The sequence below is a fragment of the Lactuca virosa genome, chromosome 6 (genome assembly GCF_052849685.1).
Source record: "Lactuca virosa cultivar CGN04683 chromosome 6, Lactuca_virosa_CGN04683_v6, whole genome shotgun sequence".
Lineage (NCBI taxonomy): Eukaryota > Viridiplantae > Streptophyta > Magnoliopsida > Asterales > Asteraceae > Lactuca > Lactuca virosa.
The window spans coordinates 36,829,938-36,902,026 of record NC_136431.1 but is presented as its reverse complement, the minus strand read 5'-3'; the positions used below and the strand labels follow the sequence as shown (position 1 = coordinate 36,902,026).

The 72,089-nt window shown below is 38.2% G+C and overlaps 3 protein-coding genes across 3 annotated transcripts; 1 reads left to right on the top strand and 2 right to left on the bottom strand.

Annotated features, from left to right (window-relative positions):
* Nucleotides 1-38,958: 38,958 nt before the first annotated feature.
* On the bottom strand, nt 38,959-39,327 carry LOC145121445 (uncharacterized). The gene has a single exon (XM_079057194.1). It carries the CDS (start codon nt 39,325-39,327, stop codon nt 38,959-38,961), a length of 369 nt encoding a protein of 122 aa, XP_078913320.1.
* Nucleotides 39,328-41,057: 1,730 nt separating this feature from the next.
* Nucleotides 41,058-41,468, top strand: LOC145121444 (uncharacterized). Its single transcript, XM_079057193.1, has one exon. The coding sequence runs from the start codon at nt 41,058-41,060 to the stop codon at nt 41,466-41,468; it is 411 nt and encodes a 136-aa protein (XP_078913319.1).
* A 691-nt stretch (nt 41,469-42,159) lies between these two features.
* Nucleotides 42,160-42,983, bottom strand: LOC145121443 (uncharacterized). Its single transcript, XM_079057192.1, has 2 exons — nt 42,684-42,983; nt 42,160-42,585 (listed from the first exon to the last, which is right to left on the bottom strand). Exons 1-2 carry the CDS (start codon nt 42,981-42,983, stop codon nt 42,160-42,162), a joined length of 726 nt encoding a protein of 241 aa, XP_078913318.1.
* Nucleotides 42,984-72,089: the final 29,106 nt, after the last annotated feature.

Genomic DNA, 72,089 nt, shown 5'->3' with positions numbered 1-72,089 from the left:
AGACAGGTGGGAATGGATGATCATAGTTAGAGACTTTACTCGACGGCCTGAGTACTCTTTCCGACTGAGGGCATCTGCTACCACATTGGCCTTACCGGGATGATAGCGAATTTCACATTCATAATCATTGAGTAGCTCTACCCATCGTCGTTGTCTCATGTTAAGTTCCTTCTTATCGAATATGTGCTGGAGGCTTTTGTGATCAGTAAAGACTGTGCATTTCGTACCATACAGGTAATGTCTCCAAATATTCAAAGCGAAAATCACTGCTCCCAATTCGAGATCATGCGTGGTATAGTTGACCTCGTGATTCTTAAGCTGTCTCAAGGCATAAGATATGACTTTTCCTCATTGCATAAGAACGAAGCCTAACCCTTGTTTGGACGCATCACAGTAAACTACAAAATCTTCCGTCCCTTCTAGGAGGGACAAGATCGGTGCGCTGCAGAGGGCTTGCTTTAGTGTTTGGAATGCAGTTTCTTGTTTCTCCTCCCAATTGAGGGTTATAACCTTCTGAGTCAGGGTGGTGAGTGGCTTCGCGATCTTTTAGAAGTTTTGGATGAACCTTCTGTAATAGCTAGAAAGACCTAGAAACTGACCAATCTCTGTTGGGGTTCGTGGGGTCGCCCAGTTTTCAATAGCTTTGATCTTGGAGGGATCAACATGTATCCCTTCCTTGCTGACTACATGACCCAAGAATTCTACCTTCCGGATCCATAATTCACACTTTGAGAACTTCGCGTACAATCTCTCTGTCCTTAAGGTTTCCAAAACTTGTCGTAAGTGTTGGCTGTGTTCTTCCTTACTTCGGGAATAGACTAGAATATCGTCAATGAAAACAATAACGAATTTGTATAGGTAAGGTCGACACACACGGTTCATCAGGTCCATGAACACTGTGGGGGCATTCGTTAGACCAAAGGGCATCACTACAAATTCATAGTGACCGTAGCGAGTTCTAAAAGAATTCTTTGGAATATCAGCCTCCTGGACCCATAGTTGATGGTAGCCCGATCTCAGGTCAATCTTGGAGAAGAAACTTGCCCCTTGTAATTGATCGAAAAGTTCGTCTATCCGTGGTAGAGGGTATCGGTTCTTAACGGTAAGTTTGTTTAGTTCGCGATAGTCTATGCACATTCGGAACGATCCATCCTTCTTTTTCATGAACAAAACCGGTGCTCCCCAGGGTGAGAAGCTTGGTCTAATGAAACCTTTACTGAGAAGTTCGGTCAATTGGCTGGATAGTTCCTGCATTTCTGACGGTGCAAGACGATACGAGGATTTAGCTACAGGGGTAGCTCCAGGAATTAATTCGATTCGGAATTCGACTTGGCGTTCAGGATGAACTTCTAAAAGATCGCCAGGGAAAACATCTGGTAAATCACATACTTCAGGGATATCTTTACTGTTTTTCACTTCTTGTGTCTTATCAACCACGTGAGCTAATAAGGCACAGTAATCTTTGCGAAGATACTTCTTGGCCTTGACGCAAGAAATGATTTTAAGATTTGCACCGTTTTTGTCGCCATAGATGACAAGAGATTCGTTATTTGGCAGATTAAGACGAATGGCTCTTTCAAAACATAGGATATCAGCATGATGAAAACTTAACCAATACATGCCGATTATAATGTCAAAACTTTTAATTGAGACCGGCATAAGATCAATTTGGAATGAATGATTGTTTAGGGTAGGTGTGCATCCTACGTACATGTCATTTGTGCTCTCGGTCTTTCCGTTTGCCATCTCTACTGTGAATGTATCTTTTAATGATTGGGGATTTTGTTTTAGTAGATGTTTGAACTTATGGCTCGCGAAGCTTTTCTCCGCACCACTATAAAAAAGAATGCATGTGTAAGAATTGTTAAGAAGAAACGTACCGGTCACCACGGTAGGATCTGCCATCGCTTCTTCATGGCCAATTGCAAGAATTCTCCCCACACCACCAATATTTTTTGCCTTTGGGCAGTTTCTCTTGAAGTGCCCAATTTCCCCACACTTATAACAAGCTTGACTTACTCCTGCGGCGGGGAGTTGAGAGATGGGTTGTGCGGGTGCTTTACAGAAACGGGTGGTGTGCCCCTTACTGTTGCAGTTCTTACAATGCATTTCCTTGCAAACTCCCGTGTGATGGAAGTTGCATTTATTGCACTTTGGAAAAGTTCCAGCATATCTACTTGGGGTTGCTGGTGTAGCAGAAACTGTGGTAGGAGTAGGAGTAGGAACATCAGTTGGAACAATAGCAGTGTGTGTTGCCACAGTTTGTTGCTTCTTAGATGGCTCTTGTGATGATTGCCCTTTTCGTTTATTCCAGAATTTCTTTTTGCCGCCTCTTTCTTTGGGCTTTTCAGGAACAGCTGGTATGGAATCTTGAATAACTCCATGATCTATTAATGTTTGTACCAGACGTTTGGCACTATCAAAGGTAAGGGGATTAGCGGCCATAACATTTTCTTGAGTCGGGGGAGTTAATCCCCATATATAACTCTCCACATTCTTGCTCTCCGGGGTGACCATCCCGGAACACAGTAGAGCCAGGTCACTGAACCTAGCAGTGTAAGCAATGGTATCGGAGCCCATCATCTTCAGACCCCAGAGTTCCTGTTCTAGTTTTTGCATTTCGCCCCTCGGGCAGTATTCAGCTAGCATTAGTTCTTTTAAATCATTCCAACTCATACCGTTGGCTATCGGAAGAGTCAGGGATTTGACTTGGCTATTCCACCAAGTGAGAGCTCTATCTGTAAAGGTGCACGCTGCAAATTTCACTTTGCTAGACTCGGGGCATGCGCAAATTTTGAATATTGATTCGATTTTCTCGAACCAACGAGTTAATGCAATGACACCTCCCGTGTCATCAAAGGATCGAGGTTTAGCATTTGTGAAATCCTTGTATGAACATTCCTTCGGATTACTATGATTATCCCCATGATTAGAAGGACCTACCCCACCGACACCACTGGCGTTGATATGTGTTATTGCTGCTGCCACGGCGGCAACTACTGCTGCTTGAAAGACAACATCATCATACTGTGGAGGTGGCGGCGGTGGTGGATTTGGTGGATTGTTGTTCTTTCTGTTGGACTTCTTTGGAGGCATCTTTATCTATAATGTTTTAAGAAAATGGTGATAAGTATTATATAGTGATCATAAGTCAGGTGATATTGAATAAGAAATATCTTAATTCCAATTGCATTATTTCCTGACTATTATAGTGTTCTATTAAGCGACTTACATTAAAAGTCTACTAATATAAGTAAACAATCGCCAATTTTGTTTATATCAACACTTGTAATGAATTTGTATAATGTATTCTGTATCAGGTTCTTCTACATTCATTTAATGTATATAAGTTGTTTGTAATTAAGATTGAATAGATTATCGAACATAATAAGTCTGCCTTAAGTCCAAAACCAAACAAGGAACGGGCCTAAAGCTGTAACGCCCGCAGATCCGGGCTAGTCAATTTAGAGACGATGAGCATCAAAAATGAGTTTTTATGGAAGATTATTTAGAAGGATTAATCTTAACCAAGTTTTAGTATATGTTACAAGGGTTCCGTACATATCAAGAACGCCGAAATCCGAGTTATAACGAAGAAGTTATGGCCCGTCGAAGTTTTATGGCAAAACCGGCACGACACCGGGAGACGTAAATAGTGAATTTACGGTAGAAGACTTTTTAGCCTTAGTGATCTAAACAAAATTTGTAGTATACGTTAAACCAAGAACATACAAAAAAAAAAAGAACGCCCAAATCTGACTTCGTATGAGGAAGTTATGAATTTTATAAGATTTGGCATAGCAGTGCACGGCCCGAAACTCGAATTTTAGTTCGAGCGGTTTTTGGCCAACGCGACCTAAATGAGAGTTGAAGATCTCATTAATAGGAACTCAACGGTAAAAATACAGATGAAAACGGAGTCGTATGTAGAAGTTATGAATTTTACGCGGACATTTAACAATATAATCTCCTCCTACTGTTAAATTTAAGATCGGTCAAGAACTAGCCGACGGGGTCTAAATGAAAGTTTTAGATCTTGTTTTTACCTACGCATGGATATAAAGAATGTCGAGAGTAGAGCTCGTATGTTAAAGATATGGACGAAACTTGGTCCCTACTCTTCGAGCGCGATAAATTCGATACAGTTTTGTAAATCTGAGATAGAATGAGAATTAGCTGACGGCGTCTAAATGAAAGTTGTAGTACTCAACGCGTGGATATAAAGAACGTCAAAAATGGAGTTCGTATGAACGAGTTACAAATTATAATAGCATATTTACGTATTAAAATAAAGTATAAATCATATATACGTACACGTATATATACAAATGTATATATCATTAGAAATGTATCGACGATGCGGTTATTATAAGACTAGTGTTGAGTACTTTCGACATTAGTTTAGTACAAATATCGTTAAATCTATTTAAAATAGTATTATGAAGGGGTGTTTAGTCGTTTATATAACTATAAGGTCATTAAGTAATTATGGAGGGTAGTTTTTGTAAATTCAATTATTATAAATAAGAGGCTTGGGCTCTCATATTTCTTGCACCATTCTCTTGATTCAAGAGTCTTTCTCTTCTTATCCCCCGAGCATTTCGGTCCCTCGTGCTTCGACTTCTCTTTCTGTAGTTTTAGTATAGTAAGGTGAGCGCTGAAGCGCTGCACGAATCTTTCTTAGAAAGATTCAGCGACGAAGTTCTGCCCCCTGCAGAGCCCGACTCCTAGCTAAAATCCCCTTGTAAGTAAGTTATGCTTACCTATTTTAATATAGTTTATATTTAAAATTAGTATTCTTATTATGAACTTATAATAAATATTTGAGCTATTATTATGACTTATATAATTGTCGTTATAATATCTTTTTAACTACTCGCGGTACGGGGAATCTGGTTTAAAGGGCCGCATAGGGTTGTTGGATTTCAGAAGTGTTATATGGCAAAATGGTCCTGGCCTCCGGTGTTTTATGTTTGGCCACTGTCTGTACATAGTGGTTGGAAAGTATTGTTTAAACGCTTATATAATAATAATAATAATAATAATAATAAGACTAATAATTAGTCACGATAAATATTAGACTAAAATCTAGTGGTAATAATACTAGGTTTCGTCGAAGGAAATTATTTTAAAGTAAACGAAGCGTTGTCCGAGTACCGAGTCACCACCTTATCAAGTGAGTGCATAGTTACTTTCATCTTACACATAGATATGAAGTATTTTTTATAAATTACGTGTTATGTGTGCATATTATCTGTATACTTGCTATCTACGTTGGATGAACGATTTTATACATGTTTTTAATGATTTAAACTGTATATGTATTTATATCTACAAAATATGTTGGGTAAAACATGAGTAGATTAATGATGAAAGCTGATATAGAGGAATATTAGCAGTATGGTCATAGTGCCCTATAGGTGAACATTGGCAACAATGGACTTGGTACCCTATAGATGAGCATTGGCAGCTGCGCTACAACCTGTAGATGTTTATAATCTACGATGTACTCTAAACATCCTAGCAGTTGCGCTCTAAGGATAGTATCGGCAGCTGCGCCTAATAGAGAACATCATAACCATGGCAGTTGCGCCTAAAGGACAATACCGACAGTTGCGCCTCATAGAGAATGTCACAATTATGGCAGTTGCGCCTAAATGATAATATTAGCAGCCGTGATTGACAACTGTGTCATTGGCAACGATAGACTTCGTGCCTATTCCTTAGGATAATCCTTAGGAATGAATGAATGAGGAATAGCTTATTCTTAGGGTAGATCCTTAAGAGTAAAGAAGATAATGGGGATGGGTAATTGGGTTGATTGTTTGATGTTTAACATAATAATTATATTATTGTGGGTTGAAAACCCTATGTACTCACCAGGTTTCCCAACCTGACCCACTCAAGCTTATTTGTATCACAGGTGTCGATATGAAGCTACTTTACACTGAGGGATTTAAAAGATATGTAGATCATTAGTGTAAATGAATGTAAGATCTGTTTATGCTTATGTTTCTGTATTGACGATGACATCCCAAATGTTTGAAAATAGATAAAAATACATTTCTTCGGAAATGCTTTGATAACGTATTTATCATGTTTTTCTGGGAACAAATTCTGCAACATTTTTATTAAAAGAGTTACTCTGATTTTTTTATAAAGCATAAACAAAATCGGTATTTTCTGACCGTGAAAATGGGGATGTCACAAAACCAGACCTACCATTTCTAGATCAATAAAATTTTAATTACATAATACTTTAACATATACACCAAATAATTGTAGATTTGCCATGAGTAAACAAAATGTTATGAAATAAAATGTTTATGAAAATTATAATATCTCTCAATGAAGAAAAATGCTTGTCATTTTCATTGATATTTTTTTTTGTACATATAGTTAAAAGTAGTATATATATCCGAGATCCTAGTCTATATCAAAATAGAAGTAGTGTAAACACTACTTGCGGTGAGTACGGTTCTTGGCAATGGATTCTGCAACCTGATGCTCTCTTCCCCTCATACGCCTCTCTAGTGTAGCTTGATGCTCCATGAGTGCTCTAATTTCGATTTGAGCAACAATCATTTCTTCATGAAGCATGTCTGTGTGGTGTTTGGTTTCATCGTGATCTCCGTCCAGACGATGAAGATTTACGGCGTTTACTTGGGAGGTAGTAGTGACTTCTAGAATTCGGTTGATCGATATCCAAGATTGATCAGCCTGACGAGAAATGTGGCGTACTATAACAACGAGGGCCCTGTCAGCTAAACCTCCATTGCTAATGTTGTAAAAGCCCCTGTTCATACCAAAAGGAGGGCGTTGTCCTTGCTGCTGGCTCCATCTATGTAGTTCTTCGCCCCATGCTGGTGTCGGACCTTGGTAATCCTGTCTGGCTGCGGGGTTTTGTTCAACCGGCGGTGGGTTGTATACTTCTGGATCTGAGTCTGTACCTTCTGAATCCTCCTCGGGATCCTCTTCAGGATCATCTTCAATCCAACCATTATTCCCTTGATCAGGGAAGTAGGGATCTCTGTGCGGGGGATATCCTGCCATAATGTCTATACGAGAATATATAGAATGTAAACATGTTATTTTATAGTATTACAAAATATTCCTGTAGTATTTTAAATAATAAAGGTTCTTGGTAATTTTTAGACTTGTTGCAACATTACGATCACTCCCAAACACATGTTGGTTATATCTCAAATAAATATAGTTGATCAGGCTATATTTATCCCATTTATAATTACATAAATGTCTAGGTTTGACTGTAGTGTCCAACATCTAAATACTTTTGTTTTGTTCTTCTTGTGATACTTGTCCTATTATGTAAGCATACTTGTATACTTTGTCACAACTAGCATTTTAGCTAGGAAATTCTGTCCTCATGTAAACATCAACTATTGTAAGACTGGTACTCTAAGCGGATATCATACTCTATGCTCAATTAAAATCATCAATTTGAATCAAAACTCCTGAGTGAAGTTCCAAAACCTAATACAATACATCTCATATACTTAACTATGGCTCTAAACTCTAAAAATCCCGGTTCAAACTTGTTATGGACTAGGATCCTCTTATTGGGCCTAATGGGCCAGTAAACCTTCAATTTGATGATTTTGGACCAATAAAACCCAATTGGGCTCTAGTTAGGCCCACATTCGTCAAACCATAACAATTGGGCCATGTTGGGCCTAAAATAACTCACTTATTCTTATGGACCTTGATGGGCCGTGAACCCATCCTCTCATGGTATTTGGGCCGTGAACCCTCTTACCTTATCACCATTGGGCCGTGAACCCTCATAAGGGCCCAATGGGCCGAAAACCATCAACTTGGGCCTCATAATATCAAAATCAAGCAAGTATGGCCCAAACTTTTTCTCCTTTCTTTTTCCTTTCCCCCTTTCTCGGCCTACACATAAAAAAAACAATGGGATATTAGGAGTGCCACCTCACTAATGAACAACAAATATCAAGGCAATTACATCCCATATCTCCATGCAACATCAAATCATCTCTCTCTCCCCCTTCCTTCTTATTCACGGCCAAAGAGCCAAAAACTCCCACCACCTTCATTTTCCTCTCAAGCTCAACCAAAGACTTCTCTCTAGAAATCTCAAGAAATCTCTCATTTCCTCCTAGGAAAATCGTGTGTGATTGGGTGTGTGCTCAAGAATACATCATCAAAGTCCATCATCTTGGTAAGATAACTTATATTCTAGTGTTTAACTTCATCCTCCATCAATTAACCCACCATTTCATGATCCATGCTCTTAGAACTTCATAGATCTCGAAAATCTCCTCAAGGAAACATCTAGGGCCGAAATCTCCTTCAAACACTTCATCAAACCTAGAACAACAACCCAATGTGAGTTCATACCCCCCCTATTTTTCGGTTTTTACTTTGTTTTGTGGGAGAATACAAGTTGTTTTGTGTAGATCTATGTGTGTATGCATGATTTTGTGTATTTTTCTAGTTATATATGTGATTATGTGTTGTAAATTTCATGAACTTAAAGATCTACTAGAATATGATGCTGTTGGTATAACATAACACTCATTTCAACATATCTTACAAGGAAATGGTTTTAAAATACTTACAAGTTACTTAAGACTAAGAACTTTGCATAAGAGGGCTAATTTTGACAAAATAAACAAAAATGAGGTCCTCATGTTAACCCACAGTTTTTGAGAGGACCAAAAGAGTCATTTCTAAATCAAAATGGATCTTTACGATATTGAAGGTTTTAAAGGGGCCAAAAGTGTAAATTTTCGCAAATGGGCTTCCATATGGGCCTTCACGGTTCTAATGGGCTAAATATGTCAATTTTCACAAAAATGGGCCTTATTTGGGCTTCTCACGGCTTTGGGCTAAAATTTATAACTTTTTGGACTTTTGTGGGCTTAAATGTCATTTTCCAACAAAGTTGTGCCAAAAATGTAAATTTTTGATAAGAGGGATTAAAGATGTGAAATTATTAAAATTTAGGCCAAAAAGGTGAAATTATCCATAATGAGCCGAAAATGCACATTTTTATGAAAAATTAAGCCAAAAATGATATTTTTGACAAATGTGAGTTAAAAATGTTATTTTTACAAAAACTAGCCTTAAATGCAAGTTTGTTCTAAAAAGGGGGCCTAAAATGTTATTTTTACCAAAAATGGGCCTTAATTGTAAATTTTTGGTTTAATGGGCCAAGAATGTCATTTTTACAAAAAGTGGGCCTTTTATGTCATTCAGGTAAAATAATTGAGCTAAAACTAGCAATATAATAACAAACGGGCTAATTATGTCATTCTCATGTTTATTGAGCCTTAGTGACCCATTTATATGTTTGATAGGTCCTGAATACTCTTTACATGTTTATTGGGCCTTGATGACCCATTTACATGCTCGACAGACCTTGGATACTCCTTGCGTGCTTATTGGGCCTGTAAATATCATGCATGTGAAATGGGCCTTAGTTGTCCTTTTACATTAATTTTGGGCCCAGGTTATATAATTTCATTCTTTACGAGCCTTGAAATGATTTACATGCTTAGTGGGCCTTGGTTGTTCACTTACATGTTCATTGGGCCTGGAATGTGCTTTATATGTTTTCTTTTCGCGTAAATTTCAATTAAGGATCTAGTGAGACGTGTCGGTTGACACCTATTGAGTGTATGATCGTAACCTGTAGTTATAACCACATTCTATTGGAGGGAGAGCGAGGATTTGTGTATAGATCTATACGGGGATGACACCCCACACTTGAGCTGTTCGCTACAGCTAGACTAAACTAGTCTAGGGTGACAAAAACCTTATTCTATTCCGCCGGCGTCCAACAACGCCATGACAAGCGAAATTGTCATAATTTAGTATGGTTATAACGACTCACTTAGAGGAATTAACATTATAAATTTACGGGAAAACCATTCTCATTTCTCTTTGGATTACTCGGTAACTTACTCGCGCCGATACGCAGCCTCGGGGGTTGTTTTACCAGCATTCTCTTTTACAGACAACATCGGGTTGTCTGGGGGCATTCTCTTTACATTCTCTTCATTCTCTTTTGACATTCTAGTAAACAATAACACACATGCATTAATGCAAGATCGGACACAAACATACTAAACTGTTTTAAGAAAATATAGGATTTTCTTGCGATTACAAAGTTATAAAATCACTTTCTCAAACATGCTTATGAACTCACCAACATTCTTATGTTGACATTTTTAAATTAACTTGTATTCTCAGGAAACCGTTGAACAGGTTGGGCAGAACGAAATTCGGGATATTTTGTCATATTTTGTTGCATCATATTTTAACTATTTTAGGCATGTAATATCGAAATACAATACTTGATGTAAACTATGTATGTTGTTATATTCTATGTGTGGTAATGATGATGTTATGTTCAATTATATACTCAGTGATGATACTACAAAAAAAAGAAGTCACACCAAGCCCCCGGACGTTTCCGCCGTCTGGTTTGGGAGTGTGACATACTTTTTATAAAATACATAGATTTTAAAAGTATACTATTAGTTCAGAGCACTTCGGCCCCATAGTATTTATAGTTGTATATCATGTAAGGTTTGATATACTTAGTTCACTATAAACAATGCTCTGATACCAATCTGTCACACCCCAAAACCAGAACGGCGGAAACATTCGGGGGCGGATGACTTCATGTATAGTATCACAACAATTGCATAATAGTAATCAAAGTACAACAACCATGCATTGATAAAGTATAAGTTTTTCCATATGTGTTCAAATCATTGTATATTGACACCAAAAAGTTAAAAGACATGAGTCAATGAAGCTCCGTCTTCTCAAAAATTCGTGGATGTACCTGTCTTACTGGTTTCCTGAGAATATAAGTCATTTGAGAAAAAGTGTCAACATTTAAGTTGGTGAGTTCATAAGCATGTTCGTAAACGAAATCTGTTGTTTGTTCCTTAAAAATGTAAGTGTATTTTCCCAGAAAATCCTATATTTTCTGTTTTAATGTGTTGTACTCTAAACATGTAATTGTTATTGTACTCTGAAATGGTATATCTTAGTTTTAATTTCACATAAAACCATGCAAAGTGCGTTTTCTCTACACTAGAATAGTATTATGTGTTTGTACTCGTATGAACATAGTATATTTGTAATTATCTGGATTTACCAGCTGTACTTGTAAAATACTGTATTATAGTTTTATTATTTAATAAAACTATGTGAAGTTATTTACTTATTCATACACTAATAGTATAGTTCAATACCAAATTGTGAGTTATCATAACCATACTTGATGACATCGGAATGCCTGAACACGACGTTCTTCAGGCGTCGCAAATGGAACGACATTTGTCACCACAGGCTTGCCGGCCTAGCTGTTGCAAGCAGCTTAGGTGCGGGATTGTCAGTCCCGTAAAGATCTATACACAAGTGTCACGCTCTCCCTCCAGGAGACTCTGGTTATAATTTCAGGACTGGGATTGAAGTATGTCTCATAAAGCTATATTGACGGTTACGTGTAGAATAATGAAAAGTCATTTTTGAAATGAATAAACTGTATGTGTGTCTCATAAACTATACATATCATAGTTTATATGTTTGTTTCTGTATTATAACCTAAACTTGTAAAATAGTACGTTTGTTCCATAAACTATACCTATTATAGTTTATATGTTTGTTTCTGTATAAAAACGTCAAATGAAAACTATTTAAATAATATTGATGTTTATCACAAATTTTTTGTGTTTTACTTGTATTCCCCCCCTAAAATAGTGAAAAATTATGAAAAAGTAGGGGTATGAACTTACTTGATAATAGTGGTGATTTGGACAGCACTTCGTTTTTAGAAAATATTTTCTTTGCTGAAAACCGGGCTTTGCGAGGGTCGAGTTAGAAATCGAAAGACTCTTTTCTTGTGGACTTCAGGTGCTTCGGGATGTTCTTCGGGTGTTAGATATGTTTCCGGGACTTCGGGGGGTTGTAAGAAGGTTTAAGGAAGTGAGAAATGTGAAAAAGGTGTGAAAATGGTGTAAAATTAGCAAAGGAACCGGGAGGCTTCGCACCTCTTATATAGGATGCGAGGTCTCGGCCGAAGAGGGGAGGAGGGACACGCGTCGCCTCGCATGTGAAGGGGAGGGGCACGCGTCGGAAGCTCGCATGCGACATACGTCGGACTTCGGACGCGCCACGGACGCGACACGCGTTGGAACCGGATTGGACCTCACTTCGGATGAGTCATCACATCGGACACAGGGCATGCTCGCGAGGAATGGGGTGACGTGGCCGAACCCGAGCCTAGTATATGCGAAAATTCTCGGTTTTTGTGTCCAAAACTTTAAAAATTCATAACCTTCGCATATGAGCTCCATTTTTGACATTATTTATATTGACACGTAGGTGAGATTATTATCTACAATTTTCGTTTAGACTCCGTCGGCTAATTTTGACTTTATTTTTAATATTATATTTTTAACAGGCCGGGACAGGAAAAACCGTTAAAAATTCATAACTTCTTCATCCGACATCCGTTTTCGTTTGTCTTTTTATCGTTGTACTACTATTGACGAGACCTTAGATTCTCATTTAGGTTGTGTCGGCTAAAAATCGCTCGATCTTTATTTCGAATTTCGGGCTGTGTAATGCTATGTCGAATCTTAGAAAAATCATAACTTCTTGATACGAAGTCAGATTTGGACGTTCTTTTTATGTACGTTCACGGTTTAACATATTCTACGACTTTAATTTAGATATATAAGGCTAAAAAGCATTTTATTGTAAACTCGCTTTTTACGCTACACAGCGTTTTGCCGGTTTTGTCGCGGATCTTCGATAGGTCATAATCTTCGTTATAACCCGGATTTCGGTGTTCTTTATATTTTCGGAATCCTTGTTACGATCTCTACCACTTTATTCATCCAAATCAAGTTTATTTAACATTTTATTTTTGACGGTTATTTTCACCTTAATTGTTTTATTATATCTTTAAAAATAATTAAATGCACATAATATTTAAATAATTTCTCTTTATTACTTTAACACTAGTTACAATGGTTGACCTAAACTATTACAATGACTTGAAATATCGGGTTGTTACACTCAGTCATACCGTCTCATTCTCATAGATAATATACATACATTTTTGTGGGTCTTTTGATAATATATTAGACAAAAAAGGATCATGCATCCACTTTATTGCTTTCACTCGTTGAAGACTTCGATGTGGAACACATATGAAAATAATCCAAATAAATTTACTTATTTTATCGAAACACTTTTGTTATTAATAAATTGTTTTTTATGCAACGGGTTCCTTGTGCCAGTTATTTATGGACACACACTTAAGGGCATATGGTTGGATCTTTCTTGAATCAAACTTCTTTGCACCAAAAGGTTCTCTCTTATCTTATAAGATACAGAAACAAGAACACAAAGCTTAAGAATACAATAAAGGGAGGCTAGATTTTGCAATAGATGCTCTCTAGAGGTGGAGGTTAAGGGAATAACGAAAACCTAGAGGTTTGAGTCATTAAATAGGTCCAAATCTCGAGGCTTATAGGGTTTGACCCATTAAGTAGAGCGCGTTGCAAACCTCAATGAGAGTCGTTCTCACGCATTACCCCCAAACCAGCACGTCTCTCCCGGAGTAAAACTGCAGATTCTTAAATAAACCAAACTTAATCAATTATAATACGTACCGAGAATCATATGTTACAGTGGGATCCGAGTAAAGTAGCCATGTGTCAGTGCTTACCTTTCCCTTGGTATCCATAGGAGTAGGGTTGATTTACATGATGTCATCCCTACACGATCAAGGATTTCCAAGACATACTTCTTTTGGTATAGAAAAAGTCCACTAGTATGACGAGTGACAACAATACCAAGGAAGTAGATAAGTAGTCCCAAGTATTTCATGGAAAATTCATGGGCTAGGTTAAACATAATTTGTTTGCGCAACTGATCAGAGGACGTGAGGAGGATAATGTCAGATATATAGAGTAAGATGCATGTTGTATCTGTGATATGTCGATAAATAAATAAAGAATGACTAAACATGCTATGATAAAGCATAATTGTGGAGAAGTAATCTACGAATCTTTGGTACCTTGCCCATGAAGTTTGCTTAAGCCCATAGATGGATCTTTTAATAAGCAATCATGGTCCTGATAAGATGGGTGGCGGAATCCCATGGGTTGATTCATATATATAGTTTCATTTAGATTGTCGTGAAGAAAAGTTTTTTTTTGACATCTACTTGATAAATGGGCCAAGAAAGTGAGGTGGCAATGCTAAGAACGAAGTGTATGGTATTTGGTTTAAATACGAGGCTAAAGGTTTATTCATAATAAATTCCAATTTGTTGGCTATGATTGTCACCAACAAGGCGAGCTTTGTATCTTTCAAAAGATCCATTGGAGTTGAATTTGTGGCAAAAAAAAAATCCACATGGATCGTATGCTATTAACACATGTTGGTTTTGGAACAAGGTCCCTAGTATGATTGTCGGTGAGAAAACACGAAGGGGAGGAAGGAGTGGGTTTCTCCGGTTCTTGTCTGATCGGAGAAGAAGGAACTTAAACGAAAGTAGAAAATAAACACAAAGGCAGCAAAGAAACTTGGTTATGTGGTGGTTCATCTGTGGTGGTTACGCAGTCATGAGGAGGGGAAATGAAGCGATGGCGGTGACATGCCTGATGGTGGTTGAATCGCCGTAGGTGGTGGCAATAATGGGTTGGAGATGGTGGGGAGCAAGGTGGCAGTAGGCGATTTCGGACTTGCCCTTCTTGTCGACCAAGCCTTCAACGAGCTGATGATATCAGGGGAAATAACAGAAATTGAAGGAGGTGTTTTGGATTTGTTATTTAACGGGAACAAATGGAGAGGGAAGAGGAGATGTTATCCTCCTTGGTGGCCGGGAAACACCATTTTCGGTGAGTGGTTTCCCTTAGCAGCTTATTAAAGAAGATGAAGAAGGAAAGAGGGAAGAAGTTTGTGGCATAGAGAAAGGATCAGATTCAGTGAATGTTAGAAGAAAAGAAATGGGTAGGTTCATTTTGAAGCTTTGGCTGAACATTATACAGGTCAAATGTTGACTTTTCTTTTGAATATATTTTTGATTGAAACATGTATTATTATATTTTATGATAGAAATCCCGTTTCTCGATTCTCGTGCCATCTAATCATTTTTGTGAAATTTTCTTGAAAATGCCTGCTTGTTGTTTCGGTCGTTGTGATTCCAGAAACGCAGACGGAATTCAATTCCGATTTACCAAACTCCGTGAAATAGCGTTTAAAGTTTCGCGATTAATTGGATTTGAGTCCACTTGGGAGCCGGTTCATGAGATCCAGTGAAGGTTCTGAGGAAAAAGGAGGTACCCATGGTTCAGGTCCAGTGGCAACATCGGAAAGGGTCCGAGTGCACTTGGGAGCCAGAGTCTGAGATGCGAGAGAAGTATCCGGAGTTATTTCCAGAGCATGAGCATGAGTTATTTCCAGAAGTCATGCTCTGTAAATAACTCCGGATACTGCTCTCGCATCTCGGACTCTGGCTCCCAAGTGCACTCGGACCCCTTCCGATGTTTGTGTCCGATCTTGCATTAATGCATGTGTGTTATTGTTTACTAGAATGTCAAAAGAGAATGAAGAGAATGTAAAGAGAATGCCCCCAGACAACCCGATGTTGTCTGTAAAAGAGAATGCTGGTAAAACAACCCCCGAGGCTGCGTATCGGCGCGAGTAAGTTACCGAGTAATCCAAAGAGAAATGAGAATGGTTTTCCCATAAATTTATAATGTTAATTCCTCTAAGTGAGTCGTTATAACCATACTAAATTATGACAATTTCGCCTGTCATGGAGTTGTTGGACGCCGGCGGAATAGAATAAGGTTTTTGTCACCCTAGACTAGTTTAGTCTAGCTGTAGCGAACAACTCAGGTGTGGGGTGTCATCCCCGTATAGATCTATACACAAATCCTCGCTCTCCCTTCAATAGAATGTGGTTATAACTACAGGCTACGATCGTACACTCAATAGGTGTCAACCGACACGTCTCACTAGATCCTTAATTGAAATTTACGCGAAAAGAAAACATATAAAGCACATTCCAGGCCCAATGAACATGTAAGTGAACAACCAAGGCCAACTAAGCATGTAAATCATTTCAAGGCTCGTAAAGAATGAAATTATATAACCTGGGCCCAAAATATATGTAAAAGGACAACTAAGGCCCATTTCACATGCATGATATTTACAGGCCCAATAAGCACGCAAGGAGTATCCAAGGTCCGTCGAGCATGTAAATGGGTCATCAAGGCCCAATAAACATGTAAAGAGTATTCAGGACCTATCAAGCATATAAATGGGTCACTAAGGCCCAATAAACATGAGAATGACATAATTAGCCCGTTTGTTATTATATTGCTAGTTTTAGCTCAATTATTTTACCTGAATGACATAAAAGGCCCACTTTTTGTAAAAATGACATTCTTGGCCCATTAAACCAAAAATTTACAATTAAGGCCCATTTTTGGTAAAAATAACATTTTAGGCCCCCTTTTTAGAACAAACTTGCATTTAAGGCTAGTTTTTGTAAAAATAACATTTTTAACTCACATTTGTCAAAAATATCATTTTTGGCTTGATTTTTCATGAAAATGTGCATTTTCGGCCCATTATGGATAATTTCACCTTTTTGGCCCAAATTTTAATAATTGCACATCTTTAATCCCTCTTATCAAAAATTTACATTTTTGGCACAACTTTGTTGGAAAATGACATTTAAGCCCACAAAAGTCCAAAAAGTTACAAATTTTAGCCCAAAGCCGTGAGAAGCCCAAATAAGGCCCATTTTTGTGAAAATTGACATATTTAGCCCATTAGAACCGTGAAGGCCCATATGGAAGCCCATTTGCAAAAATTTACACTTTTGGCCCCTTTAAAACCTTGAATATCGTAAAGATCCATTTTGATTTAGAAATGACTCTTTTGGTCCTCTCAAAAACTGTGGGTTAACATGAGGACCTCATTTTTGTTTATTTTGTCAAAATTAGCCCTCTTATGCAAAGTTCTTAGTTTTAAGTAACTTGTAAGTATTTTAAAACCATTTCCTTGTAAGATATGTTGAAATGAGTGTTATGTTATACCAAGAGCATCATCTTCTAGTAGATCTTTAAGTTCATGAAGTTTACAGCACATAATCACATATATAACTAGAAAAATACATAAAATCATGCATACACACATAGATCTACACAAAACAACTTGTATTCTCCCCCAAAACAAAGTAAAAACCGAAAAATAGGGGGGTATGAACTCACATTGGGTTGTTGTTCTCGGTTTGATGAAGTGTTTGAAGGAGATTTCGGCCCTAGATGTTTCCTTGAGGAGATTTTCGAGATCTATAAGTTCTAATAGCATGGATCATGAAATGGTGGGTTAATTGATGGAGGATGAAGTTAAACACTAGAATATAAGTTATCTTACCAAGATGATGGACTTTGATGATGTATTATTGAGCACACACCCAATCACACACGATTTTCCTAGGAGGAAATGAGAGATTTCTTGAGATTTCTAGAGAGAAGTCTTTGGTTGAGCTTGAGAGGAAAATGAAGGTGGTGGGAGTTTTTGGCTCTTTGGCCGTGAATAAGAAGGAAGGGGGAGAAAGAGATGATTTGATGTTGCATGGAGATATGGGAGGTAATTGCCTTGATATTTGTTGTTCATTAGTGAGGTGGCACTCCTAATATCCCATTGTTTTTTTTATGTGTAGGCCGAGAAAGGGGGAAAGGAAAAAGAAAGGAGAAAAAGTTTGGGCCATACTTGCTTGATTTTGATATTATGAGGCCCAAGTTGATGGTTTTCGGCCCATTGGGCCCTTATGAGGGTTCACGGCCCAATGGTGATAAGGTAAGAGGGTTCACGGCCCAAATACCATGAGAGGATGGGTTCACGACCCATCAAGGTCGATAAGAATAAGTGAGTTATTTTAGGCCCAACATGGCCCAATTGTTATGGTTTGACGAATGTGGGCCCAAATAGAGCCCAATTGGGTTTTATTGGTCCAAAATCATCAAATTGAAGGTTTACTGGCCCATTAGGCCCAATAAGAGGATCCTAGTCCATAACAAGTTTGAACCGGGACTTCTAGAGTTTAGAGCCATAGTTAAGTATATGAGATGTATTGCATTAGGTTTTGGAACTTTACTCAGGAGTTTTGATTCAAATGGATGATTTTAATTTAGCATAGAGTATGATATCCACTTAGAGTACCAGTCTTACAATAGTTGATGTTTACATGAGGACATAATTTCCTAGCTAAAATGCTAGTTGTGACAAAGTATACAAGTATGCTTACATAATAGGACAAGTATCACAAGAAGAACAAAACAAAAGTATTTAGATGTTGGACACTACAGTCAAACCTAGACAGTTATGTAATTATATATGGGATAAATATAGCCTGATCAACTATATTTATTTGAGATATAACCAACACGTGTTTGGGAGTGATCGTAATGTTGCAACAAGTCTAAAAATTACCAAGAACCTTTATCATTTAAAATACTATAGGAGTATTTTGTAATACTATAAAATAACATGTTTACATTCTATATATTCTCGTATAGACATTATGGCAGGATATCCCCCGCACAGAGATCCCTACTTCCCTGATCAAGGGAATAATGGTTGGATTGAAGATGATCCTGAAGAGGATCCCGAGGAGGATTCAGAAGGTACAGACTCAGATCTAGAAGTATACAACCCACCGCCGGTTGAACAAAACCCCGCAGCCAGACAGGATTACCAAGGTCCGACGCCAACATGGGGCGAAGAACTACATAGATGGAGCCAGCAGCAAGGACAACGCCGTCCTTTTTGTATGAACAGGGGCTTTTACAACATTAACAATGGAGGTTTAGCTGACAGGGCCCTCCCTGTTATAGTACGCCGCATTTCTCGTCAGGTTGATCAATCTCGGATATCGATCAACCAAATTCTAGAAGTCACTACTGCCTCCCAAGTAAACGCCGTAAATCTTCATCGGCTGGACGAAGATCACGATGAAACCAGACACCACACAGACATGCTTCATGAAGAAATGATTGCTGCTCAAATCGAAATTAGAGCACTCAGGGAGCATCAAGCTACACTAGCGCGGCGTATGAGGGGAAGAGAGCACCAGGTTGCAGAATCCATTGCCAAGAACCGTACTCACCGCAAGTAGTGTTTACACTACTTCTATTTTGATATAGACTAGGATCTCGGATATATATACTACTTTTAACTATATGTATAAAACAAAATATCAATGAAAATGACAAGCATTTTTCTTTATTGAGAGTTATTACAATTTTCATAAACATTTTATTTCATAACATTTTGTTTACTCATGGCAAATCTACAATTATTTAGTGTATATGTTAAAGTATTATGTAATTAAAATTTTATTGATCAAGAAATGGTAGGTCCGCTTTAGGCCGTGTTCCTTGTTTTGTTTTGGACTTAAGGAAGACTTATTATGTTCGACAATCTATTCAATCTTAATTACATACAACTTATATGCATTAAATGAATGTAGAAGAACCTGATACGGAATACATTATACAAATTCATTACAAGTGTTGCTATAAAAAAAATTGGCGATTGTTTACTTATATTAGTAGACTTTTAATGTAAGTCGCTTAATAGAACACTATAATAGTCAGGAAATAATGCAATTGGAATTACGATATTTCTTATTCAATATCACCTGACTTATGATCACTATATAATACTTATCACCATTTTCTTAAAACATTATAGATAAAGATGCCTCCAAAGAAGTCCAACAGAAAGAACAACAATCCACCAAATCCACCACCGCCGCCACCTCCACAATATGATGATGTTGTCTTTCAAGCAGCAGTAGCTGCCGCCGTGGCAGCAGCACTAACACAGATCAACGCTAGTGGTGTCGGTGGGGTACGTCCTTCTAAGCATGGGGATAATCATAGTAATCCGAAGGAATGTCCATACAAGGATTTCACAAATGCTAAACCTCGATCCTTTGATGGCACGGGAGGTGTCATTGCATTAACTCGTTGGTTCGAGAAAATCGAATCAATATTCGAAATTTGAGCATGCCCCGAGTCTAGCAAAGTGAAATTTGCAGCGTGCACCTTTACAGATAGAGCTCTCACTTGGTGGAATAGCCAAGTCAAATCCCTGACTCTTCCGATAGCCAACGGTATGAGTTGGAATGATTTAAAAGAACTAATGCTAGCTGAATACTGCCCGAGGGGCGAAATGCAAAAACTAGAACAGGAACTCTGGGGTCTGAAGATGATGGGCTCCGATACCATTGCTTACACTGCTAGGTTCAGTGACCTGGCTCTACTGTGTTCCGGGATGGTCACCCCGGAGAGCAAGAAGGTGGAGAGTTATGTATGGGGATTAACTCCCCCGACTCAAGGAAATGTTCTAGCCGCTAATCCCCTTACCTTTGATAGTGCCAAACGTCTGGCACAAACATTAATAGATCATGGAGTTATTCAAGATTCCATACCAGCTGTTCCTGAAAAGCCCAAAGAAGGAGGCGACAAAAAGAAATTCTGGAATAAACGAAAAGGGCAATCATCACAAGAGCCATCTAAGAAGCAACAAACTGTGGCAACACACACTGCTATTGTTCCAACTGATGTTCCTACTCCTACTCCTACCACAGTTTCTGCTACACCAGCAACCCCAAGTAGATATGCTGGAACTTTTCCAAAGTGCAATAAATGCAACTTCCATCACACGGGAGTTTGCAAGGAAATGCATTGTAAGAACTGCAACAGTAAGGGGAACACCGCCCGTTTCTGTAAAGCACCCGCACAACCCATCTCTCAAGTCCCCGCCGCAGGAGTAAGTCAAGCTTGTTATAAGTGTGGGGAAATTGGGCACTTCAAGATAAACTGCCCAAAGGCAAAAAAATATAGGTGGTGTGGGGAGAATTCTGGCAATTGGCCATGAAGAAGCGATGGCAGATCATACCGTGGTGACCGGTACGTTTCTTCTCAACAATTCTTACACATGCATTCTTTTTTGTAGTGGTGCGGAGATTGGTCAGTTTCTAGGTCTTGCTGGCTATTGCAGAAGGTTCATCCAAAACTTCTAAAAGATCGCGAAGCCATTCACCACCCAGACTCAGAAGGGTATAACCATTAATTGGGAGGAGAAACAAGAAACTGAATTCCAGGCACTAAAGCAAGCCCTCTGCAGCGCACCGATCTTGTCCCTCCTAGAAGGGACGGAAGATTTTGTAGTTTACTGTGATGCGTCCAAACAAGGGTTAGGCTTCGTTCTTATGCAATGAGGAAAAGTCATATCTTATGCCTTGAGACAGCTTAAGAATCACGAGGTCAACTATACCACGCATGATCTCGAATTGGGAGCAGTGATTTTCGCTTTGAATATTTGGAGACATTACCTGTATGGGACGAAATGCACAGTCTTTACTGATCACAAAAGCCTCCAGCACATATTCGATAAGAAGGAACTTAACATGAGACAACGACGATGGGTAGAGCTACTCAATGATTATGAATGTGAAATTCGCTATCATCCCGGTAAGGCCAATGTGGTAGCAGATGCCCTCAGTCGGAAAGAGTACTCTGGCTGTCGAGTAAAGTCTCTAACTATGATCATCCATTCCCACCTGTCTACACAGATCAAAAAGGCTCAACTGAAAGCCTTGAAACCCGAAAACACGACGGAGAAACATTAAGAGGAATGGAAAAGAACTTAGAAGTCAAGGGTGACGGAGTTCGTTATTTCATGGATCGGATCTGGACACCGAAGTTTGGTGGCTACAGAGATATTGTCATGAATGAAGCCCATAAAACTCGATATTCCGTTCACCTAGGTTCAGATAAGATCTATCTGGATCTCAAGAAACTGTATTGGTGGCCAAACATGAAAGCAGAGATTACTACCTACATGGGCAAGTGTCTAACTTGTGCCAAGGTTAAGGTAGAATACCAAAAGCCCTCAGGTTTACTTCAACAGCCAGAAATACCTGATTGGAAGTGGGAGCGGATTACAATGGACTTCATAACCAAGCTACCCAAGACAACGGGTGGTCATGACACCATTTGGGTAATCGTCGACAGATTAACCAAATCCGCACACTTCCTGCCAATAAAAGAAACTGATAAAATGGAGAAGTTAACAAGGACGTACATTAAAGAGATAGTACGATTGCATGGTGTGCCAATATCTATTATCTCTGACCGAGATAGTATATTTTCCTCGCGGTTTTGGCAATCACTGCAAAAGTCCTTGGGAAGCAATCTTGACATGAGTACAGCGTACCATCCTCAGACTGATGGACAAAGTGAGAGAACAATACAAACGCTGGAAGACATGTTAAGGGCTTGTGTGATAGATATTGGTAAATCTTGGGATACCCATTTACCACTAGTTGAATTTTCCTACAACAATAGTTATCACACTAGCATCAAAGTTGCACCCTTTGAAGCTCTCTATGGCCGTAAGTGCAGATCTCCTCTGTGTTGGGTTGAATTGGGGGGTACGCAACTAGCCAAGAACCAAATACCCGACAGTACACTAACCGGTCCCGAGATCATTCGAGAAACCACAGAAAAGATTGTCCAAATTCGGGAACAATTGAAAGCTTCTAGAGACAGACAAAAGAGTTATGTGGACAAAAGACGAAAACCCTTGGAATTCCAGGTTGGTGACCGCATCTTGTTAAAGGTCTCACCCTGGAAAGGAATGATATGTTTCGGCAAACGTGGAAAACTAAATTCGAGGTACATCGGACCATTCGAGATTCTTGCTAGAATTGGCCCGGTTGCTTATATACCCAAACTACCGCATGAACTCAATAACATTCATCCTATTTTTCACGTCTCTAATCTCAAAAAATGTCTATCTGACGAGACTCTTGTGATCCCACTCGCCGAAATCGAGATAGACGAGAGTTTACACTTCGTAGAAGAACCAGTGGAAGTCATTGATAGGGAAATCAAAAGAACAAAACAAAGCCGTATACCAATAATGAAGGTTCGCTGGAATGCAAAGTGGGGACCTGAATTCACTTGGGAACGGGAAGATCAGATGAAACAAAAGTATCCACATCTTTTCCCTAGTTCATGAGTACCACTTTAGAAACAATTTCGGGGCGAAATTCCCTCTAACGGGGGGATAATGTAACAACCCGATATTTCAAGTCAATGTAATAGTTTAGGTCAACCATTGTAACTAGTGTTAATGTAATAAAGAGAAATTATTTGAATATTATGTGCATTTAATTATTTTTAAAGATATAATAAAACAATTAAGGTGAAAAAAACCGTAAAAAATAAAATGTTAAATAAACTTGATTGGGATGAATAAAGTGGTAGAGAACGTAACAAGGATTCCGAACATATAAAGAACACCGAAATCCGGGTTATAACGAAGAAGTTATGACCTATCGAAGATCCGCGACAAAACCGGCAAAATGATGTGTAGCGTAAAAAGTGAGTTTACAATAAAATGCTTTTTAGCCTTATATATCTAAATGAAAGTCAATGTAATAGTTTAGGTCAACCATTGTAACTAGTGTTAATGTAATAAAGAGAAATTATTTGAATATTATGTGCATTTAATTATTTTAAAGATATAATAAAACAATTAAGGTGAAAAAAACCGTAAAATATAAAATGTTAAATAAACTTGATTGGGATGAATAAAGTGGTAGAGAACGTAACAAGGATTCCGAACATATAAAGAACACCGAAATCCGGGTTATAACGAAGAAGTTATGACCTATCGAAGATCCGCGACAAAACCGACAAAACGATGTGTAGCGTAAAAAGTGAGTTTACAATAAAATGCTTTTTAGCCTTATATATCTAAATGAAAGTCGTAGAATACGTTAAACCGTGAACGTACATAAAAGAACGTCCAAATCTGACTTCGTATGAAGAAGTTATGATCTCACCTACGCGTGGATATAAAGAACGTCGAAAACGGAGCCCGTATGCGAAAGTTATGAATTTTTAAAGTTTTGGACACAAAAACCGAGAATTTTCGCATATACTAGGCTCGGGTTCGGCCACGTCACCCCATTCCTTGCTAGCATGCCCCGTGTCCGACCTGATGACTCATACGAAGCGAGGTCCAATCCGGTTCTGACGCGTGGCGCGTCTGAAGTCCGACGCGTGCTGCCTGCGAGCTTCCGACGCGTTCCCCTCCCCTTCGCATGCGAGGCGACGCGTGTCCCTCCTCACCTCTTCGGCCGAGACCTCGCACCCTATATAAGATGTGCGAACCCTCCCGGTTCCTCTGCTAATTTTACACCATTTTCACACCTTTTTCACATTTCTCACTTCCTTAAACCTTCTTACAACCCCCGAAGTCCCGGAAACATATTTAACACCCGAAGAACATCCCGAAGCACCTGAAGTCCACAAGAAAAGAGTCTTTCGGTTTCTAACTCGACCCTCGCAAAGCCTGGTTTTCAGCAAAGAAAATCTTTTAAAAGAACGAAGTGTTGTCCAAATCACCACTATTATCAAGTGAGTTCATACCCCTACTTTTTCATAATTTTTCACTATTTTAGGGGGGGGGGGGATACAAGTAAAACACAAGAAATTTGTGATAAACATCAATATTATTCAAATAGTTTTCAGTTGACGTTTTCATACGAAAACAAACATATAAACTATAATAGGTATAGTTTATGGAACAAACGTACTATTTTACAAGTTTGGGTTATAATACAGAAACAAACATATAAACTATGATAGGTATAGTTTATGAGACACACATACAGTTTATTCATTTCAAAAATGAGTTTTCATTATTCTACACGTAACCGTTAATATAGCTTTGTGAGACATACTTCAATCCCAGTCCTCAAATTATAACCAGAGTCTCCTGGAAGGAGAGCGTGACACTTGTGTATTGCAACAGCTAGGCCGGCAGGCCTATGGTGACAAATGTCGTTCCATTTGCGACGCCTGAAGAACGTCGTGTTCAGGCATTCCGATGTCATCAAGTATCAGTGTTGCAAAACTCGGCCTACTCGGCCGATTACTCGGAATCGGCCCTCCATCGAGGCGAGTAATGTGAACTCGGCAAAAAAACTCGGATTAAGTCAAAGTCGGTCAAAAATCGGTCAAAATCGGTCAAAAATCGGTCAACATCTCTCTAACTCGGGCTTACTCGGTATTACTCGGTCTTACTCGGGCCTACTCGGTCAAACTCGGCCAACTCGGTCAAAATCGGTCAAACTCGGTCAAAGGGTCAAAATTGTCATAATAAGAGAAAAAAATCAAGAATTTCAAGATTAATATGTATAATACACTTAATGATTTATTAATTTAACATACACATGTGATTATTACTATATATATATCTTAAATTTTCAGTAATTATTTATGAAGTGAGACATTTGTGTGTATTTCAGTTTTTATGTATTCACATGTATCTAATTTTGTTATATATTTCAATCAAATTATGATTTTAACTTATGATTTTGACATATATAATTTTCCTAAAAATATTTTTACATGAATTACCGAATCCGAGTACTCCCCGAGTACTCCCGAGTACTCCCGAGTACTCGCTAATCCCCAGTCGGCCGAGCAGGTACCGAGTAGCGAGTTCTACAACCTTGTCAAGTATGGTTATGATAACTCACAATTTGGTATTGAAATATACGATTAGTGTATGAATTAGTAAATAATTTCACATAGTTTTATTAAATAATAAAACTATAATACAATATTTTACAAGTACAACTGGTAAATCCAGATAATTACAAATATACTATGTTCATATGAGTACAAACACAAAATACTATTCTAGTGCAGAGAAAACATACTTTTCATGGTTTTATGTGAAATTAAAACTAAGATATACCATTTCAGAGTACAATAACAATTACATGTTTAGAGTACAACATATTACAACATAAAATATATGATTTTCTGGGAAAATACACTTACATTTTTAAGGAACAAACAACAAATTTCGTTTACAAACATGCTTATGAACTCACCAACTTAAATGTTGACACTTTTTCTCAAATGTCTTGTATTCTCTGGAAACCAGTAAGACAGGTACATCCACGGATTTTTGAGAAGACGGAGCTTCATTGACTTATGTCTTTTAACTTTTTGGTGTCAATATACAATTATTTGAACACATATGTAAAAACTTATACTTTATCAATGCATGGTTGTTGTACTTTGATTACTATTATACAATTGTTGTGATACTATACATGAAGTCATCCGCCCCCGAATGTTTCCGCCGTTCCGGTTTGGGGGTGTGACACTGAGCTCCAAGAACACAAATGTTTGAAATGAACCTGTTATCCTACAAATAATATGCCTGAATTAAAATATAGTAATAAGGAAAAACTTCATTCGTCTGAACGATAGAGTATACCCTTTTATATAAAATAATATTTGCTCATGTGCAATCGAATACAGATCCTACCATGTGTTCTACTCGGCCGAGTATTCAAAATCTGGTAGGCACCGGGGTAGGGGCGGAACTATGAAGGGGCCAGGGGGGCCATGGCCCCCCTGGTTTTTTAACTTATAATATATGGATTTATATATATATATATATATATATATATATATATATATATATATATGATTTGGTTTCGTATTTCTAATATTTTTCAGCCCGTAGTTTCATTATACAAATATATACATCAAGAAAAGTATTTTTGTCATTAGGCAAACCTAAACAAAAAATTGATATTGTTAACAAAAAAAAAAGGAAAATTACTGAAAAAAAAAATCAAAACTATTCCTATAAAATTAGAATATCGTAAGATTTGGAAAGTAAAACTCCATATAAAACCAAAAGAACCATCCTAACCAAATCTTTCAGAAACAACAAACCCTAAACTAATAAGGTAAAAAAATAGTAATACTGTTGCACACCGTAAGAAAAAACTTATCGGCAAAAACTAAAGAATGCGATGATCTATGTTTCTCCGGTCTCCTGTGCCGTTCGTCGTTGGACGGTGCTTACTCTACGTCGTTTCCTGCTTCGACAGGAGTTCGCCGGTGCTTACTCTACACGGCTACACAAGACTTGGCGAACCTTTTTGCTATTTGTCTCTCCAAAGTGCCAGTCGCCGGAGTTGAATCTTGTAAGTTTTTCTTTCTTTCTCACTCTTAATTATTTCTCTCATTACAATACTACTATATTTAAAAGTTGAAAAAAATAGAGTAAATTACACGAATGGTCCCTATGGTTTGAGGTAATTTGCGCGTTTGGTCTCTAACTAATTATTTTAACTCGGAAGGTCCCTACTGTTTGTTTTTGTTACGCGTTTGGTCCCTGTCTTACCTAAAAGGACAATTATACCCTTATTTAAATAAATTAAAATAGTCTTTTTAGGTAGGATAATGTGAGATGGGGGTGAGGTTGGGATGTGTTTATTTAAATAAATTAAAAAATCAAGGGCAAAATAGTACTTTCAGGTAAGACAGAGACCAAACGCGCAACAAAAACAAACTGTAGGACCTTCCGAGTTACAAAAATAAGTTAGGGACCAAACATGTAGATTACCCCAAACCATAGGGACCATTCATGTAATTTACTCAAAAAATATAAAAGGGGTAGGGCATAGGTAGTGAACGGTGACATTAAACTGTAAAAGCTTGCAATATCTTTTTATATTATTTAATCTTTATTGTTTTGCCAAATCCTAGATGACTATTTTTTACACAGAATAAGAATGTTAATAACATACATACGTTAAGTAGAAATTTAAAGAGTTTTGTTTGTTATAGATGTATATGTTACATGTTAACTTTTTATATTTATCAATTATTAGTTAATTTTGAATTATTTATAAGATTATTGTATGCTACAATTTTAATTATTTTACTTGTATTAGGTGTTGGTATAAGTTCATTTGAAGGAAATATTTAAATCCGCAAATATGCTGGACCATTTAATCACCTTTAATTTGGCTACATCCCTGATTGATTCTTTAATCTAAGTAGCTAAATCATATATTCAATTCGAATATCTATAATACATTGTTGCAAAATCGGGTTGTATTACCCATTTTAATCACATTGTATAACCCGTTTTCAATCATGTTTGTTTCGGCCCCCCTAGTTCAAATGTCCGTGTTCCGCCCTTGCACTGGGGTGCTTTTCAGAAAATCAGTTATGAAATAGGATTCGTTCAAACTTAAAGAAAATTGGTCCAAAATCGGCGAACTCGGTCAAATCAATCAAACTTGGAAATTTTAACTTTTTTAAACAAACAAATATAATTGTTAAGTAATTAATTTAACATATATCATATATTTAGTTATTTATTAAACTTTTTGTTGTTTATTTTTAATTTGTTCAATTTAATGGAAAATGACAAAAACAAAGGAAAACTAAAAATTAGAAGATTATTGTAATATTAAAGAATGGATACAAAATTTTAAAGTTTAGCACTTGAATATGTATTTTTCTTATTGAAATTCATCTATATTACTCTAAATTTTAATGAACTTATAGTATTTGTTATACATAAAATACCTTAAAATTAATTCATTTATAATTACCCAATCCGAATATTCCATGAATACTACCCGGCTAGGCCGAGTACTCAGTACTCGCTTCTCTCTAGTCGACTGGCCTAAGACCATATAGCAACTTTGCTACATTGATCTTTACCCAATATCATATTGCATGTATAGTCGTACGTCCATTGTAGCCAAGTTAATATTTAAAGCACGTCTTTTTTAAAACAGTGATCGGCATGTCTATGATAATCTTTCGAGCAAGCAATGGGACAATTTGTTTGACTCCTTTATTTTCAAATCTCCTCGTAACCTCTTGTTATTACGCTTCAATAAAAATAACAATATTAAAAGAAAACTAACATAGTGGTAGAAAAGTAACAAGTAACAATTTGCAGTGGACCTATCTAACAAATATACAATTCGTAAGGGGGCAAGATCATTTGGCAGGGGAAAAGTGCGAAACGTTCACCCTTGTAAAATGGCTATTTGCAAAAAAAAAAAAAAAAAAAAAAAAAAAAAGTAAACTTAAGATGAGCCAAAATGTTATATTTTATGCTAGTTTATATGTATAAGAATTTTGCGCAAAAACTAACTAAAAATTGGCAAGAACACATGTCGCACGGCAAGTACATTCGGAGCCTTCAAAGAATTCATCTCATGTGTAATATTTAAATATTAAAAATCACAAACAAATTTATAAAACAAACCATATGTATGTGGATCAAAATGATTCATATAGAAAAACTTATTCAAATATGTCTATTTTTCTATCTTGTTATCACGAGTTGATTGGTACTTGCTCGTCCGACTGCCGAGTAGCGAGTACTCGGAAGTACTTGGTGAGTACGTGGATTCGGTAATTCATGTAGAAATATTTTTAGGAAATTATATATGTCAAAATCATAAGTTAAAATCATAATTTGATTGAAATATATAACAAAAATTAGATAAATGTGAATACATAAAAACTGAAATAAACATAATTGTCTCACTTCGTGAATAATTATTGAAAATTTAAGATATATATGTAGTAATAATCACATGTGTGTGTTAAATAATAAATCATTAACTGTATTATACATATTAATCTTGAAATTCTTGATTTTTTCTCTTTTTATAACAATTTTGACCATTTGACTGAGTTGGCCGAGTTTGCCCGAGTAAGACCGAGTAATACTGAGTAGGCCCGAGTTAGAGAGATGTTGACCGAGGTTGACCGATTTTGACTTAATCCGATTTTTTTATGCCGGGTTCACATAACTCGCCTCGGTGGACGGCCGATTCCGAGCACTCGGCCGAGTAAACCGAGTTTTGCAACACTGGTTGAGACCGATCTTCAGTGTTATAAAATAAAAAATGAACTCCCATAAGAAAATGGTTCAAATATGGGGGATCACGTCCCATCAGTTACGGTAGATTTCGCAAACACCCTGTTTGCCTATGGGCACCGCAAAATACCAAAAATGACATTGTTTTAACATTACACTTAAAAATCTAATAAGTTTCCCTTACGAAATATATGTTTATTGATTGAACAATCTTTTATAAATGATATGTTTTGGGTGAGTCCCCTATATAAAGGATATGATGGCCTCATTCCTGGCCACCATTCTCAGACAACAAACCCTCTTGTGCCCTAAACCTTCCTTCTTAGAGCTTGTGAGCTTGTGAGTGCATTTGAGAGCCCTTGAGAGTCTTTTTGTGTTCTTGAAGTGAAGAACAAGATTTGGAGAAGAATGAGTGAGAGTCCAGGCCTTTAGATCTGAGCATATCTGAGTTGGGAGCTTCACATAGAGGTATAAAGCTTCAAGCTTTCTCACTTTTTTGTTTTGTGCTTCTAATAGAGTAATTTAGGGTTTTGTTCCAAAAGTTGGAGACTTTATGAGATATTGAGCTCCAGAGACCTTGAATCAACCCATTTGAGTGTAATGAGTGGTGTAATGTCATAAAAATCCAATCTTGGTCGTTGGAATCAAGCCATGCATGAGATATGAGCTTTTTGAGTTAGGAGAGTGAGTGTTTTGTGTGTTTATGACCATTCCAGCCATGCAAAGGCTTAAAGTCATTGACTTTATGGAGTAAGAGCTATTAGGGAGTCCAGATCTGTGATATGAGCCAAGGTCTTAACTGATTAAGACCAAGAGAGTGAGAAGAGTGAAACTGGGACGTACGTTGGGCGTAATCCCAATACACGCAACGTAGGGGTCGAGCATCCACGATGCATGCATGGCAGCCGAGTACGCCCAACGTAGAGAGTTGTTACGCGCAGCGTACTCCCTGCCGTTGACTTTTGGTTGACTTTTAGGGTTTGGTCAATTTGTGGACTATTAAGCCCATGGAGGGGTAAAATGGTCTTTTACCCTTCTGTGAGTTTGTAGAAGGGTTAGTTTAGCTTCAGTGAGAGTCTTTATTAATTAGGGATAATTATCGTTGTGTTAGGCGGAGGCTAGACCGGTGATTCGAGTTCGAGATTATCCGAGTTTTTACGAGGCGAGTCTTCTCACTATACTTACCTTGAGTGGTAACCTATGTGTGACCAGAGGGTCTTATGTGCATATACTGTGTATTGAGATATCCTGCTATTTGTCTTTGTGATATGTATGCTGTGTATTATATTGAGTTGCTTAGTTGTGGGACCAGAGGGTCCCACTGAGACACATCGACCAGAGGGTCTTATCTGAGTATAGCCATGAGAGGCTGATGAGATATGAGTGGTATTTTGGGGAACTCACTAAGCTTTGTGCTTACCGTGTTATGTGTTATGTGTTTCAGGTACTTCTCAGGATCACGGGAAGGCGCCGGCTTGATTGTACACACATCAGAGATTTGAGTCATGGTTTGAGAGGATCCTGGATTTGTTATATATACAGTTTTTGGGATATGTTTTTGAGATGTTTGAATTGAGAAAAATGTGTTTTAATTTGAAAATTTTGGTTTGAAAATTTATGTTGTTACACCATAACTCTCAGATATATCGGATGCAAAGATTTATTTTTAACGTCACAAATAAATTAATTTTTTGGTGATTTTAGATTCGATCTTCAACGATAGATAGTTTGAGCAGTTTGAGATATTCTAAAAGGTAATTATGAAAACGATATTTTTAAGAGTAAATTACAATTTTGGTCCCCATGCTTTGGTCAATTTCGCACATTCAGTCGAACCTTTGAAAATTTGACAAGATGCATCCCTGTGGTTTAAAGAAATTGCACTAGACATCCTTAATCCACTTAAAAAGACCATTTTACCCTTACTTTTATATATTTCTTTTTCTTATAGACTAAACTGCAAATTTGGTCCCTGTGGTTAACAAAAAAATATGGATGGAGTCCAACATCTTTTCAACTTGCACCACTAGTCCAAAATCGAATCTTTTTTGTGGATATGGTCCCTGTCTAACATGAAAAGACTTTTTTGCCCTTCTAATTTCTTTTTTACATTATTTTTATGTTTTCCTAATATTATAAAAATTAAAAAAAAAAAGAAGAATCCCACACCACTCTCTCTCTCTCTCTCTCTCTCTCTCCCTCCCTCCCAAAAAACGTTCACCTACTCATCATCTTATTCTCACCCCTTCCCTCCATTGATGAAAAAAACAACAACCACCCTTCTATCCCCATTCCTAAATCCCATGACAAGCTTCTTCCTATGTATCTTCAAGACAAAGAAAAACCAAAGAAAGGTGACAACTCATTTATGATTTAAAGGTTGTGATTAGTAAGAAGAAAAGAGACAGGGAGTTCATCGGCGGCTAGGTCACAATGGGAAGAAAAACGAAAAGAAAGGTCGATGGTTTCAGGGAGTTCAACAGATCCTAATCCCCGATATCCCTCTCTGTTGTCGCATCCCGATCTCTTTTATCTCACCTGAAATTGAATTTCAAGTTTGATTTTACATGTTTCATCTTCATTTATCTGGTGTTTATATCTTACTGGAACTCACACATAGTTAGGGTTAAATCCATCACTGCATACCTCTTCTTTATGGGATCAATCTTGTAAATCACACAACTTTTGGAAATCCCACCGAACCTACGACGATGAAGGCGATTGTGTGTATGTGTTTGTGTTCATCCTCTGAAATTTGAAAGAAGTGTATGTGTATCTATGCTCATCTGCTGAACTCATTCCCTCTTCTTTGTGGTTTTACATTAAACCTGATGAACTTTAGGAGGAAACCCTAACCATCGAGCACCAGCTAAAAAGAGCTCCAGCGGGAGACTTCTGATTCTTTGGAATCTTTGAATTGGGTATATTTAAATCATCTTGCTTTTGGGTTCAAGGGGTTTCAAGCTTTGGATTTTTAAACCTAGTTAAAGAAGAAGAAAATGGGGTTCTATGGCTTGATTCTGGTTTTTGTTCATTGGTTTTAGGACGTTTGGAGAAGGCGATGTATAGAAGAAGGAGGTGTGTGCGTTAGTGTGTATATATATATATATATATATATATATATATATATATATATATATATATATATATATGTGTGTGTGTGTGTGTGTGTGTGTGTGTGTGAGGGAGAGAGAGAGAGAAACAGATGGAGAGAGAGGGGTACAGTGGAATAGGGATAGGGTAGGGTTTTTCTTATTTTCTAATAATTAAAATACTAAAATAAAGACATAAATATAAAAGACAAATTAAAAGGGTATAATAGTCTTTTTAAGTTTGACATGGACCATATCCACCAAAAAGATTCTATTTTGGACTAGTGGTGCAAGTTGAAAAGATTTTGGACTCCATCCACAATTTTTTGAAAACAATAGGGACCAAATTTGCAGTTTAGTCTTTCTTATATATATATATATATATATATATATATATATATATATATATATATATATATATATATATATATATATATATATATATATATATATATATATATATATATATAATTGTTTAATTTTTTATATTTTGCCGTTTACATTTTATTTTTTTTAAATTTTAATCGAATATATTTTTAATGTTTTTTATATTTTGTTCGTTTATATTTTTTTGACGTTTTATTTGAATAATATTTCTAGTTTTTTTTTTGATGTTTTGCTCGAATATATCTTTTAATGTTTTTTTGATCTTTTATTTTCTTATATATTTGTAAAGCATTTTATAAATAATTTTTTGTATAAAAAATATAAAAAGGTTAGTTAAATGAGAATATGATTAACACATATTAGGTATATAATTATTTATTTTAATAGGGTTATTGTATAGGCTAACAGAAATTCAAAACGAGTGTCAATGGCTTCAAATTCAATTTTATAATTTTATAATTTTTTTACATTTCGTTACAAATGGAAAATGCTAATCAGAATTCATATAACTCAAACACATATGTCAATGTTTTCGAGTTCATTTTTTTAATAGAAATTTTGTTCATTTTCGAGTTATATGGTTTTCCAATTAGCCTTTATATAAATTGAAACTATTTTTCGTAATTCAGTGAGTCTATCTATTAATCTTATTAAAAATATAATTTTATACCTAATCTAAGTTAATAATATTCACATTTAACGAACTTTTTTTTTATATTTTTTTTACAAAAAATATAAACAAACAAAACGTCAAAAAAATTAAAATGTATTCAAACAACACGTCAAAAAACTAAAAAAAAAATTATTCAAAAAAACATCATAAAATTATAAACGAAAAAAATATAAAAAACATTAAACAATATATTCAAACACCACACCAAAAAATGTTTTTTTTACATTTTTCTCGTTTATATTTTTATGATGTTTTTTTAAATATATTTTTTTTTAGTTTATTGGCTTGTTGTTTGAATACATTTTAATTTTTTTGACGGTTTATTTGTTTATACTTTTTGTAAAAAATGTAATAAAAAGTTTGTTAAATGTGAATATTATTAAATTAGATTAGGTATAAAATTATATTTTTAATAAGATTAATAGATAGGCACACTGAAATACGAAAAATGGTTTCAATTTATATAAATGTTAATTGGAAAACCATATAACTCGAAAACGAACAAAATTACTAAAAAAAAAATGAACTCGAAAACATTGACATATGTATTTGAGCTATATGAATTCTGATTAGCATTTTCCATTCGAAACGAAATGTAAAAAAATTATAAAACTAAAAAAATTGAACTCGAAACCATTGACACTCGTTTTGAATTTCGGTTAGCCTATACAATAACCCTATTAAAATAAATAATTATATATTTAATATGTGTTAATCATATTCTCATTTAACTAACATTTTTATATTTTTTAAACAAAAAATATTTATAAAAAGATTTACAAATATATAAAAAAAACAAAAGATCAAAAAAACATTAAAATATATATTCGAGCAAAACATCAAAAAAAAAAAAAAAAACTAAAAAAAAATTATTCAAATAAAACGCCAAAAAAATATAAACGAACAAAATATAAAAAAACATTAAAAATATGTTCGAATAAAATTTTAAAAAATATATATATTATAAAAAATATAAATAAATAAAATAAAATGTAAGCTGCAAAATATAAAAAAAATTAAACAATTATATATATATATATATATATATATATATATATATATATAAGAAAAAGAAATATGTAAAAGTAAGGGTAAAATGGTATTTTTAAGTGGATTAAGGATATCCAGTGCAATTTCTTTAAACCACAAGCATGCATCTAATTAAGTTTTCAAAGGTTGGACTGAATATGCGAATTTGACCAAACCACATGGACCAAAACTGTAATTTACTCTATTTTTAATATACATTATAAACATATAATTAAACACAATTGGTCATTAATATCCAACGGTTTGTGGTGGTTTGACCGCCGAACTCTGACCGATATTTACCAATTGTTACATGATGTTGGGAAGCTGGGATGCATGCCGTGGAAGCGTATCAGATTAGGGCAATACGGGTATTGTGGGTCTTTTTTGCATTGTTGTCCCGGTCCTTGATTTTTGAAGAGGGGATTGAATCTTGGGTGTTTATCATTGATAGAGTCCAATGATTTTGAAGCAATATCAAACATCTCAAATTGGTTTTTTTGGACTTAGTATCCATTTGGATCCAATTAGAAGCTAAATAAAACACCCCTTAAGAAAATAACGGGAAAAGAAGAGATACTTGCAGAATTTTTCTGGTTTCATTCCTAACCGATCATTACGATTACAAGCAAGTTAAATGTGCAAAATAGGTCCTAACATGCAAGGAAATAGAAGACATGAACTAAAGCAATTATTTTTTGACACTAAAATAAGTTTACGTGAGCCAATATTCAAATGCATGCACAATAAAAAAAAAGAATTAATCTACTAAATAAATGTGTTTGTATCACTTGTACTCTTTGAGCGGAAGAAGAAATTTTAGGAGTGTTAAAAGTAGAAAATGAGTTCTTTTAGGTGATGAAAATATGTAGTAAAGGTGCACCGTATGGTGTTTCTAGAATAAGGAAAAAAAAGAGGTGCATGATATTTAAGGAAGAAAGAGAACACCGATAAAAGGGAGGCCACACAGGATCGATGGTTCCCTTTGATGTCACGAAAGAAGTTAAATGTGATGCCTATCCTCTTTCATTAATTTGACACATATTTCTACAACTCATAAATTTAATTATACAAGTAAATATCTTTCTATACTAATAAAAGAGTAGTTCTTTATCATATGCCATTCTATGAGATCTTTTAATTAATGTCATATCATTTTTTTTTTGAACCAACAAATGAAATATATATATATATATATATATATATATATATATATATTAATAAAGACGGACTCCCCAACAAGATGCTAGGAAAAACATACAATGAAAATTGAAACAGATGTAATGAAAACAAGATGAACTACAACCCAATGAAAGGGTTTAAACACCATTCAGACCATCTAATTGCTTCCGTTTTGCCCCTGTATTTCTCCCAAGTGAACATTGTAGAAATAATAAGATCTGCCACTTTAGATGGATGTGTCCTTTTGTTGTTAAACACCCGTTCATTCTGTGATTTCCAAATGTTCCAAATAACTGCATAACAGATTCCTAGCAACCTCCTTTTTTTTCGGACAATTACCCCAATTTGAAGCAAAATCAAGAACACCATGAATTGAGGAAAAGTTTGCCTGTTGGACATTACACCATTTTAAAATCCAGTTCCATATCGTTTGAGCATGCGAGCATTGAACCAGCACATGGTCCGGTGATTCCTCCTCATCACCGCATTGACAACAGGTTGTAGAATTCACATTGACCCCTCTTGTCGCTAGGGCTTCTGTAGTTGGAATTCGACCCTGTTTTGCACGCCAAATAAAAGTATTTACTTTAATCGGGACCTCTTTCACCCATTCAAATCTTCCAATATTAACTGGAATGCAATTATCTAATTTTTTCCTCAAAGCGTTGACCTGATAGTCTCCTGTGGTTGTGAGAGGACATCTCCAATCCACTCCCCCATTCATTGATTGATTTTTAAGCACCATCCCAAGAGTAATTCCGCATTTATCCAAATCCTTTTGTGAGCACGCGATATTATTCCAAACCCCGGTCAGAGTTTTTAAATAAAAGATGTGGTCCGGTTTGCCCGCCAGATTATGTATACTTGAAATTGATTTTGCCCAAATTGACTCAGGTTCTGATCTGAACCTCCACCACCATTTAATGATCAAAGCAGTATTGAAAGCCTTTATCGATCCAACTCCTAGACCTCCTACTGTCTTGTTAGCAATTATTTTATTCCAAGATACCCAATGAATCTTGGACTGACCTTCTGAACCACCCCACAAGAACCGACGCCTCAACTTTTCTAATTTGTCAATGATACCTGTAGGTGCAACAAAGAGAGACATGAAGTATGTAGGAAGGTTCCCGAGGACTGACTTTATGAGTGTTAATCTCCCGCCAAAAGATAAAGTCTTCGATTTCCAATAGGTAAGTTTATTTTGAAATCTTTCAATCACCGGTTGCCAATGTTTCTTAAGACGCATGTTGGCACCCATTGGTACCCCGAGATAGTTAAATGGAAGAATTGCTGGTTCGCATCCAAGAGGTGATGCCCAACGAGCAACTTCATCCGAATTTGCTCCCACTCCAAAGACTCTAGATTTATAGAAATTGACTTTTAGACCCAAAGATGCATGAAAACATCTTAAAATTCTTGCGAGATTCTTGATATTGTGCTCGGTCCATTCTACGACGAATAAAGCATCATCGGCATATAGCAAGTGTGAGATGGTTGGGCCTCCATTCGGTAATTGCAACCCTTGAAAACCTCCATGCACACACGCTTCTTTCATTGCGACACTTAAGCCTTCCATTGCTGTGATAAAAAGAAATAGGGACAAAGGATCCCCTTGGCGGACTCCCTTAGAAGTTGTGAACTCATTTGTAGGAGTTCCATTGATCAAAACCGATGCTTTTGAGGATGTTAAACAGCCTTTGATCCATCCCCTCCATTTATTGCCAAAACCCATTTGAATTAGATTGTTATTTAGAAACTCCCAATTTACGGAATCAAAAGCTTTATCAAAATCTACTTTTAAAAGTAGAATCTTTTTTTAACCTTTTTCGACCAAGCACATATTTCGTTCACTAAAAGTGGACCATCAAGGATATTTCGCCCCGCAACATAGGCTGTTTGTACCTCATCAATGCATTGTCCCATAACGAGTTTTAGTCTCACCGCTAGAATCTTTGCGATGATCTTGTATATACACCCAATCAAGCTTATCGGGCGGTAATCCTTTAACTGTTGCGGGTCTTTGATTTTAGGTAACAGAGATATAAAGGATGAATTACAAGAAGGATCGATTTTTCCGTGTAGTTCAAATTACTTCACCACCGCCGCGATATCCCCCAGTAGAACTTCCCAATATTTCTTTATAAACTTGAATGTAAATCCATCGGGCCCAGGGGATTTGTTATTCCCACAGGCCCAAACCGTGTTTTTGATTTCCTGGAGTGTTATAGGGGCCTCTAAGGCCAACTTGTCATTGTCATTAATTTTTCGAAATAAGTTACTTCGGAAAGCAGGTCTGATAGGCCACTCTTCATGGAACTTGGATTGAAAGAATTTTAGAGCTTCCAATTTAATGATAACAGGATCCGTGCACCAGTTACCATTAATCATGAGGCCATTTATGCGATTTCTCCTGTTATTGTTGTTGATGGACCCATGAAATAGTTTGGAGTTCTCATCCCCGTCTACCGCCCACCGTATCTTTGCTTTCTGTTTTGCATCCATCACCCCCATCCTTTCCATTTCGATTATGTCCTTGTAGCTCAGCCTCCGAGTTTCAAGTTCTTCATCTGAAAGTAGCCTACTCTCCGCCCCCATGTCCAATTTATGAACAACTTCTTTTATTCTCTTTAGTTCCGCTTCTTCCTTGGAATGATCAGCCCTTCGCCACACACGAATCGCCTCTTTAATGCATTTCAATTTAGCATTCATATATAAGTCTGGTGTTCCGTATCCAATAAAGTTGTTCTAGGCAGTAATGAAAACCTTCTCGAACCCATCTCTCGATAGCCACGAGTTAAACATCTTGAACGGGGGAGGCCCAAAATCACGCCATGAAGTAGAAAGAAGAATAAGGCAGTGATCAGATATCTCCCTGGGTAAAGCTGTAACCGTTGCAGATGGTGCGAGATCGATGAACTTGGGACAAACAAGAAAGCGGTCCAACTTACTTAATTTGAGATCACCATTGCGGAAATAAGTAAAACGATGCCCACCCATCTTTATGTCAATGAGACCATTTTCATGTACAAAGTTATTGAAATCATTTGCTAATCTTGCACAAAAAACCGAATTGAACCGTTCATCAGGTCTACGAACCACATTAAAATCCCCCATCAATACCCAAATCCCTCATTTATTCTGTTTTTAAATTTTACTTATCAATCTATTTTTAAATTTTACACTCTAATTATATTAAATTAATAATATTAAAATAAAAAATAAAATGAAATTAATACATATTATAAGGTAATATAGATTATATATTTATTTGAATCAACCATTATAATTTTATATAACTAAAAAAATATCTCTTAATTAGTAATTCATTTAAAGTAATTGATTAATAATTTTAAGTTTTTATTATAAAAGTTTAATTAATTTTATAACCGTAGTTCCACCGTTATTAAACTAAATAGAATCATATACTCAATATAACTCTTAATATCGTTGTCTCTAATAAAATATAATTCTATACACCGAATATAACTCTTATTATCGTTATCTCTAATAATCTATACGTGTGTCTATATATATATATATATATATATATATATATATATATATATATATATATATATATATATATATATATATATATATATAGAATAGAATAGAAAACAATATTAGGTCATAATCAAGAAACAAAAAAACCAAAAAAATCGAGATTTCGTCAATATGGTTCTTTCGCAAGAAAAAGTATTACAGGCGGCAGCGAATGTAGAAACAGTGCAGGCGACGAATGGAGAAAAGGCTGAGATGGGAACTAAACTGAAGAAGTTCATTGTATGCACGTCGATTATGGCAGTTTTAATTATAGCATTTTGCATCCGCGTACGCATAGAAACTCTGGGTTCTTATTAAGATAGCGAGAAATCCGTCGCCTGTTTCAGCATAATTACATATAGTAATCACAAAGGCGTAGAAATCCAGCTTCCAGGTTACAAGGAAGAAGTTGTAATCTCAACCGCTGCTACTCCCGACGATTGCCTGAAAATCCAGTTGGGTGGCTCTCGCTCCAATCCTCGTCTTCATTACAAACCCATAACATCAATAACATCAAACACAACATGCATACATATTGATGTGTCTCGAGAAAGATATAATTCCTCTTCAGTCGTTGGCGAAGGTACAAAAACTAACGATGTTGATTTGGCACTCATATCATCGATTTCAATCTTATTTTTGAACATTCTAGTTTGGATAATACCTATGGCGCTTCAAAAATTTGCGATAATTCTCATAAGCATCTATGCGATTGTTTCATTCCTTTGTGCTTCGGTGACACTGTTTAATCTGGTAGGAGGACCAGATACACAGCAATGACAATCATCAAGTGAGTAGAATTGTATTTAGTAATTAATAGCCTAGAGTTTGATTTTTTCAGAATGTAATTGACGTTTTGATAAGGAGCGTTTGGATTAGTGAATTATTTTTATGTCATTTTGAATGTGTCAAAGGGATTGAATTTATATGTATTTAAAATCTATTTTGAGCTTGGTTGTTATAAATAACTATATCTTTATCCTTAATTATGAACGCATGTTAATAACAAGTGAAGATGCTTCATATATTTATGGTAACGAACAAGCATGTACATGTATATGTGATTATACGAACAAGCATGTACACACTTGTATTTATGATATATTTATGGTAACGAACAAGCATGTACACACTTGTATTTATTCACGATTGTAATGAGAATGTCAACATGAGAATTCATGTCTTTACATGGTATCATGCCTATCCTTTTTTCTCTCTCTCTCTAAAATGCATCGTTCCCTACACTTCTTCTTCTTCTTCCTTGTAAACCTTACTTTCCATTTATTTATTTTCTCTCTCAAATGGCCACCTCCGAAAAGCTTTACGAAATCACAAACATCCGCGCTTCAGTTCCTCTCATCCTCGATTTAGACTGTCATAATTATGATGCGTGGTGGGAAGTATTCTACACCCACTGTGCCCGGTATGGCGTTACCGATCACTTGACTTCCGATGTCAGAATCTCTGATGGTCTCCCACAAGCTCATTGCGATCGCATAGATGATCTCATCAAATCATGGATGTACGAAACTCTCTCACAAGCCCTCCTTAACACGATCCTGAAGTCCAAAGCATCCGCTCATACTCTTTGGATGAATCTCGAGAAACTGTTTCGTGATACTAAAGAAGCAAAAGCATTTCAACTAGATAACGAGATTCGTAACATCACTATGGGGGATTCCTTTGTCATCGCCTATTGCACTGGGGTTTAAGCCATTGTTGATCTTCTTGAGAACCTTGACTCCCCAATACCGGATAAAAATCTCGTAATGTGTACCATAAATGGGTTATCGTCTAAATTTGACTCCATTGCTACCCTCATTCGATACACTTAACTAACCCCTTCCTTCTCATCCACTCGCTCCATTCACCTGGTTGAAGAACAACATATGGCTCTTGGTCTCCCTGTTCCTCACTCACATGTGGACTATCATCCTCACCAACGTTGCTGCTTTCCGACGCCTCTCGTGGTGGTTCAGGTTGTTGGAACAGACCCTACAACCTCTAAACAAATAAGAAAGAAAACAAAAGTTGTTCCCTGTTGTTGCTGTACACGAACAGAAAAGAATAAGGAAAACAGATGGAGACTTTTTTGTTTATTTTCTGGACTCAACCACACTTTATTAATCAAAAGCAACTGGCTATAAATAGCCTACAAAAACCAACGGGAATAAGCAACCTAAAGCCTAAAAACTAGCCATTACTCCTAAAGAAAAGGACCCTACAATGACCAAATATACATCACGTTTTCTCAATTTGAACTTGGTCAAAGTCCTTTATTCAAACATTAAATAAACAACCAAATACTACCATTTTACCCATACCCATAACTTCAATAAACCCATAACCCATGTCAAGATTACCCAACACTCAACCCCTTAATCTTGACATGAATCTGATTCTTCAAAGCAGTGTTGCTGGCTCATTATCATCTTCAGTCAAATGAACTTCTTCTTTTAATTCCTTTTTAGGACACTCAGCTGCATAATGTCCATATTCTTGACAATTGTAGCATTTAATATGTCTCTTGTCTCGATACATACCTTGCTCCCTTCGATCTTCATAGCTTTGGAACCGACCATCTCGACCTCTACCACGACCTCTTCCTTGACCCCGACCTCTTCCTTGTCCAGATTGATCTTGACTAAAGTTACCACACTTAGTTCTTTCTCCCCATTCCTCTTTTGACAGTAAAAGTTTGTTTTGATGTTGATCATTCTCATCTTCATCAAGAACCTTGATTCTCTCTTCATATGCCTTCAACCTTCCCACAGCTTCCTCAAGTGACATGTCCTCTATCTCTGAGTATTGCTCAATAGATGCAACAATCTGCAAAAATTTCTTAGGAATCGAATTTAGTAGTTTTCTTACCACTATCTCATCGTTCAAGCTAGACCCAAGACTCTTGAATTTGGATGCAATCTCACTAAGTTTCCCGAAAACTCATCAATCGTGCCACCCACTTTCATCTTCAACATCTCTAGCTCAGTTCTAAGTGTTTGAAGTCTCGCATTTTGAACTCTTTCGGCTCCCAAATACCGCACACGAAGCGCTCCCCACACATCTTTTGAATCCTTATGATTAGCAACTTGAAGCAATATATCTTTAGGTGGAGTTTGAAACACAAATGCTCTTGCCATCAGATTTTTCTTTGCCTCAATCGCTTTTCCAGTTTCCAGATTAACCGCTTCCCATAAGCCGTATGCTTGTAAGATCGACTCCACCATAATCGACCAACTTGTATAATTTGTAGCTGTTAACTTGGGGCATTGCAGCGGGATACTTTGATTGGTCACGGGTACAGCCTGACTTGATCCTTCCGGGTTTGTTGCTGGCACCTTCCTTAACTTGACCTTTCTTCTTGTACAGAACCAACCAATTCAGATCACACACACATATCACACAGATCTGAATTATTTTCGATCTTTTTTCTTTCTTCAAACCACCCACACACACTTGCAGGTGCACCAGAAATCTTGTTTTCTGATCTTCTTTCTCCCTTTGACTAACTTCTTCACATAGATTGACTTCACCACACAGGTTCCCTATCTTCTGTGTTCACCCAGAACTTGAATTGAGCACACATCACTTTCTCAGCACACAACACTTTCTTAGCACACAACTTTCTCTTCACACAGATCAATCTTCAACACTCACTCTCAAAGATTTCATGCTTTTGAACTTGGATTTTGTAACGCCCGGTTCCCGGTACGTATTTTAAATTTAAAGATTTTATGTTTTTACATTGGGACTCGGCGAGTTGGAGGCCCAACTCGTCGAGTAGACAAGACTTTGGTCGCGGGTTGTAAGTAACCTACACGACGAGTCGAGAGCCCGACTCGGCGAGTAGGACTGTCTGGATGAAACCCTAATATTTAGGGTTTGCACCCTATTTAAACAACTTATCTTGTCTCAACCCAACCTCCATCGTCCCTCCCAACTCAGAGAAACCCTAAATCGAAACCTTAACCTTGTTTGAGTGTTCTTGAGCCATTTTTGTGTGTTTGTGGTGATTGTGAAGCTTGAGAAGAAGAAGGAGCTTGGAAGTTCGAGTGGAAGCTAGTAGATCCAGAGATTGTGCCCCATTTCCAGCTCACTTGAAGTATAAAGCTGAAACCTTGACCATCTAACTCTTAGATCTCTAGTTAGGGCTCATTTGTACCCCTTTTCTAAGCTTTGTAAGGCCATATTCGGGATTGGGTGTGTATCATGGAGTTACACTTCGGATCTGGAACCATTGAGGGTTCCCATGGCATAAAGGTGCCAACTTTATGGCCATGGGAAGCCCATGCATCTTATAAACCCATTTTATAGCCTTTTGAGCCAAAAACCCCATGCATGGACATCAAGTTCGTAGCTTTACGTATAAAACGGACCCTAGGAGGTCAGATCTATGATTTGGATGCATTAAGACCCACTGAAATCGATTGTATAGTTTTGGACAAAAAGGGACTGAGCGAGTCGTTCATGGGACTCGACGAGTCGGGTCATAGTTTCCCCCAAACGTCATCTGGAAATGGTCTTTGGTTGAGTTGAAGGAAAACGCAGCCTGTTGGGGTTTGTTATGGACTTGAAGATCGAAGGACTCGACGAGTGCAAGGAGGAACTCGTCAAGTCATAAACTAAACACCTTCATGCGGATGAAGATGAACTCGACGAGTTCAAGGATGAACTCGACGGGTCAGTTGAAGAAGGTCTTGATATTTTGTTGAAGGCGAACTCGTTGAGCTCTTGCTAGATTCGACGAGCAGGGATGGGGTTGTAGCGTTTCGTGGACGTGTGGACTCGACGAGTTGATGGACCAACTCGGCGAGTCTAGTCAACCAGATTTTGACTTTGACCAAAGTTGACTTTGACTAGGGTTTTGACCTTGACTTTGACTTGGACTTGAGTTGACCCTTGTAAGGGTTATGAGTATGAAATGGTAATTTAGAAAGGTTGTTGTGTAGGGATTGAGGAGTTGAGAAGATTTGATTTTAATACCGAGGACCGTGCAGACACTACATGACATCGAGGTGAGTTACCTTCCAGTAGTAGTGGGTCTACGGCCACAATGTCGACCCACTAGTAGGAGTTGGTTGATAGATGATTGTATTTGTGATAATTATCTAGGTTTGCTACTACCGATATGTGTTATGTGTTAGCGTGATATGATAATTATATGTTACATTATTATTTGGTAGTGGTAGGGGGTGATATAGTCCCCAGTTTAGCGGTTGAAAGATATCGAAGGGGAGGTTAGCTCCTGGTTACCGGTTGAAAGATACCGAATGAGAGGTTAGTTCCTGGCTACCGGTTGAAAGATACCGAAGGGGAGGTTAGTTCCCGGCTACCGGTTGAAAGATACCGAAGGGGAGGTTAGTTCCTAGTTACCGGTTGAAAGATATCAAATGGGGGGCCCCGCTCCCAGTTATGCCAGGCAGATACCGGTTGCAAGATACCGAGGAACAGGCATTAGGTGGTATGTGGTATGATGGGGGAACTCACTAAGCTTTATGCTTACGGTTTTCAGTTTTGGTTGCAGGTACCTCTTCGTCGAAGGGGAAGGAGCGGACACGGTAGCAACGCATCGCACACACATGATTTCTGTATTTTGAGATCCATGGGATTTGTACTCTGACATTATTACTACTTTCTGTTATGATTTTTGAGACACGTGATGACTTGAAATGATAATGATGTTGTTTTTCAGTAAATGGTTTTATAAGTATTATATTTAAAAACGAAAATTTTTGGTCTTGAAAATTGGGATGTTACAAGTTGGTATCAAAGCCCTGGTTTGAGGGATTCAGACACACCTTCGGGGATGTCTGAACTCAAATCGAGGGTATGAAGTATTTTTACAAGAAATAGTTTTTCTAAAACTTAAAATAAAAATGTTTCGAGAAAGAACAAGGTGTGTGATGTGTGCGACCGGCCGAGCTCAAGTAAGTTTTCCCCAAGATACCCATACATGTTATGATATGATGTGATATGATTATGAGAATCGCATGTTAGATTAGGGCTAAGGATCTAGGAATGATGCCTTATATGCTTGTTGCCCTTGTATGAGAACTGCATGCTAGATTAGGGCTAAGGATCAAGGAAGATGCCTTATGTGCCTGTTGTATGTGCCTATGGAATTATATGCTAGAGCTGATTCATCAGTAAAATGATGGCCGAAATAGGATATGCTTAGTATGGTTACTCAATGCTCGAATGCTGCTTGCTTTGTGATTTTAGGAGTTCTAGTTATCTTTAGCTAACTAGTAAACGGATACGTTAAGTTACATATTGCAAGGAAGAAATAATTTCAGAAGGTTAGGTCTAGCCCTATTGCGCAACTCTTGTTTGAGTCCAACTGTTGTAGGGTAGGACCTCTCATTCGAAGAATTATATGGTCTTAGTAATATGTAATGGTATTCACAAGCTAGTTAGGTAAAGAAGGCAGGAGTTCCTTATGCAGCTGATGGCGGAGAGTAGGTCGAAGAGTTACCCTACGGTAAGCCTAGGATGAGATTAGTGCAACAAGCAGTAGTAGTGAAGGGGACTTGGTGAAGTCAAGGTAATCCTTGAGGAAAGTACGGATAAATGTGGAAGGTAGTATGGGCCCGTACTACTGAAAGCAGAGGATCCGTACTCGAGTCAATGAGGGTCGAGATGGAACCAGGGAACTTGTAGTGTGTGATATCCCTCGTGGTTATGTATGACCCTGACAAATATATGTTTTGTTTCAGAATGGTGATGATTACGTGACATGGAGGAGGAGGAGGTTCAGGGTCAGGGTCAGGATCAGGCTCAGGATCAGGTTAGGGATCAGGTGCTGAGCCAGTTGATGAGGGACTACTTGAGTTCATTGCTTCTGAGATCACCAGAGGAATCCTTGAGTCGACCCCGGTGATTTTCGGGTCAATCAAGGAAGGGATTATTGAGCTGATCGAGGATCGCCTCAGGGCGTTCAGGAGCGACTGGGCGGCTAACCAGTCAGGGGCGTGCATACTGTCCTTTAAGGACTTCAGGGGGAGTGGTGCACCGGATTTCCATGGGTCGAAGGACCCCATCGTGGCCAGGAGGTGGATCACAGACATCGAGTCTGCACAGTTGACGAGCTTCTGCCCTGAGGGGTCGAAGGTTCGATATGCTGCAGGTTGTTTGAGGGACAGGGCTAGGGATTAGTGGGAGTCAGTTGGTGATTCCTTGGGAGCCTCAGCTGTTGAGGCTATGACCTGGCCGAACTTTGTGACCAGGTTCAGGACTGAGTTTGCGCCGGCTGTGGAGCTTCAGCAACTGGCCAGGGAGTTACTCGACATGAGACAGACTACAGAGACAGTGGCAGAGATTACTGCCAAGTTCCGGGAGAGGGCCTTGTTGGTTCCTCAGTATGTGGGGGATGAGGAGATGTGGAAGACCCGCTATCATGATATGTTGAGGGTTGATATCCGAGAGCATGTCAGCTACTCGGCATACCCGACCCTGGATTCCATGATTTCCAAGGAGAGGGAGAGGGAGATAGACTTGGAGCATATCAGGAAGAGGAAGGCGGAGGAAGGACATGTTACTGGGGCTTCGGGGAGGAAGCCTAAGGGATTCGACTCTAGGTCGAAGGGCCAGCAGGGTCGGGGCCGCTGTGGGAAATACGGCAGGTCACATGAGGGGGTTTGCCGCACTGGGTCGGGATCAGGCTGCTATAAGTGCGGCAAGACTGGGCACTTTGGTAGGGATTGTACTGCCCCTGCCCCCACCTTTCAGACATCAGACCTGATTTGCTTTCATTGCAATCAGAAGGGCCATAAAAAGGCCAACTGCCCGAGATTGACAGCAGCAGCGCCAGTGACGGCGCCAGCTCCAGCGACCCTACGGATTACGGATGGTCGGCAGGGCAAGACAGAGGCTCCAGTGGTGAGGAGCCGAGCCTTCCAGTTGACTACCGAGGAGGCACGCGCCGCACCCGATGTGGTGACATGTATGATTTCTTCTCCCTAGCTTTTATTATATGTTGTTTATGATATTTATGTGCTATGATATGTGTTTTGTTTAGGATCGCTCCATGTGAACGACATTCCAGTTCAGGCGTTGTTCGATTCGGGTGCTACCCGATCATTTGTCTCTCTTCCACTTAGAAAGAAGTTCCCTGAGTCTTCAGGCATGTTGGATTGCCCGCTAGAGGTCGAGATTGCTGACGATCGATCAGTTCGAGCATCAGAGGTTTTCAGAGATTGTGTGTTGAGGTTGTTCGAGGAGCGCTATTTGGTAGACTTGGTTCCCATACCATTGCGTGGGAATAAGGTCATCATCAGTATGGATTGGTTGAGCCCTAATGGGACTGTGATTGACTGCGCGCAACAGTTGGTACGTTCAAGGACCCCAAGTGGGGGTGAGCTGGTGATTCAGGGCGAGAGGCCACAACGTGGACCAACTTTATGCTCAGCAGCGAGGGCTAGGCGCTACCTTCAGCAGGGTTGCGTCGTATATGTCGCCTACGTCATGGATACCCGGGAGGAGGGTAAGGTGACTGTGAGTGATGTGTCGGTGGTGCGAGAGTACCCGGATGTGTTTCCAGAGGAGTTTCCTGGGATACCTTCGGAGAGACAGGTGGACTTTAGGATCGACCTGGTTCCTGGTGCGGCCCCGATAGCCAAGGCACCGTATCGGTTGGCTCCTCCCAAGATGCAAAAGTTGTCTATACAGCTGCAGGAGCTGTTAGACAAGGGATTCATCAGACCGAGCAGTTCACCCTGGGGAGTCCCGATTCTGTTCGTGAAAAAGAAGGATGGGTCGTATTGGATGTGTATAGATTACCGGGAGCTGAACAAGGTAACGGTGAAGAACCGTTACCCACTCCCGAGGATTGATGATCTCTTTGACCAGCTGCAGGGGGCATCTTGGTTTTCTAAGATAGATTTACATTCAGGCTACCATCAGATGAGGGTCAGAGACGAGGATGTGCAGAAGACTGTGTTCCGGACTCGCTATGGCCACTATGAGTTCGTGGTGATGCCCTTCGGGCTCACCAATGCTCCTGCCGCGTTCATGGACCTCATGAACCGCGTATGCAGACCGATGCTGGATCAGTCTGTGATAGTTTTCATCGATGACATCTTGGTTAACTCCAAGACACAGGAGCAGCACGAGAAGCACTTGCGAGAGGTGTTGGATACCTTGAGGAGGGAGAGCTTTGTTAGAAAATCGGGATAATAATAGCCTTGGAAATTCTGAGAATTGTGTATATACTTTCAGATTAAAGTATTTGGGTGGTACTCCCAACCTTTAATCGGATAAGACTCAAAAATGAGAGCAAGAACAGAGAATCTGGGTGTTATGAATTTCGTGTGTACCATCAAAATGAAGACCAAAAATTAGTTAAGTAACCTTTCCATCGGAAAACTGTCACCAGACAATTGTATGTCTGAAAACTGTCACAAAAAACAGTTTGATGTCTGAAACCTGTCACTAATCCGGGTTATTTATATAAGGGTCAAAACAAAGTAAAAAACCGGGTTTATTTCCAAAAATTCAGCTCGACCCCAGCCAGGGGCTCTGCCCCTTGGACCCCGCCAGGGGCTGCCGCCCCTTGGACCCCGCTCTTAGGGACGCTGCCCCCGGACCCCCGTTCGTTTAGGGGCTTCGCCCCTAAATAACAGTCTACTTTAAATCTTGAATGAACTTAAACAAGTGTGCACTCCGCACCTTCCTTACTTGTTTAAATTTCATCAAGATTTATTTTTGGTCAACAAGTCAATCCATTACACTTAAATACACATTGATGATACAAAATCACCAACAAACCTCCCCCATTTAAGTGTAATCTTGATTAACTTAAAACAAAACATACCAACAACAAACTGATGTATAAATGAAATATCGTGACGATTGAATTTCACATTAGTATATTACTCATTCCAAATATTCGAATATCAGGGTGTCACTAAGGATTGAACCCTTCTATTCTCAGAGAATACATGAAGATAATATACACAATAGTTTACATTCTCAAAGTTCTAACTTGACACTATATTTTACTAGCTTGTGTCCCATCCTTCAATAAGCATGTCAAAGTCAAGTCCCAACTTCTTGAAGCAGCTAAACTTCATGCTTATATAGGTACTTCTTTTGTTCTGCACCTGCAAATGCAATTTTTCAAAGAACTATTAAGAAATTAAATTTCAACCTCCTTAACTTGCAGTACTGAACACATACCTTGGGATAATGATAATAATGTGTTCCAATCTTCAAATATCAAGCTTTCCACATTGAATTCAGCATCTAATATTACATTAGATGGGAATCGGGTATCTCAATATAAAAGATTTTAAGTGGACTTTAAAGCCATCCCTACAGCCGCCTTGTGCACAAGATCTCTTGCTAACACTTTGGTTAGATGATCGGCTAAATTCAACTGAGTTCTTACAAACTCCACAGATATCACACCAGTCATGATGAGCTCACGAATCATGCTATGTATAACACCTAAATGTCTAGACTTTCCATTGTACACTTGACTATAAGCCTTAGCCAAGGTTGCAGCACTATCACATCTTATAGAAATGGTAGATATCGGTTTGGGTCATAATGGAATTTCATAAATCAAATTCCTTAGCCACTCAACTTCTTTACCAGCAGCATACAATGCAACAAACTCAGACTCCATGGTTGAATTAGTAATACAAGTTTGTTTCTTAGATGCCCAAGAAATGACACCTCCTCCAAGAAGAAACACCCAACCACTTGTAGAAGAGTGATCCTCTAAGTTGTTAATCTAGCTGGCATTTGAATAACCTTCCAAAACAAAAGGATATCCATTATAAGTTAAACCATAATTCATGGTCCCTTTCAAATACTTGAATACTCTACTCACAGCTTGCCAATGATGTGAACTAGGATTACTAGTAAATCTACTAACCCTTCCCACATCATATGTTATATCAGGTCTTGTACTAATCATGTCATACATTAGACAACCAATAGCCCTTGAGTATTCAAGTTGAGACACTGGAGATCCTTTATTAGGTAGAAGCTTAAGACTAGGATCTATAAGAGTGCTAACAGGAGAACAATTCTCAAAGTTAAACTTTTTCAATATCTTCTCAATATAATGAGATTGAGAAATTGAAATCCCATTGTTTTCTTTTGTAATTCTTATACCAAGAATTACCTCAGCCTCCCCCATGTCTTTCATATCAAAACTAGATGATGAGAATTTCTTGGTTTTATCAACTTCTTCTAATTCAGTACCAAAAATCAACATATCATCTACATATAAGCAAATCATGACTCCTTTACCAGAAGTATCAAATTTGCTATATACACACTTGTCATCTTGGTTTAATGCAAAACCATTAGACAAGACAACATCATCAAACTTTTTATGCCATTGTTTTGGTGCTTGTTTTAAACCATATAATGATTTCTTCAACTTGCACACTTTGTGTTCATTTCCAGGCATCACAAACCCTTCAGGTTGTTTCATGTATATTTCCTCATCCAAGTCACCATTCAAGAATGCAGTTTTCACATCCATTTGGTGAATCACAAGATTATGTATAGCTGCAAGAGCTAATAATAATCTAATAGTAGAAATTCTGGCAACAGGAGCATAAGTATCAAAGAAATCAATGCCTTCCTTTTGTCTAAAGCCTTGGATAACCAATCTGACTTTATACTTATCAATTGTGCCATCCACCTTCATTTTCCTTTTGAGGATCCATTTACATCCTAATGCCTTGCAACCAGGAGGTAAATCAGCCAATACCCAAGTATTGTTATGCATGATAGAATCAATCTCATCATGAATTGCCTCTTTCCATAAATGAACATCCCTAGAAGCCATGGCTTCACTGAAAGTCTTTGGATCCTCTTCAATATTAAAACAATATTGATGTTGAGAAATAGTCTCATTCCTTGTTCCTTCAACTAAATATAGTTGAAAATCAGATCCAAAAGATTTAGCTTTTCTAGCTCTAGTACCCTTTCTAAGTTTAGGCATAGAACTTGTACCACCAGAATCATCTCCAGCTTGAGTTGTGTTCTTGCTGAAAGATTGTTGAATCATGTCCCTTGGTCTAGGTATAGATGTAAATCTTTCTTTATCAAAGATAGCATCTGTTGACTCTATAACAGTGTTCACAGACACATAGTCATTAGATTCTAAAACATAGAATCTATAAGCTTTGGAATGCTCAGCATATCCAATAAAGATACAATCTACACCTCTCTCACCTAATGTTTTCCTTTTGGTTTCAGTGAGCCTTACAACTGCTCTACAGCCCCAAACTTTGAGATAACTCAAATTTGGTACCTTTTTACACCAAAGTTCATAAGGAGTATTCTTACTCCTTTTATTTGGAGTTTTGTTCAAGATGTAACATGCAGTTAACATTGCCTCACCCCAAAACCCTTCACTTAAACCAGAATATGAAAACATGGAATTAACCATTTCTTTCAAAGTCCTATTCTTCCTTTCAGCTACACCATTTCGTTGTGGTGTATAGGGAGCTATGGTTTGATGTATTATTCCAGTTGATTCAAAATAAAGTGGATCATAATACTCACCACCTCTATCAGTACGTAATACTTTTATTAATTCATTTTTATGAAGCTCAACTTGTTGTTTATAAATTTTAAATTTATCAAGTGCTTCATCCTTAGAATGTAGCAAATAGACATAATAATATTTAGATGCATCATCAATAAAAGTAACAACATACTTTTTGTTTCCAAGGGAAGGTGTTGCATGGAAATCACATACATCACTATGTATAAGATCCAACACTTTGCGTAACAACATCTTTGAAAGGTTGTCTAGTGATTTTAGTTAGCATGCATGTTTTACATTTTTCATTATTTTGCATATCAAAAGCAGGAATTAAACTCATTTTAGACATGTCTTTTAATCTCTTGTAATGAATGTGTCCTAGTCTAGCATGCCATAATTCATATTTATTAAACTTATTGCTAGTACTAGTAGAAGCCATGCAAACAGAATTATCAATAGAAGGATAATTAATATTAAGCCTAATCATTCCATTACATACATAGCCAAATCCTATAAAAGAACCATGTCTTGACAAGATATACTTGTCACTTTCTAACACTTGTTTGTAACCACAATTATTTAATACAATTTCAGACACGAGATTCTTACGACTCGCTGGAACATATAAAACATTGTTCAAACATAAACATTTCCCAGAAGTAAAAGTAAGTAAAACAGATCCTATGCCCTTGATTGGTTCAGTTGCAACATTTCCCATCTTCACAACAGATCCATCTTCAATTGGTTGAAAGTCCTTGAACCAATATAGATCTTTGCAAACATGACTTGTTGCTACCGAATCAACCCACAATGCAACATTATCATCCTACACATAAAATGCTTCAGAAATCACAGAAATATAATCCTGAACATATTTAGAATTCTGCAAGAAAACAGAAATCTGACCTTGTTGCTTTTCTGGATCCTTGGATCCACTTGGTCCAGCACCATCCTTGTTCACTTTGCGAAGACGACAATCTTTCTTGAAGTGACCCAGTTTGTTACAGTTCCAACAAACCAACTTAGCCTTCTTGTTGGAAGACTTGTCATCCTTTCCTTTAAACTTCCTTTTTCCATTAGACTTCTTGGGATTCTTTGAACTTTCTCCTTAACCATGTTCACGGAAGAGGAACCAACTTGGTTCTTGCCTTTAGGATTGTTGTCAAGTTCTTGAGTCCTTGTGTACTCTTCAATCCTTAAATGGCTTCCAAGTTGAGTCAAAGTCAATTCCTCTTTGTTATGTTTCAGATTGTGTTTAAAATCCTTCCAGGAAGGTGGCAGTTTGTCAATGATCACAACCACATAAATGGTTTCATCCATTTTCAAGTTGTGTTGAGCAAACTGTCCCAGAATCCTTAACATTTCATGGAATTGTTCCATAACAGGCCTGGAGTCAATCATCTTGTAACCCATAAAGTTACTAACAAGAAACTTCTTACTAGAAGCATCTTCAACCATGTACTTGGATTCAAGAGAATCCCACAGTTCTTTTACAGATTCAAGAGAATCCCACAGTTCTTTTACAGAAATACCATTGAGAATATGACCACGACATATGTAATCATCATTTTCCCACTTTGATCTTCTTGTTGTTGCCTCCAAAGGTTCATCTTTAATAGATTCTGGTAAGACTGGCATCGGTGTACTTAGAACATACACCACTTTCAGAGTGGTAATGAGAAACTTCATCTTCTTCTGCCATCTACGAAAATCTTGCCATTCAAACTTGTTCAGTTTTTCAAATTTACTTGTCATTTCTTTCGCAGAATCACCACTTGCCATGATCACAGAAATACTTTAATCTTTGTTAGAAAATCGGGATAATAATAGCCTTGGAAATTCTGAGAATTGTGTATACACTTTCAGATTAAAGTATTTGGGTGGTACTCCCAACCTTTAATCGGATAAGACTCAGAAATGAGAGCAAGAACAGAGAATCTAGGTGTTATGAATTTCGTGTGTACCATCAAAATGAAGACCAAAAATTAGTTAAGTAACATTTCCATCAGAAAACTGTCACCAGATAGTTGTATGTCTGAAAACTGTCACAAAAAACAGTTTGATGTCTGAAACCTGTCACTAATCCGGGTTATTTATATAAGGGTCAAAACAAAGTCAAAAACCGGGTTTATTTCCAAAAATTCAGATTTCTGATGCATTTTTAATATAGTCCAAACAAAGCCAGGGGCTCTACCCCTTGGACCCCGCCAGGGGCTTCCTCCCCTTGGACCCCGCTCCCAGGGGCGCTTCCCCCGGACCCCCGTTCGTTTAGGGGCTTCGCCCCTAAATAACAGTCTACTTTAAATCTTGAATGAACTTAAACAAGTGTGCACTCTACAACTTCTTTACTTGTTTAAATTTCATCACGATTGATTTTTGGTCAACAAGTCAATCCATTACACTTAAATACACATTGATGATACAAAATCACCAACAAGCTTGTACGCCAAGTTCTCCAAGTGTGAGTTCTGGTTGCGCGAGGTGTAGTTTCTTGGGCACCTTGTCAACCAGAACGACATTTTGGTTGACCCGGCCAAAGTAGAGGCCGTGATGAGATGGGAGGTTCCGAAGTCTCCATCTGAGATTCGGAGTTTCCTGGGATTGGCGGGCTATTACCGGAGATTCATTCAGGATTTCTCCAAGATAGCCATACCCCTGACCCGGCTGACGAGGAAAGCCGTTGTTTTTCGCTGGGGGCCTGAGTAGCAGGCATCGTTTGAGACATTGAGACAGAGACTATGCGAGGCGCCGATCCTCGCCCTGCCAAAGGGCGTGGGGGGTTTTGTGGTATATTGCTATGCGTCCATCTCAGGGTTGGGCGCGGTATTGATGCAGAGAGGGCATGTTATCGCTTACGCTTCGAGGCAGCTGAAGCCTCACGAGGCGAACTACCCGACGCACGATTTGGAGTCAGGGGCGGTTGTCTACGCCCTCAAGATTTGGCGACACTACCTCTATGGGGTCCGTTGTACCATTTACACGGATCAAAAGAGTCTGAGGTACCTCATGGACCAGCCGAATCTGAACATGAGGCAGCGTCGGTGGCTAGATGTGGTGAAGGATTACGATTGTGAGATCCTCTACCACCCTGGGAAGGCCAATGTGGTGGCCGATGCTCTTAGCCGCAAGGCTCCCCCGATCAGAGACGTTTACTTGCGGATGAAAATGGCGACTCCGCTTCTGGAGTAGATCCGAGAGGCCCAGCAGGAGGCTATAAAGGAGGAACATCGGAAGAGCGAGCGTATTGTGGGACAGGTTTCCTCCTTCGACTACGATAGCCGTGGGTTGTTGACACTACATCGTAGGGTGTGGGTTCCCTATCATGGGGGTGTGCGCCAGGTTCTGATGGAGGAGGCGCACAAATCCAGGTTTTCTATTCATCCCGGGGCGACGAAGATGTATAGAGATCTTCGCCCTGATTACTGGTGGCCTTGCATGAAGCGGGATGTAGCATGGTACATAGAGCGGTGCTTGACCTGTAGGAAGGTCAAGGCCGAGCACCAGAGGCCACACGGAAAGATGCAGCCGCTAGATATTCCCATGTGGAAATGGGAAGATATTACCATGGATTTCATCACCAAACTTCCCAGGACCGCGCGGGGAGTGGATTCTATATGGGTCATCGTGGATCGGTTGACCAAGAGTGCATATTTCATACCGATTCAGGAGAGCATTTTGACCGAGAAGCTGGCCGATATCTATGTCTGGGAGGTTGTAGCTCGACATGGAGTGCCAGTCTCCGTGATTTCTGACAGAGATGTACGGTTCACTTCCAGATTCTGGAAGAAATTCCACGACGATTAGGATACTCGTCTGCACTTTAGCACCGCTTTTCACCCGCAGACGGATGCCCAGAGCGAGAGGACCATCCAGACTTTGGAGGATATGCTGCGGGCATGTGTCTTAGACTTCGGTGGTAGTTGGGATACCTATCTTCCATTAGTTGAGTTCTCCTACAACAACAGCTACCACGCGAGTATCGATCGTCCTACCTTCGAGATGTTATACGGGAGGAACTGCAGGACCCCGATTTGCTGGGGTGAGGTTGGGCAGAGAGTCATGGGGAGTACCGAAGTGGTACTCAATACTATGGAGAGGATTCAGTAGGTCAGAAGCAGGCTTCAGACTGCTCAGAGTCGGCATAAAAGTTATGCCGACAAGCGTCGTTCGGACCTGGAGTTCCAGGTCGGGGATATGGTCCTCCTGAAGGTGTCACCTTGGAAAGGTGTCATCCGGTTCAGGAAGCGGGGAAAGTTGGGCCCCAGGTACATCAGTCCTTTTAGGGTTGCAGCCCGGGTGGGCATGGTGGCGTATAGGCTGGATCTGCCAGCCGAGCTTAGCCAGATTCATAGTACCTTTCACGTCTCCCAGCTACGGAAGTGTCTGGTAGACAACTCTGCAGTGGTACCTTTGGAGGATATTCAGGTGGATGACCGCCTGAACTACATTGAGTGACTAGTAGCTATCCTCAACAGGAAGTTGAAGGATCTGAGGAACAAGAGGGTCGAGCTGGTGAAGGTGCAATGGCAGCACCGTAAGGGCTCAGAATGGACGTGGGAGCCGGAGGACGAGATGCGGGAGCACTACCACGAGCTTTTTCCAGATGCAGCAACAGACTTCGAGGGCGAAGTATAAAATAAGTGGGGGAGATTGTAACGCCCGGTTCCCGGTACGTATTTTAAATTTAAAGATTTTATGTTTTTACACTGGGACTCGGCGAGTTGGAGGCCCAACTCGTCGAGTAGACAAGACTTTGGTCGCAGGTTTTAAGTAACCTACTCGACGAGTCGAGAGCCCGACTCGGCGATTAGGACTGTCTGGATGAAACCCTAATATTTAGGGTTTGCACCCTATTTAAACAACGTATCTTGTCTCAACCCAGCTCAATCGTCCCTCCCAACTCAGAGAAACCCTAAATCGAAACCCTAGCCTTGTTTGAGTTTTCTTTAGCCATTTTTGTGTGTTTGTGGTGATTGTGAAGCTTGAGAAGAAGAATGAGCTTGGAAGTTCGAGTGGAAGCTAGTAGATCTAGAGGTTGTGCCCCATTTCCAGCTCACTTGAGGTATAAAGCTGAAACCTTGACCATCTAACTCTTAGATCTCTAGTTAGGGCTCATTTCTACCCTTTTTCTAAGCTTTGTAAGGCCATATTCGGGATTGGTGTGTATCATGGAGTTGCACTTCAGATCTGGAACCATTGAGGGTTCCCATGGCATAAAGGTGCCAACTTTATGGCCATGGGAAGCCCATGCATCTTATAAACCCCATTTTATAGCCTTTTGAGAAAAAAACCCCATGCATGGACATCAAGTTCGTAGCTTTACGTATAAAACGGACCCTTGGAGGTCAGATCTATGATTTGGATGCATTAAGACCCACTGAAATCGATTGTATAGTTGTGGACAAAGAGGGACTCGACGAGTCGAGTCATAGTTTCCCCCAAACGTCTTCTGGAAATGGTCTTTGGTTGAGTTGAAGGAAAACTCAGCCTGTTGGGGTTTGCTATGGACTTAAAGATCGAAGGAATCGATGAGTACAAGGAGGAACTCGACGAGTTCAAGGCAATGTCCCAACCACATGAAGACGGACTCAACAAGTTCAAGGAGAACTCGGCGAGTCATAAACTAAACACCTTCATGCGGATGAAGATGAACTCGGCGAGTCAGTTGAAGAAGGTCCCGATATTTTGTTGAAGGCGAACTCGTTGAGCTCTTGCTAGATTCGACGAGCAAGGACGGGGTTGTAGCGTTTCGTGGACGTGGGGACTCGATGAGTTGATGGACCAACTCGGCGAGTCTAGTCAACTAGATGTTGATTTTCACCAAGTTGACTTTGACTAGGGTTTTGACCTTGACTTTGACTTGGACTTGAGTTGACCCTTGTAAGGGTTATGAGTACGAAATGGTAATTTAGAAAGGTTGTTGTGTAGGGATTGAGGAGTTGAGAAGAGTTGATTTCCATACCGAGGACAGTGCAGACACTACACGACATCGAGGTGAGTTACCTTCTAGTAGTAGTGGGTCTACGACCACAATGCCGGCCCACTAGTAGGAGTTGGTTGATAGATGATTGTCTTTGTGAAAATTATCTAGGTTTGCTACTACCGATATGTGTTATGTGTTAGCGTGATATGATAATTATATGTTATGTTATAATGTGGTAGTGGTAGGGGGTGAGATAGTCCCCGGTTTAGCGGTTGAAAGATACCGAAGGGGAGGTTAGCTCCTGGCCACCGGTTGAAAGATATCGAAGGAGAGGTTAGTTCCCGGCTACCGAGTTAAAGATACCGAAGGGGATGTTAGTTCCCGGTTCCGGTTGAAAGATACCGAAGGGGGGCCCCGCTCCCAGTTATACCAGACAGATACCAGTTGAAAGATACCGAGGAACAGGCATTAGGTGGTATGCAGTATGATGGGGGAACTCACTAAGCTTTGTGCTTACGGTTTTCATTTTTGGTTGCAGGTACCTCTTCGTCGAAGGGGAAGGAGTCGACACGGTAGCAGCGCATCGCACACACATGATTTCCGCATTTTGAGATCCATGGGATTTGTACTCTGACATTATTACTACTTTCTGTTATGATTTTTGAGACATGTGATGACTTGAAATGATGATGATGTTGTTTTTCAGTAAATGGTTTTATAAGTATTATATTTAAAAACGAAAATTTTTGGTCTTGAAAATTAGGATGTTACAGATTTGCTTCACCTCACCCAGATTGATGTTCAAAACTCTCTTCACACAGATTCTTGGATTATAAACTCGGCTCACATAGAACTGCAACAGCAACAGGTTCACATAGAACCTCTTCAAATATCCCACATGTTGAGCCTAAGGCTCTGATACCAAATGTTGGAACAGACCCTGCAACCTCTAAACAAATAAGAAAGAAAACAAAAGTTGTTCCCTGTTGTTGCTGTACACGAACAGAAAAGAAAAAGGAAAACAGATGGATACCTTTTTGTTTATATTTTGGACTCAACCACACTTTATTAATCAAAATCAACTGGCTATAAATAGCCTACAAAAACCAACGAGAATAAGCAACCTAAAGCCTAAAAACTAGCCATGACTCCTAAAGAAAAGGACCCTACAATGACCAAGTATACATCACGTTTTCTCAATCTGAACTTGGTCAAAGTCCTTTATTCAAACATTAAATAAACAACCAAATACTACCCTTTTACCCATACCCATAACTTCAATAAACCCATGACCCATGTCAAGATTACCCAACACATGTCAAAATAGGGGTGGCAACAAGCGCCGAGGAAACAATCGTGGTGGTGGTGGTGGAATTCGCCATCAAGTTCGGTGTACCCCATTTGTCAGCGAAAATCACAGGTGCCTGCTCCTTGGGCTCCATCAGTTGGGTTTACATGGGCTCTTGTACCTACTGGGTCTTCGTCTCAACAAGTTAGGCTGCTGCCATATATTCACAGGCCCAAAGTGGCAATCTTGCTCAACAACCTTGGAATTTTAAGCATGCCCAATCATCACAATCTCACTTTGCTACTAAATCTGTCCCACTTTGGCCTTCATATTCATGGTCTGACTTTTCTCCAAATGCAACATCAGATCATGCCACACAATTACCTCAGTTTTCTAGTGCAATGAGCCTCAACGGCCCGACCAATGGAGGATGATATATGGATTGGGGTGCAACATCCCACATCCATACTAATGAAGGTATAATTAACTCTTCTAATTCCAATTGTAATATTCGTTCTGTTATGGTCAGTGATGGATCTTCTATGACTGTTACTAAGACCAGTTCTTCTATCATGCCTTCCGTTGACCCGTATCGTACCCTTCACCTTCATAATATTTTGATCTATCCTCAAAATATCAAAAACTTATTTTTTTTATCAATTCACTAGTGATAATAATTGTTCTATTTAGTTTGATTCTTTTGGTTTTTCTATGAAGGACTACCTGACCAAGCGGGTTCTTCTCCGTTGTGATAGCTCTGGTGATCTCTACCCCATTACCGCTCTGTCACACCAAATCCTTGATGTTCTCGAACATTCTGTTTGGCATCAACACCTTCGTCATCCCGGAGAAAAAAGTCTTTCATCACTTAGTTTCTAGCAATTTTATCAAATGTAATAAACCGAGTCTAACCATCTTTGTCATGCATGTCAAGCATGCAAACATGTTCGACTTCCTTTTAGTCTTTCTGATTCGAGTGTTTCTTTTCTGTTTGAATTAATACATTATGATGTATGGACATCTTCTTTGATGAGTCATAGTAGGTTGAAAGATTATTTTATTTTTCTTGATCATTTTTCTCATTATGTTTGAATGTATCTGTTAAAATGAAAATCTGATGTGTTTGCTAAATTTCTACATTTCCATGCTTATGTCTGTAACCAATTTAATTGTGACATCAAAACTTTTCAGTGTGACAATGGGGGGGAGTATAATAATCATGCATTTAATGATATTTGTGACTCTAATGGCATCTCCATTCATTTCTCGTGTCCTTACACGTCTCAAAAAATGGTAAATTTGAACGAATGTTGAGAACTGTCAAACGTTGTCTGCACCTTATTATTCCACTCGCATCTTCCTCCCACATTTTGGGTGGAAGCGCTTCATACTGCATGTCACTTACTAAATATACTTCCATCCACGTCTATTAAAATTTTCACACCTCACTTAAAACTTTTTTCAAATACCCAACATATTCCCATCTCAAAACTTTTGATTGTCTTTGCTATCCACACCTCAACTTAACCCATAAACTTGCACCTCACGCTACTCCATCCATCTTCATCGGCTATCTGTTTCAACACTAAGGCTATCATTGTTATGATCTTGATTCACAAAAGATCATTATCTCTCGTCACATTGTATATGATGAGACCATCTTTCCTTTTGGGCCAATCACTCCTGATTACCCACCATCATATGACTTCTTCGATTCTCTCCTTGATTCCTCTCTCATAGCTCAACATTTTCACACCAACTCCCCCTCCACTGGTTTCTCAACAAAATGTTGACACTCTCACTACACCTCCGTCGGCTGCCTCTAACGATACCCCTTCCACCATTGTCCCTCCTTTGACAATTGATGCCTCCGTTGTTCCTCCCCCGACAGTCGCTCCCATTGTGTCTGTTTTGAGCCACCCTATGACCACTTGTGCTCAACGCGAGATCTCAAAACTTATTACTCGTCTTAATGTAACACCAAGTTCTATGTATATACTTCTTTTGCTGTTATAGATTTCAAGCTCAAAAGGAAGGATTTTGAGTGCCACGACGTGGTGGTAGCCGATAGAAATGCGCAACATAAGTGTATGCCACGACATGACAATATATTGGCCACGACGTGGCAACCATTTTATGCTAAACCCTAATTATGGGGTTTTTACCCCTATTTAAGGGAAGTGAGGGCGAGGGTTTGCACAACCTCAATCTCTATGACCTCCTTTTCACCCTCAAAGAAATCCTAACCTCCATTGTTGTCTTTTTTGAAGCTTCATGGTGCTTTGTGACCTTGAAAAAGAAGAAGAAGGTATCTTGAGCATTGATCCAACAAACAAACCTCCTCATCATCTTGTTGCACACCTCCTGGACCTTTATAAGTCCTCAAGTTGCTATCTTTTGTGTTGAAACCTTTTAGATCTAGGTTTAAAAGCTTGTTCTTCATGTTCTTGTTGGTTTGGATGAGTGTATTTCATAAAGTTAGCAACTGTATGGATCCTTGAGGTCCATTTGGGGTTATATATTCCAGATCTAGAGTTCTATGATGTTTTTCGTCTCTTGCACAAGTTTGAGTTCATTTATTTCATGTTTTTGACCTAGTTTGGAAGAGACAAACATTAGACATGCATGTCCATAAAACACCGATTTTTATGATGCATTAGGTGTAGGAAATTCTAGAAAGTATGGATGGCTGGCCTTGGTGATTAAGAGCTTAATGCATTAAGATGGCCAAAACATTTCCCAACACATGGAGGATTGGTCTCCACGACGTGGGGATAGACAGTCTCCGCGATTGTTTTGTCTTAAGGCCACCACAAAGTGGCAGAAGCTTTGCCACGACGTGGCGGCCGAATGTGATACTTTTGACTGTTGACTTTTGATGCATAAATAATTATGAATTAGACTTAGACTTATAACGGATTGATTAATTTGGTTTACTAAATCAATTCAATATATGATTGGTCGTCATATATTAGCTCCTACAATTATTTACCCACTTTTCTATTTAACCCTAGGTTTTGGTCAAAACACTAGTCCTACAATTTTGCAATTCACAAAGATCATAAGATTCAAGTTCAATCAAGAGTGATGGTCATGCAAACTTAATTAAAATCAACAATAAACAGAAAAGTAGTTCTCATAAGCATAGAGAGGTTCTTTAATAAGCTAAAGTAACAAATAACCAACTATTCATAATCCAAACCATAAATTAAACCATAAAAAGTCAAGCAATCTAATATAAATGAAATTCATAAGTTTTTAGCCCATGATTTCAGCAGGTAAACACATAAAAACGAAATTAAAATTAAAATTCATGATTAAACTCAAAAAAATGTAATAGGAAGTTGTTTTGCCTCAAATCTCTCAAATCCAAGCTATAATCAATCTTCTGCAACTCCAAGCTTCAAAGTGTGTTCCTGGCCTTCAAAAGACGACAATAGCTCCAACAAAAGTTGGGTTTTCGGAGGATTATGTCATCTATTTATATTTTTCTCGAAGTCGGCCCACCATGTGGTGGTAATGTCACCACGACATGGTCTTCTAGTTTATCACATAATCCACAAGTCTTCGAGGTTCGACGGGAAACTTCAAAACACCACGTCGTGATAATGTCACCACGTTGTGGGAATGGGACTTTTCTTCATTTTTTACTTGATCCAAGTTCCTAGCTTTCAGCTTCCTTTTTGCTCCGAGCATATCTTTTACCACTATAGCACAACATACAATAGATTAAGTACCTTTTGTTCTATAAAGGGCATAGAAATGGCTAAATATATTAGGATCTGATGTAAAATGTATGTATAGATATGCACATATCAAAATACCCCACATTTATTCTTTGCTTGCCCCAATCAAACTGATTTTTATCTTACCAATATTGCATAAAACAATCCATTTAAAACCCATCCATTATCCCAAGACCGCAATGCACGTATTTGTGTCTATGATTCCTAAAAACTTCCAATTCCTAAATACTCACAATCCTTATGAACCTTCACCCCTAAGCTTATATGACATTCATTTTTGCAAACATCCGTATCCATCCCCGAAAATCATTCTTAACCTCAAGGTAATTTCGGTTAAACTACCAAGCATACATAAATTCTAGAAAGAATTACAACTTTGATACCACAATGGAGCTCTTTGGAATTCATTTCTTCTTTGATATTTTTTTTTCAATTTCTTTGAATTCACCACCTTCTTGTTTGATTTTTGGTATCTTCAAGTTTTTGATTCTTCAGAATTTTGATCTTTTGATTTCATACTTTGACAACTCCAAAATTCTTTCAACTTTTTGGTAAATTCTCTCTCTCTTTTTTATCTCACTTTTTTTCACTAAAATCCTACATGCTTAAGAAAGGAACTTAACTTCAACCTCTATTGGTTAGAGGTATTAGTCTAAGTGCAACGACTACATGAGCTCTGTTGGATGGATTTCGAGTATACACTGCAAAACTTATTACACCATACAAACTACCAGACTATCATTCTCACGGTTTGCTCAGTGAGGAATCATATCAGCGATCATATTTTGGGGGATGGTGTTGTGGCGACTAGATATTGCATGTATGTCCCGATGAATTTTTCGAAGAAAGGAATTGATATTCCTTCTATTTTTCGCTCGTCTTGTTGAATCATATGAAAGATGTTTATCATTTGTTCATTTATCAGGAGATCTCCATTCAGCTTTGGAATTGGGTTGCCTAATGAGTCTACTTAATTTCTTTGCCTTAAGGGCTCCAAAACACGTTGTGTTACAAAAGTTCCATAACATCCAAAATGCTACAAGGATTACATTATCAAAAAATTTATTTGGCAACGTAGTGAGCGTCGACACATTAGGCCAAGCCAAACCAATCCAAGACTGTGGTGAAAGATAGGTATCTAAATCCTATCACCAACCAATTTGACTTCATATCACTGCAGCTACGAGGCAATAAATAAGTATTTGGTCAATCGTCTCAATATGATAATCACATATGATGCATAAAATTGATTCTCCATCAAACCCCATTTTATGTAAATTAACTTTAGAAATTTTGCAATCTATATAACTTACATTAAAAGATTGGATACCACAATGGCACAATATATAATTATAAACTGATGTTATATATTTATATAGTTATTCTTATTCATGTGTGCTGGCCCAGAAATTTCTTCTTACTAATAAGCCGAATTGGGCTAAGATTCTGAACCCATCAAAATTGGGCTATTAGTAACTGTATTTGGTTTACATAACCCCTTATCCTATTCTATTCGAAGATGGGTTTAGCGGCCGTTTTGCCATGAAGTGTTTATTTACTAAAATTTATAAGAACTCCATTTTTTTTTATTTAAGTAGAAGATATAATAAACATAATAGCATAATACAAATAGTTTTCAAATTAAACGTCATTCTCAAATTCCAAGACAAATTCAAAAAACATCCGGTGGAAGAGACCAAAGAAACCGAAGATCCAATCGAACAAAGCAAGGGATAATGACTTAAAAGGGTAATATATTTTTCGATTTGTACATATTTGATCATTGAGTTTTTTTTTCGTCCACATTTAGCCTTCAAATTGTTAAACTGTACACATTCAGTCATTATGACCGGTTACTCCAAGTTAGCTGCGAAAAATGACTTAATAGGGTAATATATTTTTCATTTTGTACACATTTAGTCCTTAATATTTTTGTACACATTTAGTCCTTAATATTTTTTTGTTTCAAAATAAGTCATTTTTGTCTTTGTACTCATTCAGTACTTATTAATGATTTCTTTAGGTTTTTCTCACGACATCTTACATGAGACAATCATTGATGAAGTGTGTGGGGGTTGTTGATGTTTATGTGTAACGTCTCATTTTCACAACAAAAAAAGTTCACTTTTAAATAAGGCAAAAGTCCCTAATTATAATTCCATTATTAAGAAAAAACATTAATTACAAAATACATTTATCGAAAATCAGAGTAATATAAGAAACGCGGAATCCTCAATAATGTTGATGAGTATGTATATTCATGCTTTCGCCTTCCCACGATCAACGATATAACCTGAAAACATAAACAACTGGGGAAACACAAAGTTTAGTGAGTTTTCCCCAAAATACTCGATACAACAAACGTATTATCATGCATAACGAGCTCACACTCATCAGATTGGAATACCTTGGCCCAATCAGTCATTGGACTGGAATGCCAACATGCAACAGGTCCAATCAGTCATCAGACTGGAATACCCAGGGTTTGTCGACATGCCACCTTAACCCAACCCGCTCTTTTAGAGTCTCCGTGCCTATAGCTTGCAGCCGGCCCGCACCAGGTATCTTGGCCCACAACATATAGCAGGACCACCTCAACCTATCCCACCACCATATGATTATCCCATGTAAGATCTCGTGAGAAAAACCTAAAGAAATCATTCATAAGTACTAAATGAGTACAAAAACAAAAATGACTTATTTTGCAACAAAAAAAAATATTAAGGAGTAAATATGTACAAAAATATTAAGGACTAAATGTGTACAATGTGAGAAATATATTACCCTATTAAGTCATTTTTACCGGCTAACCTGGAGTAGCCGGTCATAAGGACTAAATGTGTATAGTTTAACAAGTTGAAGGGGTAAATGTGGACGAAAAAAAAGTCAGTGACTAAATGTGTACAAATCAAAAAATACATTACCCTTTTAAGTCATTATTCCTTTAATGTTGTCCGTGACCACCAACGACCTTCATGTAGATTTTGAGGGCCATATGCGAAAAATAAAAATGAGTCCTAAATATAATTTTTTTATATATATAAGCAAAATTCGTTAATACTACGATAACTCGATAAATGTTTTAAAAACAATCAAAACAAAATAATGATAATGCCACTTAATAGACTACTAAATTGGGTTAGATAAAAAAATCGAAATTCGTTTGCGACCATTTTAAAAAAGACGTAATTTGATAACGCCACTTACTGGAGTCATGAAAATTAGGTTAGAGGCAAAAAACATAATTTTTTTTAAACGGTAAACAAATTAACCTACTCCTAAATATCATTTATGTCTCCTAACAGACTTGAACCTAGGGATGAGCATCGGAACCGGCCCGACCCGGGAACTGAACTTGGTGAAAAATAGGAACCGAACCTGATCGCCGGTTCTATCGGTTCCGGTTCCTACCGATTATTGCCGTTTCTTCAATGTTGGAACCGATCATCGAGAAATAGCAACATATGATTCCGGTTTTTTCCGGTTCTACCGGTTTCTGTTCCTACTGGTTCCCGGTTTAAAAAATTCACAAGAATATCGTCTCGGTCCCGGCCCGATCGGGTTCCGGTTCTGGTACCGGTTCCGGCCGGTTCCCCGATCTAAATGTTCATCCCTACGTGAACCCATGACCTCTCATTTAAGAGATTCACACATTACTACTAGACCACATGCCCTTTGGTAAAAAAAAAACATAATGTGCTTACAGATAATGAGATAATGGACTCATGAATTGGGTTTGATGGGAATTAACTAAGAGCTATGAAGTGAAATTAATTAGTAAAAATATTAAATAAATGGTGGACAAAGTATGATTCGATCCCTATCTTAGCCAACTGATCTACATAACAATGTTTATATATATATATATATATATATATATATATATATATATATATATATATATATATATATATATATATATATATATATATATATATATATATATATATATATATATATAGAGAGAGAGAGAGGGGTTCATATATACAGAGAGAGAGAGGTTCATATATGAATATACATATATTTATATTCATATATGAATATTACTCATCATCCGTCGACCCGGTAGGCCGGAGCGTTTTGCGGCAAAAATAAATGATTGGCTGAGAATGATTCCCCGATTCTGAACATTTTTTATTTTCTCAATTGAACTTACCCCTCTCTCTCTCTTTCTCTATGTGTGTGTGTGTGTGTATATATATATATATATATATATATATATATATATATATATATATATATATATATATATATATATATATATATCACTTATGTTAAACATTGACCTAAATCTACGTAGATCAGTTGGTTAATTCACATTTTCTAGTTGACCAAGGATATACCAGGTAATTTCGTTAAAACTCAAGCCCTTTTATTTGTTCGGATCCTGTGCGATCGCACACCTCCTACTACCAATGTTGTGTTCAAACCTTCCTTTCTACAATCTTATAATTCTTTGAACTTAAAATACAAGTAATCGATAATACATCTATTTTCCCATTATTTGTGAATGAGTTATAATGATCTAACACCCGTAGTTATCTACTCAATTTCTGATTAACAGTTGTTAATAAGAAAAACATATATTTCAATCTCTGTATTTTGTTAGTAAAATAATATCCACAGCACTATCATTACATTAGTTTATTTGACCATCTTATCTTATGTTTCAGTTACTTTTACACATTGATTTGATTTCAAGGCGAAAGTATTTGTTGAGATATGAAACTTGAGTACCAAGTCTTAATACAAGTTGCTTCAAAAACCCCAAATGAAAAAAGTGAAAGAATCACCATCAATGGCTAGCATGACAGGTACGACATATCTACATAAAACTTGGGTCATTGACTCGGATGCTAGTGAACACATCACGTACAACTAGGGATGATTGGCACAAAGTCCAAACCATAAAAACAATTTATCTATTAATATTCCTAATAGGGAATCAATACAAGTAAAGCAGATTGTGGATGTTAATTTGACAGTTTTTTTTTAAGATGAAACATGTACTAAATGTCCCTATCTTTACGTTCTAATAGTTGTTTGTAATTAATATAACCCGTGACTTAATTTTTTTTATGACATTCTACCCATCATGTGGATTTGTTCAAACAAAGAAATTTCGTTACGTTTGTTTTTGGTGCAAAAAGAAGTTTGGCATGGAAGATAAAGGCATGCTCTAGGAATAATCCTTAGAAAATGCATATATTAAATAGTGTAAGGGCTTTCAACAATTTTTGTGACTCTTTCATTAGTGCACAAAGTAAACTACTTTTTCCAGTTAGTTTCTCAAAAATTGATAAATGTTTTGATTTGATTCATGTTGATATTTGGGGTCGATATCAACACCCTTTGATAGATGGTACCCATTATTTCTTATCTATAGTTAATGATCATAGCCATGTAGTATGGATTTACTTAATGAAATCGGAAGTTGCACACTACCTAAGATTCTGTAGTATGATGGTAATACAATTTAACACAAGCATAAACCATCTAAGAAAAAACAATGGCCCAGAGTTTAGGTCACACTACATGCTAATTTTTTTACAAAGAGCAAAAATAGTTATTAAAAACATCTTGCAAGTATAAACAAAAAAATGGTGTTGTTGGACAGAAACATATTGTAACATCCTGAATACGGTAATAAAAATTTCCATTTAAAAGTCTATCAAGTAATTCATTAATTGTTAAAAACCAACAACAAGTCATAATATTCAAAACATCATAGTATAATTATTTCAAATGCGGAAATCACGAGGGGAAGATGTTGTGCCATCACGTCGGGCCATTCCCTTTCGAATCGAAAGTACCTGAAACCATAAACATAAAATGTAAGCACAAAGCTTAGTGAATTTCTCAAAATACCACATACCCAAAACATACAAGTGCCACATGCTAGCCCCATGGTATTTCCTTGCAATGTCGGGGGCCAAATCCCGGTCTTACATACAAGTGTCATAGGCTACCCCATGGTCTTTCCTTGCAATGCCGAGGGTCAAATCCTGATCTTACATACAAGTGCCAGGGGCCAGATCCTGGTCTTTCATACAAATGTCAGGGACCAAATCTTGGTCTTTAATGCAAGCATCACAGAGACAAATAGCATTCCACATAACAAGTAATGGGCCGACATTGGTGCCTTCGACCCATGGATATAGTGAGAGAACTCACCGCACAGACAGATAAGCAAACTGAATAGCACGCCACTCCAAGATCAACTATACCAGTCACCTTAATAAATTCAATGACACAATCTCAACATATAGGTCAAAATACCTAAAATACCCCTAGGTCAAACCCTAGTAAAAATCCAGGTCAAAGTCAACTGAGTCGACGGAGTTGACTCAGTGAGTATGCGGGGCGTACTCCTTACGTATGCAGGGCATATTACGCAGTTGACCGAAGATCGTGGAGCTGACCACGTACACGCAGCGTACCCCTCGGCATGCCTAGTGTACGCGACTGCTCACCACCTTACCAATTAAGTGCTTAATCCTTAAGCATTTGCCTCCAAAATACAGATTTAGGCTCAAAAGGATGTCCTTAACCATAAAGTTTCCAATTTTATGGTTTAGCATGGCTATTAAGACCTTAGCTCCAAAAACCATAGCTTCTTTACCCATTAAGACAGTCTAGCTCATACATGGAGAGAATTCGATGACCAAAAACACATTTTTATGATTTAACCCACCCTAAAACCTCTGAAAGGACAACTCAAACGTCTTGGAGTACCTCCTACTCAAAAGGATCAAGTTTGGGACAAAAAGGTGACAACATTGAGCTAAAACTAGATCCATAAGAAACATACATCAAGGTTGAAGCTTTTTACCTCCACAAGAAGCACAATGAAGAAAAAATGTTGGATCCAAAGTCTTGAGAGCAAAGCCACCTCCTTGATGATCTTCCTTCACAACCAAGAAAGCCCACTATTCACTCCAAAAGCTCAAAATGCTCAAGATAGATTAGGGTTTGCAACGAGGGTCGATTTTGGGATGGAGGCTGATAAGAGGAAGGGTTTTGGGAATATAATGGTGCTTATAAAGTGCACAAACCCTAAATATTAGGGTTGAGTCCAAGATGTGTACGCCCTGCGTACCAGTCTACGCTTAGCGTACATGCACGGGGCCAGGTACGCCCAACGTACCAAGGTGTACCCCCAACATACACATGTTGCACCCACAATTATGAAAATTTCATCGAGGACCAATCATGCAAACAAAACTTAACTGAAGGGTCAAAAGTGAATACTTGAAAATTAGATGTTACAACTCTCCCCCACTCGAACTAGACTTCATCCTCGAAGTCTGCTTCCATGAATAAATATGGGTAGTGCTCTCGCATCTCCTCCTCAGGCTCCCATGTCCATTCAGAAACCTTCCGATGTTGCCATTGGACCTTGACCAGTGTCACTTCTTGGTTACGTAGAGCCTTCATTTTCCGATCTAAGATTGCCACTGGTCTGTCCACATAATCAGACGATCATCAACCTGAATATCATCCAGAGGAACAACTGTGGACTCATCGGCCACACACTTCCGAAGCTAAGATACATGGTAGATGTATTGGATCTGACTGAGCTCATCAGTAAAATCTAGCCGGTATGCAACCTTGCGCACCCGGGCTGAAATCCTGAAAGTTCCAATGAATCTAGGGCCCAGCTTGCCCCACTTCCGAAATCGGATGACACCTTTCCAAGGTGACAATTTCAGAAGCACCAAATCTCCTACCTGAAACACGGGGTCCATGTTGCTGATCTGCATAACTATTCTGTCGGCTTTGCGCGACTCGCAACCTATCACACACCTGTTGAATCAACTCAGTAGTCTTGAGTACAACCTCTATACTCCCCATGACTCGATGCCCGACATCCACCCAACAAACCGGTGTCTTACACCTTCTTCCATACAACATCTCAAATGGCGTTCGGGTGCTACTGACATGATAATTGTTCTTGTAGAAGAACTATGCCAGTGGAAGGTCTGTATCCCAACTCCCTCCAAAGTCTAGTACACAAGCCCGGAGCATATCTTCGAGCGTCTGAATCGTCTGCTCACCTTAGCCATGAGGCTGGGAATGGTATGATTTACTAAAATGCAGCTGACTACCCAACTCCTCATGAAACTTCCTCCAAAACCTAGAGGTGAAACAAACATCTCAGTTCGAAACTACTCAAACTGGCACCCCATGCCGAACTACTACCTCCCGAACGTAGATGTCAACTAACTTCTCTGCAGATATGCTCTCAGGCACTCTTGGTCAATCTATCAATAATGACCCAGATAGAATCAACACCACGTGTCGTCCTTGGCAATTTTATGATGAAATCCATGGTAACCTCTTCCCACTTCCACATGGGAATAGGTAAGGGTTGCATCTTGCCATGGGGTCTCTGATGTTCGGCCTTGACTTTCCTGCAAGTCAAGCATCTTTCAACAAACCAAGCTATTTCCCTCTTCATACAGGGCCACCAGTAGCTCAATCTCAGATCCCTGTAAATCTTCGTGGCCCTCGGATGGATAGAAAACTTTGACTTATGCGCCTCCTCCAGAACTGTCTGTCTCACCCCACCTAATGTCAGAACCCAAACTCTACCACACTGATTCAACAACCCTTGACTATCTTTGACAAATAAGGGAATTTTTCCCCTGATCCGCTCGGCCTTCCAATTCTCCTTTTTCAATCCCTCCACCTGAGCCTTCTTGATCAAATCCAACAAAGGCGATGTGACCACCATCCTCAAGCAGGTATCTCTGATAGAAGAACTCACAGCCTTTCAGCTCAAAGCATCGGCCACCACATTGGCCTTCCTAGGGTAATACAAGATCTCGCAATCATAATCTTTTACCACATCCAACCATCTCC

Excerpts from the sequence above, each read along its gene's own strand:
- LOC145121445 (XM_079057194.1), bottom strand. The coding sequence starts at position 39,327 with ATGGGGGATTTTAATGTGGTTCGTAGACCTGATGAACGGTTCAATTCG.
- LOC145121444 (XM_079057193.1), top strand. The coding sequence starts at position 41,058 with ATGGCCACCTCCGAAAAGCTTTACGAAATCACAAACATCCGCGCTTCA.
- LOC145121443 (XM_079057192.1), bottom strand. The coding sequence starts at position 42,983 with ATGGTGGAGTCGATCTTACAAGCATACGGCTTATGGGAAGCGGTTAAT. Across the intron at positions 42,586-42,683 it reads ATGAGTTTTCGGGAAACTTA|ATTGTTGCATCTATTGAGCA; the intron begins GTGAGATTGCAT and ends AAATTTTTGCAG.